This window comes from Filicampus tigris, chromosome 12 (genome assembly GCF_054856515.1).
Source record: "Filicampus tigris isolate MCC_2025a chromosome 12, RoL_Ftig_1.0, whole genome shotgun sequence".
NCBI classification, from domain to species: Eukaryota; Metazoa; Chordata; class Actinopteri; order Syngnathiformes; family Syngnathidae; genus Filicampus; species Filicampus tigris.
Window position 1 is genome coordinate 19,639,234 of NC_141228.1, and position 70,685 is coordinate 19,709,918.

At 43.2% G+C, this 70,685-nt stretch overlaps 4 protein-coding genes and 2 long non-coding RNA genes across 10 annotated transcripts in view; 3 read left to right on the forward strand and 3 right to left on the reverse strand.

Moving 5' to 3' along the window:
* shc2 (SHC (Src homology 2 domain containing) transforming protein 2) overlaps window positions 1-176 on the forward strand; it is a 19,845-nt gene extending 19,669 nt beyond the window's left edge. For both annotated transcript variants that reach the window (XM_086046441.1, XM_086046440.1), the window contains one exon: window positions 1-176. This exon is cut by the window's left edge and continues 847 nt beyond it. The gene's annotated coding sequence lies outside the window, so the exon portion shown is untranslated.
* A 628-nt stretch (window positions 177-804) lies between these two features.
* LOC147139033 (uncharacterized) lies at window positions 805-1,876 on the reverse strand. Of its 2 annotated transcripts, XR_015088894.1 has the most exons (3): window positions 1,736-1,876; window positions 1,076-1,223; window positions 805-956 (listed from the first exon to the last, which is right to left on the reverse strand). It is a non-coding gene; the product is annotated as an uncharacterized LOC147139033 (long non-coding RNA). The 2 variants fall into 2 exon arrangements; XR_015088893.1 differs by having other exon boundaries at window positions 805-1,223.
* On the forward strand, window positions 920-4,019 carry LOC147139034 (uncharacterized). Its single transcript, XR_015088892.1, has 2 exons — window positions 920-1,277; window positions 3,582-4,019. It is a non-coding gene; the product is annotated as an uncharacterized LOC147139034 (long non-coding RNA).
* Window positions 2,119-16,037, reverse strand: ankrd24 (ankyrin repeat domain 24). The gene is made up of 22 exons (XM_086046439.1): window positions 15,881-16,037; window positions 14,480-14,610; window positions 13,845-13,933; window positions 13,695-13,759; window positions 13,556-13,613; window positions 13,374-13,444; window positions 12,616-12,722; window positions 11,296-11,462; window positions 11,071-11,087; window positions 10,808-10,900; window positions 9,707-9,808; window positions 9,479-9,598; window positions 9,248-9,377; window positions 8,667-8,839; window positions 8,196-8,359; window positions 6,434-7,185; window positions 5,539-5,855; window positions 4,310-4,543; window positions 4,063-4,239; window positions 3,576-3,737; window positions 3,402-3,467; window positions 2,119-2,781 (listed from the first exon to the last, which is right to left on the reverse strand). Exons 1-22 carry the CDS (start codon window positions 15,914-15,916, stop codon window positions 2,713-2,715), a joined length of 3,300 nt encoding a protein of 1,099 aa, XP_085902565.1. The 5' UTR covers window positions 15,917-16,037; the 3' UTR covers window positions 2,119-2,712.
* A 3,147-nt stretch (window positions 16,038-19,184) lies between these two features.
* Window positions 19,185-47,348, forward strand: shdb (Src homology 2 domain containing transforming protein D, b). Of its 3 annotated transcripts, none has more exons than XM_086046742.1 (7): window positions 19,187-19,557; window positions 20,884-21,253; window positions 24,582-24,732; window positions 28,218-28,439; window positions 40,884-41,058; window positions 42,575-42,694; window positions 46,770-47,348. In XM_086046742.1, the coding sequence occupies exons 2-7, from the start codon at window positions 20,921-20,923 to the stop codon at window positions 46,954-46,956; spliced, it is 1,188 nt and encodes a 395-aa protein (XP_085902868.1). In that variant the 5' UTR covers window positions 19,187-19,557; window positions 20,884-20,920; the 3' UTR covers window positions 46,957-47,348. The 3 variants fall into 3 exon arrangements, with proteins under 3 accessions (XP_085902870.1, XP_085902868.1, XP_085902869.1); XM_086046743.1 differs by lacking the exon at window positions 19,187-19,557 and adding an exon at window positions 19,884-20,035; XM_086046744.1 differs by lacking the exon at window positions 42,575-42,694 and having other exon boundaries at window positions 19,185-19,557.
* Window positions 47,349-55,692: 8,344 nt separating this feature from the next.
* On the reverse strand, window positions 55,693-59,979 carry s1pr3a (sphingosine-1-phosphate receptor 3a). Its single transcript, XM_086046745.1, has 2 exons — window positions 59,725-59,979; window positions 55,693-58,797 (listed from the first exon to the last, which is right to left on the reverse strand). The coding sequence occupies exon 2, from the start codon at window positions 58,684-58,686 to the stop codon at window positions 57,517-57,519; it is 1,170 nt and encodes a 389-aa protein (XP_085902871.1). The 5' UTR covers window positions 58,687-58,797; window positions 59,725-59,979; the 3' UTR covers window positions 55,693-57,516.
* Window positions 59,980-70,685: the final 10,706 nt, after the last annotated feature.

Here is a 70,685-nt window from a genome sequence, read left to right on the forward strand (position 1 = left end):
TTTAAATTGAGCTATTGAGGTATAAGTATGACTTTTCGCTGCTACTAGCTGCAGTTTAAGTGATCAACACCGCCTTTGACAGCCTTATGGTAACTTTCCCTTTCCTTTCTTTCTCAGGAATTTCTTGTCCATGCTTCATTCACAACCTTATTGACAATAAAAGTCATAGAAAACAATGACAGTTCCATTTTATAGGCACTCTAAATGTGTTAAGCGGGTTTCGCACGTACCGATAATCGGGTTGAATTTGACCTTTTTCCCCTTCCTTCCGATCAAAGTCAGCAAGGAGAAATGCGCTTAGTGGAGGTCTTTGAAAGATTATTCTGTGGTGTGAGGTACATTCAAAATGCTGTTTTCTCTGATAACACTGGCCAACAGCAAATGTTAATGTGGCTTTATGTAGTTCCTTTATATATTTTTGACACTGATTTAAAAAAGTCTTAACTTTTTTTTCTAGCACATCCGATATTTTCCTTTTTTGTGTTTTTAAAACAAGGGCAGATTCAGAAACAGTGCCCCCACTCCCCCCGCCCCCTTAAAAAAAAAAATCTAGAAAAGTTTACTTGTATTATTTCTGATTTTAAAAATCTGTAAAAATGTGTTGACCAGTCTATTTGTATTGCAGAACTCCCTTTGTGCTGCAAATTCACTTTTGTCCGAATCTGACAAAGTATGTTGAAGTGATGCATCTCATCTGAGAGACAAGTTTTGTATGTCGGGGAGGAGCTAAATTTAGCCTGGGTTGTACTATTTCATGGGAATGAATTTTCAAGGGTAAGGTTGTACATGTAAAAACTGCGTATATGTGTGTATCCCACTTTATTCAGCTAATAGCGACACTGCAGTAAGTCCAGCCATCTTGCAAATACGTTGATATAAAAGGTTAAGCTTTTGGAGGAAAACAAAACAGGAAGTTGAACCAAGGAACAGGAAGTGGGGAGGAGATAACTGGTGACCTGCAGAAAAAAAAGGTTGTGTCCAAATTTACAGGCTACGTCCTCTGAAGGCCGCATATTCGGCCACACATTGTTTCTAAATTCAAAAAAGAGAATTTGCAGGCTGCATCCTTAGACACCTTCAAAAGATCCTCCTCGTGTAGCCTCCATGGACGTAAACCGTGGCGAATTTGTACAGGCTTAATTAAATTTGGACACCAGGTGTGTCTAGTTTCACCGAAAGTCATGTGACCGAAACTGATACCTTCGGAGCACCCAGCCTGTGAACTTTGACACAGCCATAGAAGAAATACCGGAAGGCCACAAAAACAAAAGATTAAGGTAAGAAAATGTGTTTCTAACTGAATACATTTTAATCAGAGCTGGGCATCGCATAACCTACACCGCTTTCCGTCCTGTCCAGTCAATCAGCGGCGAGTCTTTATACGTCATAAGCAGGCGCCGCACGAGGAGACACGCCGCCAAACTAAAATTATTTAAAAAAAAACAACAGACTCACACACACGCACAGCGTGGTACGTGATCCGTGAAATAAAAACAATATGGGGCACATATCATTGCGTCTGTGGGACCGCAAGGTACAAAACACAGTTTTATTTTACTGTGCGGCACCTGCGTGTAACGTGGTCCAGGTTAAGTCCGTTCTCAACGTCGTTTGGCACACTCGGGTCGACTGGGACCATGTGGGTCGATCAAATATGCAGACGGGAAATAGGCGATGCTCAGCTCTGATTATAATGCTAGCAACTTGGGCAGCTGAGTAAACATACAGCACTTACTTGCTTGGTGGAAAGTCCTTCAAATAGAAAAGCTTAAAGCTAATGATCATAGCTGGGCACTGGGCAGAGGTTTATGTAAAGATGATTAGCTGGCTAATGTACTATTCAAACCCGCTGTGGACTACTTATTTTCCACACTTCCCCTCCTTCACACTTCCCGGCCTTCAAAATAAAAGCATGCCAGCAAACCACTACACAGCAGGTTTTGTGCGGCGTATTTCCGGAAGTAGGGAAGACGCCAGAAGAAGTGCATGAACTCCACTTTGATGTGCCAGCGTCATCCTTCAGAGCTGCGCGCAGCTTGACTATACTATACTATATATGAGATAGTGCTACAATGAACAGGAACACCAGTAGATGGCTTTTTATGTATTTATTTCGAATCAAAACGGGGGAAATATATTGTTAAAAAATGGTAGGGCAACAAAAATAATCACACTGGCTTTTACTGAAAGGCACACCACACTTGTTTCATTATAAGGTTTTACAGCTTGGATGTGGGATGGAGGAAATACTACAGGTATTGTCCTTAGTAGCAACGCCTTTACTTTCTTCAAGCTAAACATGCTATTGCTTGGAAAATCTTCATGAACAAAGGCAATGAAAGCTGCAAACCTTCCTTTTCTGGGTAATTCTTGAAAACAACTGTCAGACTTTTGACACCATGCTCCGCCCACATTAGATGGCATAGGCCAGTGTTTCTTAACCTTAAGCCAAGGCACATATTCTACATGTTAAAAAAAAAAATCAATTTTATACCTTCTCCCCTCTAGTGGAAGAGCATTTAATTGTTCTGCCGATCACAAGATGTCGCTGGCATAGATGAACATGAACAAGCATTTCCAATGTCCTACCCTCGGCTAGTGGCAGCCCCCAGGAGGTGTTGTGGGATATTTTAGCTCGTCATCCGTCAGCAGCTAAGTCGCACACTTGTGTTTGCATGATATGACGAGCTATAACGGCGGACGGCGTGGATGTCATTGATCCTGTTGGCTCATCCTGAGGATCTGCAGGAGAAGACGTTGCACCTCTTCGTCCATACGACCCTGTTGGACTCGCACACAAAAGCAAAAGCGTTTTTGTTATTTTGTTTTTGTTTTAAATCCAAACTTAATTCCCATAAAGTTACAACTTAAGTCTTAAAATATTAGGGCTTGGTATTATAAAAATCGGACTTTGTTCTTGCATTATTAGAACTTTATTTTCAGATTTATTAATATTATCGTAAAAAATTCTCTTAAAATGATACTTTTGTTTTAATATAACAGCTTGACTCTAATAAATTAAGGTTTCCTATTCTTGTGAACTTCCCACTTAATTATGACTTGTATCACAAACGTTTTCTCAAAATATAACAACTTAGTATCATGACTTTACTATTTTCGTAAATTTCCATGTTTTATGATTGTTTATATATATAAAATTGCAACTTTATTCTACAGCTAACAACAAAAGTAAGACATTGACACTGAGTCAACATCAAAATTGGGATAATCTACATCTTAAGTGTGCCCATGAAGGCCACTTCCTCGAGGGCCTTTTAAAAAAAAAAAAAAACCTTATTTATTTATTTGTTATGGAAGTTGTTCTTCAGTGTGTGGACCTATTTTTCTGTAAAACAGTGTGCGTGATGTGCATGTGCGATTCTGTGTCGCTCGACTCTGACCTGCACGGCTGCCAGTAAATGAGAACGATACACAGCCACCACCTGTTTGTGCTTTCTTTCCCAATCCTTGAAAATTCACAATTAAAAAAAAAAATAAAATAAAAAATCATTATACTAAGTACAAACATGATGTATGCATATTTTGGGGCGAAATTATAATTGGCTCTTCTGCACCTGCAGCTGTTGGCTGAGTATGGCAATCCTGTTCTGGAGTGCCATTTGCTGTCCCGGGTTCCCATGATGAGCGTGGGAACTGGAGGACGGGATGCCAAGAGGAGGCGAGAGAGATCCAAGCGCCTCCTTTAGCCGGAACACCTCCTTAGAAAGCTCTGTTATCTGCATCCAAAACAGTTTACATATCAATTTACTGGTCGAACTAGTGCGAGTCGATGGAAAATCTACTTGCACTGAAATTCCCTCACATTTTAGGAGCAAAAGGTCATCATTTGGGGGGCCCTGCAGTTAATAATACTTTTCAATTGTATATGCCACAAGATGGCAGCAAAGCACTGCTGTAGTCTAAATTAAGCTCCCCAACTCATTTCCACTGTACCTCTCTGTTCATGTGGTTGATCCCACCAACACTAAAACATCAAAATCTAAAGTTTCCAACCCTTGTCCATTGAGTGTTCTTCCTCAACGCCGCCTTGCACCATCTCACCTTGCGGTCCTTCTCCTTGACAAGGCCTTGCGATTCCTGCACGTTAGCGTGGAGTTCCCGGATGTGACTGGACTTGGTTTGCAGTTCTTGAAGCTGCTGCTGCACAGCGGCCAACTGAGTCTCCGCCACCTGTCGCTCGCTCTTGTTAAACAGAGCCTCCCGCTGCACTTGGAATACCTGCACGGGTAGAAACACCCAGCGGGTTGTGACTATTATGATTATTTCTTTGGCAAGAAACCACGTCTACCTCAGTGCAGGTCTTCTCGTGTTTGCGCGTGAGGTCGTTGAGGCGGGCCGCCGCGGCGTTGATCTCGGCCTGCATGGACAGCCGCAGGGCCTCGTGGTCCTCCTTGGAGATAAGACCCTGTTGGGCGGCCTTTTCGGACTTGAGTTGCCTCAGCTCCATCTCCTTGTCACTCAGAGCCTCTTGGGCTGCTGCGACACTGGTCTCGCTGGCCTGCAGGGAACGCTGGAGCTCGGCCTAACAGGATAGTAGAGACTTGGGGTTATTTTGCTGTTTAAGGGTAGCATAAAGTTTTTAGACTTAACGTCATCCGTTGCGATTGTATAGCTAGGAGATTGAATATTAATTCTGTGGTACCTCTACTTACCAACGTCCCTTCGTACGAAATTTTCAAGTTACGAAACGCCTCGACAGGAAAATATTGCCTCTAGTTACGAAAGAAATTTCAGGATACGAAAGGTAAAAGTATGGGGTTATACTCCGGAGTTTCCTGAACGCAACATACTCATAGCTGCTATGCCATTGGCTAGCCTAGCATCTTCCTGGCATCCCATTGGCTAAGAGGGACCTCTTGTATGTCATTCGCTCCTCTGGCCATGTGGTCTTCCGATAGTTTGACGTGAATTAGAAACGAGGAAAAGAAAAAAAGAAGATAATCGTTTTTTTTTTTTGTCCATACAAACAAAACAAGAGATAATAGAAAAGTATGAAAAGGGATGCGTTTGGTTGATCTCGCCAAAGAATATGACCGCTTTTTATCGTCAGCCGCCACGTTATTAAATCAGTTGTTTACAAAACGCCAGGCAAAAACCACTTCTGAGAGAGAACATGAACCAAAGAGGGCAAAAAGCGATGAGGACAGCAATTAAGAGGTAAACGGCCATTTTTATTCTTGATACTCTATTCTTTGTTTTTGTACATTATGCACAACTCTAATCTATTGTGCAATAATCTAATTGTAACATGTATTTGTTACATGTTTTCATGCATTTTTATGCTTTATAAAACATTTATGTCTGAATGTTGGGGGGCTTGGAACGGATTAGGGCATTTACATGGAAAACGCGTCTCTACTTACAAAATGTTCTACTGAAGAAATTTCTTCCACAACCAACTAATTTCGTAAGTAGAGGTACCACTGTACTGTAAATGTATTTGAAGTTTTTCGTCCATCCATTTTCTGCGGTGCTTGTCGTCGTTCGGATCGCAGGTGAGCCGCCTGGTCCACCAACCTTGACTTTCTCATGCTCCTCCTTCGGTACAGCCTCATGCATGGTCTCCAGTTTGGCCTCTAGGCTAACCGCCTGCTCTTCGGCGTCCGTCCGCCGTGTCTTTTCCTCTTGAAGCTCCTGTAGAGTTTGGGCCAGTTGCTCCGACACGGCGGAGAGCGCTTCTTTGTGCTTGGACAGAGGCACGACATCCTTTAGGTGCAGGGTGTCGTTGGCGCGGCTCTCTCGCTCGGCACATAAGCAGTCGAGAGCCTGGGCGGCTTCTTGTCGCGCCACCTCCAGCTCTTCGCGGACGGCGGCCAGTGTGCGTCTGGAACGTTCTGATTGGATAGAAATATGCGGTCAGTCACTCAAATGGCATTTACAGAAATCTCTGTTATAGATTTAAGACGTCCCACTAGGACTTCAAAATTAGAGGCTGGGATTTTTTTTTTTCTCACAAAAATCCCATTTCTGATTTCAATCGATTTCCCCCCCCCCCCCCCCCTTCACCAATAGAAAATGTAAACAACGTTGACATTATTCAAAACAACTTCGACTTTAGTTTTTTGCCTTTGAGGGATTTAGCACATACCTCGGGTCAAAAACGGCCAACACTTCGATTAATCTGTTTCTTAGCAGGAATTAAACTGGCTAAGTCTTTTTTTTTTTTTTTTTTTACGAAAAATAGATGCTGGAAAAGTCGTCCGATATAGAAACGAAATCGTAAATTGGCATCACCAACTTCGGAGACTACTGCAGTGCCCTCTAGGCGCAGCCATTTTGTTTGTTGACCCTTTGAAATACAGAAACGATTTATATCGAAAGCGGTTATTGAAATCCTGACAAATATTCTCGAATGAATCAATTAAATCGATCGATTGCCCAGCCCTAGTTTCTATTTGGCTACATGTCCGACCTGATGTGACCGAGAGCTCCGAGCTCTCCGAGTGCTCTTCTTCCTCATCGTCGTCCTCGCCGTTTGCCGGAGGCCTGATTCTCTCCAATTGCAGGAGGGCATCGTTGAGCCTCCTCGCCACCTCCGCTCTCTCCCCGGCCAGCTGCTCGCACTGAAGACCCAGGGTGACCTGCACCTCCTCCAGATGCGAACGGGGCACGCACTTCCTCAGCTGGCCCTCCAGCTCCACCACGCGTTCCCGAAGAAGACGAACCTGATCTCCGTCCGGCCCCGCGCCTCCCGACGTGCTCCCTCCCCGTACCGCGCCGGCCTCCAGCCCGGCCACTTTTTCTTGAACTTTCGCAATTTCTGTTGGCTCTCCCGCGCCCGAGTCTGTCCAGTCGCCGTCGCCTGCGGGCGTTTTCCGGACCAGAGCGGCCTGGAGTTGCTCGACTCGCTCTGTCAGCTGTTTGATTCTGTCAGTGTCCTCGGAGGTCTGAGCGAGCGCTTTGGCGCGGCTCTGAGCAAGCTCCTCCTCCAGCTCGCCCACTCTTGCCCTCAGCTGCTGGGCCTCGGAGTCTGGGAGCTCGCTGGCACCTGCCGCCGCCGTAAGCCCTTCGCCGCACTCCACGGAGAACACCCCAAGACGCATTTGCTCCTTTAGCTGCTCCAGCTCGGACTGGGCAGAAGCCAACTGGAGCTGCAGGCTACGCAGCTTGTCCTTCAGTGCCTCTGGGCTCTCTGAAAGTCCAGTCTGTGATGTCTCCTCACCACTGTGGACCAATATAAAGGTCATTTATCCTAAACGATGCTCATATCAAATGTATGAATTAGCTACAGCCATCCTCACTTCTAATGTATGACTTCATTTAGTCTACAACAATACACTGTGAATTACCTACATGAAAAAAAGGAGTCAACGCAAACATATTTTTTTTCCAGAATATGTTCTACGCAAGCCCACTAGTTGAAACAAGGCATGCTGATAAATAACGCGTTTGTGGAATAAGGGTTAATCCACTCGTTTTTAGCCATCTCCGGGGGCGGCCATTTTGTCACCTTTGTCGACTGAAAATGACATCACAACTGCTCAGGTAACGACCAATCACAGCTCGCCTGTTTTCTGAAGCTGAGCCGCGATTGGTCGTTACCTCGGCACGGGGTAGTTGTGATGTCATTTTCAGTCGACAGAAGTGACAAAATGGCCAACCCCTGAAATGGCTAAAAAGGGGTGCATTTTGCTGCTTAATTCATATTTCATATTAATCATACTGCCTTGTTTCAACTAGTGGGCCTGCACAGAACATATCCTGGAAAGAAATGTGTTAGGGTGGATTTCCCCTTTTAAAAGTGTAAAAGTAAACATACCACAAACTATGATTTCCCCAAAAGTTTACTCAAATTTCAAACTCATCTTACATCATCGTCCTTATTATTAAAATGGCTTACAAATTGATTTGATGTCAAAAAAATGGCAATAAAAAAGTGCACGCGGGCATGACTCTCCATAACTTCCACTAACAACCCAGGCTAAACATAGCTCCTCCCTGACATGGAAAGCTTGTCTCTCAGCTTAGATGTGTCACTTCAGCATACTTCCTTGACACCAATTTCTATTTAGCCAGCTCTTCGGAGGCATCTTTTTCAGCAAATCGCTGAGGTATCTTTCGCACAAAGAAAGCTGCGTAGTTGAATTTGTTCTAAGTTGGATCGCCACAGCAATCCAATGACAAGATTTGTTTGTTATAGTTGTGTAGCGCAAATATGCGTGGGATGACCTTACCGTTCCCCCACCTCGCCGGACTCCCCGTTGGACATTTGAGCCTGAGAGAAGCGCTCCTGCAGGGCCTCAAACTCCTTCCTAATGGTCTCGTACTGTGCCAAGGGGACAAAGTCAGCGCCGGGAATTTGCATGTCGGTCTCATCCTTCTCAAACATCTCCAGCATCTGCAAAGAGGCGAAGGCACAATAGCGAGAAATGCAGTGTGGCACCTTTTGTCCCGCTACATAAAATAAGAATACGTACAATTGGTAAAAAAGAAGGTGTGGCTGCCATGTTAGTGAGCATTCAATGAAGCCAAATTGCAACTACCCTAACTGAGGCGTACGGAATAAATATGACATCATAAAGTTCATCATGACATAAAAGACACCCTCGCATGACAGAGTCGACCACTGTGGTGTGTGTGTGTGTGTGTGTGTGTGTGTGTTTGTGTGTGTGTGAGTCCTCTCTCTGCAAGTTGTTCGGTTGTACCTGAACTTTGAGAACAAGCTCGGCATTCTGTGATGTAAGCTCCTCTATTTTTTGGTGCAATTCTTCCGCAGGTCCGCGGTCTGCGGGGGAGTGAGACGGACCGGCTGATTCTGCGGGGGAGGAGGCCTCGTGGCGAGCAGGTGAGGCTCTGGAACGCCCAGAGAGCAACTTCTCTGGAGGTCATGTTCGAGGAAAAAAAAAAAAAAAAGACTATAACTCACATACCAACAGTGAGCCATTCATAATTTGTGAAATATGCATGAAATTGGTCCCGTATAATAATATGAAGGAACCGTAACTTCCACTAACAACCCAGGCTCAACTTAGCTCCTCCCCAATGAACCAAAAAAAAGTTCATCACTCAGTTGAAATGCAGTACTTCAGCATACTTCTTAATACTTTCCGTTCCAATATTGGCGCCATCTTGTGGCATCTTAAAGCATGAGAGAAAAGGGTGCAAAAACATTCCCCCACGTTAAACACCTCCAGCCATGTTTGATACTTGACGAAGAGTTAAAGCCTGTCAGGCTTTTGCCCATATTGGGAATGCCCGTGCAGCTTGGGAATCACAAATGCCATACCTGGAAAGTCAAACATTTCCTCCATATCCTCAGAGTCGCTTGCCCCGACGCCGTTGACTCCCTCCAGCTCCTCGATCAACTTGTCCCGCTCGGCCTCCGCTTCTTTTAGCCGCTCTTTCAGTTGGGACAGCTAATGCGGTGCGCGCGCACGACACACACACACACGCGTGCCGTGTCACACTGTGCAGCTAGTTTGCAATTCCCCAAAAGTATACATTAGGATTGCAGTACCTCCTCCAAGGCAGAAAGGGCACTCTGTTGCTGCTGCTCCAAGCCTTTGATCTTCTGGAGGAGGCGACCTCGCTCAAGACGTAGTCGCCGAATCTCCTCAAACACCTCCTCATCTTCCAACTTGCACCAAAATAAAAGTCTTCGTGTAAATTCTTTATAATACTGGAAATGGAAAATATAAATGACTTCCCAAAAAAAAAAAAAAAAAAAAAATCAATTCTCAGTCACCTGATGTGCTTCTGGAGGCTGAGGAGAAGGCGAGTGAACGGGGGGCTCGGACGACTGAACGGTGGGAGCAGGACTACGTGGATGAGGGGTGGGTGGAAAAGCCTGAACCATCATGATGGGTTACGTGAAACATGCGCTCATGAAACGGAAGCAGGATAATAACTCACTTGAATGATTATTGTAGAGCAGTGATTCCCAACCAGTGTGCCAATGAAAATTCCAATTTTCACTCAATCGGTACAAAAAGTCATCGACGATTGAATGCTTCTCCACTTTTTGTTTCTTTTACCCATTTGAGCCCCGTTTCTTACATTAAAAAAAAAATGCTTAATCCGTCGCCCCCCCCCCCTCCAATGCATTTATTTGGGCGCCAGTTATATGTGGATTTTTATCATTTGAGGGTTGTCTCTGTGAATTCACCTATTCACAGATTTTATTTGGAAACCTATCCTCTATTGTTCACTGAGAAACTATTAACTATAAAAAGCTATAAAGTATAATACAATTAACTGCTTTTGGGTTTTGGCTTTGTTGAATATAAAGGTATTGATTTGCCACCATCTTGTGGCATCTATTACAAATCTTTTTAAAGCGGAAGTCAACCCAAACATCTTTTTCCAGAATATGTTCCTATGCAGGCCCATTAGTCTAGACACGGCTTTTTATTTAATACTGTGTTTGTGGCATATGAGAAAGTCACCCATTTTTAGCTAGCTCAGGGGGGGCGGCCATTTTGTCACTTCTGTCGACTGAAGATGACGACATCGAAGTGGCTCAGGGCTCAGATAACGGCCAATCATGGCTCAGCTTCAGAAAACAGGTCAGCCGTGATTGGTAGTTATCTGAGCCCTGAGCCACTTCGATGTCATCTTCAGTCGACGGAAGTGACAAAATGGCCGCCCCCTGAGCTAGCTAAAAACAAGCTTAACTCATATTTCATATGAATCATATTACCTTATTTCAACTAGTGGGCCTCCAAAAAACATATTCTGGAAAAAAATATGCTTGGGTTGACTTCCCCCGTCAAGGGGGGGACACAGTACAGTACTTTCTTTTCTAATGTAAATAAATAAAAGGTTGTAAAAACCTGTGCAAGAGTACCTGGAGAGGAGAGCGTGGCGGGGGAGGTGCTTTCCGTTTGCGAGGGGTACTCCCCCCTTGCACCAGTGAGCTTCGTGAGTTATTCAGGGGGGTCTGCATTGTTGGAGTCAGAAGGGAAGCATTCTGATTAAAATTCAATTAAAGGAGAACGTCTTGATGTGGCCAATAACACACGGGAAGACAATAACATCACATTGGAAACGATGCGCAATATGATGATGGGCCGGAGAGGAACGAGTTCCGGGGGGGTAATGTGACATTACCTCCTCGCCTGTGCCCTCTGACAATCGGTATGCAGAAGGAGAGAGAACATTGAGATACATGTAAATATGTGCGCACGTACATTTTTTTTTTTTGAGTTTGCATCAGAACACCCCTACTAGCCAAACGTACTGGATGTTCAATGTCAAGTGGTCGGAAGTGCGGTCCAAATGCCCAAAGCGCAACTATACCCTTACACTGAAATGACTTTGACACTAATACCGTACCAGGAGGTGCTCCGTTTTGCAACATGTACACGATGCGATGGCTGTCGGGGCTGTAGTCGCGCGCCTTGTTTCCCAGGCCGTCGACCAGCTGCGTGTTGGCCCCGCCTCTGAGTAGAACGGCAACTGTTTGCGCGCTGTCGCTCTCGCAGGCCAACATTAAGGCAGTCCTGATTGAAGACACAAATGGATGACAGATTGCGGACGGACCTTTCTCTTCGTTAAAGCCTAGATTTCAAAATATGGATATACTTGTTTCACAGTTTGGCTGGTCCTGCGACTTATACTCAGGGGTGACTTGTATATATATTAAAAATTAGAGCTCAGACCGGCACCATCAATCCCCGTTCTCTAATTGTGATGACGACAGCGAACGAGTTCCGGTTGGAATTGGAACCTCCGCTTTTTAGTTTAAAATGGCTGATGTTAACTAGAATCTTGGTCAGTTATTGCACCTTTTGGTGAGGTAAATATAGGGTCTGACATTAAGCCCTTGTGGGGTCACCGGAGCCATGTTGTGGTGGACCTGTCAGAAACGGTTTTTGGCACGGTAGGTTCAGGCTGTGAATATGAACAACAAAATATGTTGCTGTTCTTCTATTTCTTGTTCTTCCATTTCTTCTTCTACTTCACAATTACATCCCCCCCAAAACTGTGACTGATACTGCAGAGTGACTCATATATGTCTTTTTTTTTTTTTCTTCTCCATGATAATTTTTTATTTATTTTTTTTACCGGTGCCCCTTATACTCCGGAGCAACATATACTCTAAAAAATATGGTCATCATTTTCTGACCAATTAAGTGAAAATATAATTTCCCTTGGCACACCTGATGAACTCTCGTGGCACACTAAAAAGCCGAGGCATAGTAGTTGGGAATTAAATGACCCATTTCCATGTCATCCAATTATCAACACTTCAGGGTCTCAAACGGGGGGGAATCCTGATCACGCTTGCTGAGTGCTGCTGAATATTCACAACTCTTGTTTCCATGGCAGTTTTATACTAAGCAGAGTTGTGCCAGCGAACAAGTAGAGACTGAACCAACATGTTTGCTACCTCCAACATCAAACTGCAAGTCGTTGATCCCTGCCAGAGGCCTTGAACTAGCACCCTTGAAATCTTATCCAAATGCCGCTGCCTCTCTTAATGAATCCTTCCTCTGTTTCCAGCCAGCACAACCCCAAAGCTGCGATAATGATCCCATAGAGGTTTGTGGCTCCATCTGTCTTGGAATTCAGCAGCTGCTACAGCCAGACTGACACACAACTTCCAGCCGGCCTCCTTGACTGAGGCTGCCGCACAGAAGAAGAGTTGTGCACCTTCCTTGGTTGTCTTGAATGTTTGCGTTGGCACCTCGGCCCAGCAGAAAGACACACAGCTCCGCTCGACTCATCTGCGCTGCCAGAATGAGGGCGGAGGCTCCATCCTGAACAGGGGGTCAAAACACACATTTTTTTTAAAAATGTCCTTATTTTTACGTGAATGGTGGTTCCGCGTTAGACATCGCATTAACGGGAACATTTTTTTTTTTTTAAATCAAAAACTGGACATAAGTGTTTTTCACAGGACAGCGATGATATGTTGCATTCGGGGAAAGTGGGGAGTCAGAGTTTTCTGAGTTATGAAGACGGGGGGGGGGGGGGGGAATGTGACGTCACGGAGACATGAACGGTGAATGGCCGTGAAAACATAATTTACAAAATTATAAATAAACAACCATATTTCACTTTAATTTAGTTCTTCAAAATAATGTCACGCAACACAACGGGATTAATACTGACTGCGTGAAGATATGCCGTTATCTCCCTGCATGAAGTTATTCGGTGAAATTAATGAAATACTTTGGAGATAAGATCTTCATTTATTTATAGAAATGAGGGAAATTATCAAGGAGGTTTGCTGTTGGTCAAAATGTGTTGTGATGAACCACAACAAAAAAACAATTTATCGGAATCAGCCATCTTTGTTGTTTATGTTCGCCTCGAATCCGGGTGGCATAAGTCCGATTTCCCACCGTCCTCGAATGCAGCAATATTACTGGAGCAATAATGCAACTATAGAATCAACTTGAACGTACCCCATCCTGCACATCAAGATCAGCTTTAAAGTCCCACAGGATCTCAGTGCAGGATATGCAGCCGCTCACCGCTGGAAACAAAATCGGTCATTCGTGTTTAGATGACTTTTCAACGATATGGCGTTATGATCAATTTCCTCCCAAAATCTGGCATCCAGTTTGTAATAGTTCTGTTACGGTACCTGCGTGGTGGAGGGCTGTCCTCCCAATGGCGTCTGTGCCATCTACTTCCAGTCTCTCCTGTTACAGACAGGATAGGACAAAAGTTGCTACCTTTGATAATTCACTAAAAAGAAAATGTATCTTATCAACTTCATTTACCTGTAAGAGTCTCTTCAAACACTCGGTTTGTCCGTTTTTGGCTGCGAGGTGGAGGGCGCCAAAGCCTAGCAATTAAAATCGGTCAACAACACGCGATGCAGTGGCCTTGGTGGATAATACTACGTTTTAGTGTCTCGTGAAATAACACACCGGCACCATCTGTGACGTTGAGGTCTGCTCCGTGAGCGACGATGACCTCCAGACAGTCGACATGTCCTCGGGACACGCAAAGATGGAAGCTGCCAGGAGGACACGAGTATTTTTTCAGGGACAGCAATCGGAAATGTTAAACCTGTTCAATATTTATAAAGGCAAATAATTTTGAGTCTGGTCAACACTGTGAATTGAATCAAAACACGGAATCCGTGATCGTGTTGTGAAGTGGAGAAGAAAAAAAATAGCCAATTATGAAAATCGCTGAAGCTCACGTTGATGTTGGGCACAAATAAGTCAACTGTCATTTTTCTACGGCTGCAACTATTGAATATTTTTAGAGACAACTATCATCACATTGATTAATCGAGTTGTTGGGGGGAAATCACATTATGTGTTAAAATGGCGTTTTTGTCATCTGGTTAGGAAGTGCGTTGTCCTATGTGGCCCCCAAGTAGCACTGCTAAAAAATTGTGACACCCCCGCCCCCCCCCCCCCCCCCATCGTTAAAGTCGCCCATCTCTGATATGCCGCCATCTTAACATACCGCATTCTAGTCCTCAATTCATTTTCGTTTCTTTGGCGTTTTTTGGCTCAGCTCTGTTAAAGTGACAATACAGTGACCCACTTACGCCGACTTGCCCTCCGCATCCAACTTGGTGGGACAGAGACCCTTTTTAAGGATGAGGGCGGACACTTTGTCTGCTTCGTTTTGCTCCGCAGCCTGGAGGAGCCTCTCGTCACTCTTGCTCCAGTCCTGACTCTTTTGGGATCCAAGCCCAAAAAAAAACAAAAAAAACAAAAAAGAGGAAGAAAATGTATAAACAAGGCATGACAGAGCAGTGGAAAAAAAAAAAAAAAGCATGCTCAAGCAAAGTTAGACTGTCATCCCGTTTAATGACTGTGAAATGATACATACTGGGAGCGGGAGCAGGCTGAGACAATGACAAAAACGCTTCATCAGGCTAACGATAGGCTCCAGAGGATCCATGCAGCTAGCACACACAAAACTAAATAGGATCCCTGAGCTATGACCTGATGGCTGATTACACATCGGAGCGTCCGAGCTTCAAATACAATTCAAATCTAAGCTTTCTCCTTTCTAGCATTTTTTTTTTTTGTTTTGTTTGTTTTGTTTAGTCTTGTAGGCGTTGTACCCCGCGTTCGTTCCATCCTGTAGCTTTGTGCCCGTGTCGTTCCATATCAGGACTCAGCAAATAAGAGGAGAAACATGCTGGCTCTGCTCTGCGAGTTTGGCTGCTCGGTCACTGGGATGCGAGAGACACGTGCTTTCGCTTTCAGGCTGCGGGAGCACCAATATGTGCATTGAGTATAGAGATTTGAAGCGCAGCTCTCACTTAGAAAATATAGTAGTAAAACACGAGATTAGATTTTAGAATCTACTGTATGTATGTTCTTTGGTCTCTGCAAATAGGGGAAAAACGGTGAGTGACGCCATGGCTTTTTTAATGAATAATAATGATTGCCTATATTAATGGTTCACACTGTAAATATATCACAAACGATGATCCCATGTCTAACTTGCAATATTACCCTAAAAAAATAAATGATAGATTATTTGATGTTGGAAAAAAAAAAAAGTGCCATACGTGCATGTGTAAATATGCAATGACACGCCGGAACTTTCACTTACAACCCAGGCTAAACTTAGCTCCTCCCCAACATACAAGCCATTTTCTTTCTTTCTTTTTCCAATTCGCTTATAGGAAGGGGTTTACTGTAGAGACACTAGGGGGATGCTGTGTAACTGGTGTGTACATGTGTGTGTGTGTGTGTGCGCGTGAATAATTGAACGCTACCTGAGCTCTATTGGCTATTGAGCCTCTGCTCTAGCACCATTCGTGAAGCAGCCCCGCTGCCATGCTGCTGTGGTAATACTGAATCTCAATGGCCACCACCTTACAATTAAACAAGCTCCCCAGGGAACGTCTATTTCAGACACTGAACATCACAAAAGAGAACAAAAATAAAAAGACACAAGCCACTCGGGATTCATACTGGCAAACTCTTACCTCGTTCTTTTTAAACTTTGCCTTCAGACTCTTCATGTTGCTTGACACAAACACGGCACTAAAAATGTGTTGTTGTTTTTTTAAATGTAGTAAATGTATTCTTTTTTTTTTTTTTAAATAGGAAGATACAAAACCTGAGCGACCTGCGAAGGACGTACAGGTGAGTATCTCACCACGATTAATCCCTCTCTAACTCAGGTACCACCAGATGCGAAGTGGGACTCTAGCACAAGCTCCACCCAAATCAACGAATAAACCAATCAGCAAGTACTGCACAGCTTCCACGCGTGCCCCTTCAAACACCAAATGGTGAGTACATAAACTTGAATGTTATTGTTGAAAGTTAGCCAAACCATTATTTCAACGAGTGGATACACTTGTGGGGCTAAACCCGGAAGTAAAGGGAACAATATGCTAGAAAAGTCTTTTAATTTCACGCAGACGGTTATTTTCATTAATTAAATGACTGAAATATGTTGTGTGAGTGTTTTGTAATGAAAAACAGGGTGAATTAATGTAAGTCATGCCTCGGCAATGTGCAGCGCCTACCACAAGGGGGCAGTAAACACAAGTAAGACAAAGCCATCAAATTCCAACGATGTGTAAAAAGAACTTTATGCCATACGTTTAGACAATGAAATATTGCTGTTTGCAGGGGGGAAACAACACCCAGAAGCGCGATGTTGAGAGAACACTTCAAAACCCAATTTATCCCTTCATAATGAGGAAGCTGTATTAATTTCCCTGAAATATTCCACGGTGCCTTGTTGTCTCTGTGTGATTCCATGCAATTGCTGGCGCCCATGCGACACTGTTTATTTTCAGATTCCTTTTTATTCCTGCCGTTCTCTGTGATTATCTCTCACTGTTTGAGATCCCCCTCCACCCCCCACACCCCCGTTTTCCGATTTTTCTTTCTCCACTCGTTCCCTTTGCATCATGATTTTCCATCTCCCTCCAGAGAGTTCTGAAGTTCTCTGGCCAAGTTGTATAAAGTACGCAAACGCATTATGGCAGTGATGGTCATGATGCAGGTGAAATGGGGAATGACCAAGTATGGAGTGTTATTACATTGCGAGATGATGGGACATCGATAATGGCACAGTCATGGGCTGGATTCTCACATTCTGTTTTACAATTTGTACGTGAGTGTGTGGTTGTGGTTATCAAGTCAGCGTCACATTTGTGAGGTTCAGAATTTGTATGTAGTTTGCATGTTCCTCCGGTATTTTCTTGGTACAGTCTGCAGTGTAGACTATCTTTCTCATAGGCTTGAATGCGAGTGTAAATGGTTGCTTGTCTATATGTGCGCCGAGGAGACATTTTGAGAAATAATCCGTTTTTATTTGATATAAAGACATTTTAAACTGATTTTTTTTTTATCAGAGATATCACACAAAACGTCCCCCAAAAAGTCTCTTTTTTTTTTCCCAACCCCAACATTTTTCAAAATTCTTGCCGCAATTGCATTCAAGTTGTAGTTTTCATTCCAACCAGACTCAGCATTGTGACAGACTGTCGTTTTTGGGAACTATTGTTACGAAACTGGCATTATGGAAGGGATTTTGCTCGATTTTGGAAGCCGCGCTCGAATGAATCCCAGCAAAAGTGTTCCATTGACCCCTACAATATTAATGTGTCATCTTATTTTCATTACATTACAGCATTGCTCCTTATGGAGCCTCTAGGGATTCATTGTGTTTTCCTTTTGGTTTGTAATGCATAAATGATTGCGTCCTTTGAGTCACAACTGATTTAAAGCGAATAGCAGAGACCCACAAAATACTGGATTAACCATCATAAACCCCCAGTGGCTTCAGATTCTCTTCCAAATGGTCTGGCTCATAACTTGAGCCAGGAAACCCTTCGACACTGTGAGTAAGCGGAGGAGATGTGAGGGGTCTGATGTTGATGGTTATCTTGTGTGGTGGAGGGTGTGTGTGCATTCGGATTCCAGTACAATGACCTCATCCTCTTTCCCGCCTGTAGGAGAAAGCGAGCTCATGAGTGCCATAAAGGAAAACGGCATTTACAGACTTTAATGGCTGTAGCACGTCCAATCCGCCCCGGTGGACAATGGAGACGAACGCATCTGTGAGAGGAGATTCAATATGTTGTCCAATCAGGATGTGCAGGCCTCAGCGCTTTTTTTTCCCATGGCCGATGAATGTTTGTGCTGCTGATTAAAGTTCAACCTTGCAGCCCTGATTGCTCCAAAACCAAGGCCAGATTCCCTCAAACGCATTGTAAAGCCTCTCTTAGAGGCTGACAAAAGACCATAACAAAAGATCTGGAATTTATTCTTGTTTGCCTTTTACGCAGGGCTGGGTGCATCTGGAAAGTTTTTCATGTTACAGTCAGTTTCTTATAGCCTCACTCCACAATGGAAATGAAAATTAAATTCATGCTTTCCTCATAATTCTACACAAAACAACACGATTAGCAGATGAAAGAGTTATTTGTGAAACGTTGGCAAATTTAGCACAAAAAAAATGAATATACCACATGTACCTTAAAGAAACACTTTGTCGTGTCAGTTTTTGTTGATTATGGCGGTGCCATGTGGACAAGAGCGGCAGTGTTTTGACAAAAGTCGCGTAGTCATGAAATCCTGAGCTCTCGATGGCATGCAAGTTGGACTGAATTACATTTCTATTTCCAGTGGCTGTGTGAAAGATGAATAGCGATGAGGTAATGAATCTAATAACCAAAACAATGCTTTTGTTTTTTTTTGTTTGTTTTGGGGCTTCTGCCATGACACCAGTAATAGCGCGTAGACCTGCGAATCGACTTCCGTCCTTCTTGCGAAAGAAGGAAATGAGTATGCCGTAACGAAATTCAGGACATTTGTATTTTTTTTTTTGTGTGGCAGGGTTGCTCCCATCCTCCTCAAAGTTACCGAGTGCCATTAAAAACGATACAGGCCCCCACAGGGCATGACAAAAGTCCCATTCAACTACTTGTAAGTCAATGTTTCATCAAAAGAGTTGTGAATTTTTTTTTATTTTTTATTAAGGCCGAATTCTTGCCCAGTGCTGCTTTAAATTGATCTTGTATATTCTGTTTCCTTAGCTTGTGCAAGTGGTCAACTCAAACAAAAGCATTTTGTGTTGGCAAGTGAAGATGATTCAGATTTGAATCAGCGGCCAATTTTTTATGAGCTGAGGAAAAAAGACCTCCAGTGATGTCATGGGGATAAATAATGCACATCCACGCAGCGTGTTCGTGCGAGCTGATTTCCCCTCTGTTTACTCCACCGCGTGTCCACGACCCCCCCCCCACCCCTGCGTGATATTTTTAGAGGAAACTCTCCATGTTTGCAGATATTTAAATGAATGAACGCTCCAGTGCGCGTGGAAGGCGGACGCAGTTAATAGGACGGAGTGAAGCACCTCCCTTTTAAACGCTTTGACTTTCTCTCTCTTTCTCTTTATCTGCGAGCTCCACGCACTCGCTCCCACTCACTTGGACCTTTGCCTTCGCCCCTCGTAGGATCACCGCTGGATTTATCGCCACCCCTCTGCTTCCACCCCGGATTATTGTTTTGGGATTTTTTTTCCCCCCTCTCTTTTGAATCAAAAAGCGTGGAAGTTGTTTCGTGGGTGGACACGAGGGAAGACGGAATGAAGCGTGCAAAGTGGCTGAGGGGCTGAACAACCAACAACGCACATTGGCCGGTGAGTCCATGTGCTTTGCTTTTTTTTGTTGTTGTTGTTGTTGTCAAGCTAATGTTTGTATCGCTGTTGTTAGCGTTGAAAGTTGAAACTCCCAAGTGCTTACTTTTAGCTTGCTTCCACCACAAACTCAGACCTGTTGGTTTAACTTGCCAGATCGCAATCCATTCATCTTGGCTGTCTTTGTTATTTATACATTTTAATGCTATTTTTTTTTTTTGGGGTGGGGGGGGGAGGTTGTCTGATTAGCATGTAAATATTACAACTGTGATCGCAGCCCTGCGGGCAAAGTTCACCTGGAAGATATGTTGTTGCCTAAAACAAAAGGAGTGTCTCTGCCCAGCTGTTCGAGTTTAGCCCGGTGTCCTTTTGACGGCATTCAGTCGAGCCACATTCCTTTTGAAGTCAGCAGTATTTCTTTGATTCCCTCAGTAAAAGTACTTTAAGTGGGAACACCTTATTCGTTAGGTGGTTTTATCGGGTAAGTTTATTGATTGACTGTAGCAGCTTCTGTAATTCAAAGCATTTGCCGTGATTAATTGAAACTTTTGACTATGTGCTTCCAAGCCGCAAATATTTTGCAGTGGTGGCCTTGCCTAACTTGTATTACATGTGATAAGAGCGTGAAAGCCGAACAAAAGATGCATACCAGCTGTGACATGTAGTTTGATATTTCATTTTACGTTGTTTTTTTTTAAGGGTTGTGTTTTGGTCCACGTTTTGACAGGCAGCACTTATTTTCACAGACAACTATTTATTGCTATTGTTTCTGTGGTAGTTGATTATGAACGGTGGGGGAAAAAATGCTGTTGTCTGATATCAGGACAGATAAAGCAAGGGGAAAAAAACATATTTTATTTGAATGTTATTGTCACTTTTGCTTTGTATAAACTGATGAGGGAGGTCGGGGAATTCAAATCGTAAATCTGATTTGGTGGAAAACAATCTTGTCTCTGATTGCACCTTAATGTATAGCAAATGGCATTTTGTTTGATACTTGTTCAACAAAACAATGAGGCTCCGATAATAAGGTCAGCTCAGGTGAGACACTTTTGAATGACATCACTATTTTTGGCGCATTTTTAGATGTCAAATAAGTTGATACAATTTGAACGTCATCTCAAGGAATTGGGACACACAAGCTATTAAGAACCCATTGCTCTCTATCCCGTGGCGCCCAGATGGGATATTAATGTATCGGATTGAATTGGTGTAGTTTCTACCTTGAGGGACAGAAATAGCACACCTATTTCTGATAAAAAATAAGCTCATAAAAAAAAAAAAACATAAAAATGTCATAACCTTTGTGTCTTTATTTGCCCCGTTCAGTCTTAAGCACCACGCCAAGCTTGGAAGCAGAGCCGCGATGGCCAAGTGGCTCAAAGACTACTTGAGTTTTGGCAGCAGGAAGGTACCCCCGCAGCCTCCCACGCCGGACTACACCGAGAGCGAGATCCTAAAAGCCTACCGCCTCCAGAGGGAACTGGACTTCGAAGATCCATACGAGGATTCGGAAAACAGGCCCAGGGCCGAATCGGGGACTTCGGAGCCCGCCACCCCCGTGTACGGCTCGCCTATGAAGTCCTCCAGCACGGATGTGAAATCCCCCAAACACAGACTCATCAAAGTGGACTCCCAGGACTTGGGGCGCAGCAAGATCCTGCTCAGTGCCATTTCTTTAGATGACCAGCAAGAACCCGTAAGCATGTCTCTGTAGGTTAAAGTTGTCAAACGGGCCACGTTGTAGTTTTGGTTACCCTTGGGGGGGTTTTGTTAGAATGGTGAAAGGCCATAGATGTATAATTGTCGGGTGTGTCATGGCACGCCAAATATGACCGTTTCGACATACCTGGGTTTTAAGTTGGCTCACGTTTGGTACAGTTGACAGATAAAAACGGCTCATCTTTCATGTAAATAGGAGCAGATTTGAAAAACATTTAAAACATGTTCCATGTGGGAGCATTAATAATCACCCCCATCACATTGCCTATCGTCACCCTCTTAAAATAATGCCTCGCGCCATTTTTTTTCAGTTTTTTCAGAAAACACGAAAAACTGAACCACGTATTAATAATTTCATTTCAGGAGTAAAATTGAATGATCTGTTTAACTAAGGGTGCAGACGATTTTACCAGAGGTGGGCAGCATCCTGAGATGTTTAATGCAAAAAAAAAAATAATAATAATGACTTGGGCTATTATTTTAAGAGGCTGACGATATTTGGGCCTTATTTTTCAAATTTTTAACGATAGGTTTTGAAGAGGGGTCGAACCGACCGCTGCGCAGTGATGATTAAAGCTTGAAGTCGATTACCAATCGGCAATCAATCACGTATTTGGGCATTGACGACACGGATGCCTCACTGAAATAAACAAGTGGACGGTTGTGCCTCAAGCGTGTGTAAATATTTTAATTAAAATGAGACCGGTAGCACGATTACTTGCAATATATGCAAGTCCATCCTCACATACAGCTAAAAAGGCTTCTGCTAACGCAGGCTGAATGTGATTGGATGGATGAGTTGGGGGGGTGGGGCCAATGCAAACGAGGACAGCAGGGATAGTGAGTTGTGAAGAGAAGTTGAGTCCGAATTGCGGTAAAGTTTCATAAAATGAAAATGGAGGCACGAATGTGGCCCACGGGCCTTGAATGTGTCACCTGTGCCGCAGGTGACGACGAATGAAGCTTGGGGGAGGATATGAACGAGAGGGAGGAGCGAAGGGGGCGCAAGCACTCTCCCAATTCACTCTTGCCCCATTTATTATCAGCGTGACAGTTTTATTGATTGTACTCGGTGGGCAAATGTGTGTCACAAATATGTTTGCATAAATTGTGGCCGCGTGCGCCGCACAGAGTATCTACCAGCGTGGGATGAGATAATAATTGATGGCTTGAGCAGCGCGTTGAATTAAAGGTGGTCGCCAGTCCCATGAGTTTAAACCTGACATAAATAATGAATCGGGTTTGGGTTTGCAAGCTGAGAGAACCCCACACGAGCACGTGTTGGGGGACTGTAGTGTGGATTGGGATATGTCGAGGACCGTGTTTCTATTTTGATGTTCTGCCAATGGGAAAAGTCACCGTTGCAGTGGTAGAGCTGAACAATTATAAAAAAAAAAAAAAAAAAAAAAAACGTATTGTTTTTTTCCCTCCGCATTTTTATGATCACAATTATTTTTTTGGATGAATGACTGTTGAATGCTGAACGTTTACCTATTAGCATTTTTTTAGTCTCTTTCTGAAACACCTAGTTGTGTTAAAATGGTGCCAAAGCCCTGCATGATAGGCAAGTAGTACATCGGTGTTGCTGATGCATCTTGACTGAGACTAGCTTTGTATGTCGGGGAGGAGCTAAGTTTAGCCTGGGTTGTTAGTGGAGGATGTTACGAGAGAAAACACAATCATCTGTAAGACGTTTATTTTCAAGGGCAATGCCAGAGATGATAGTTTGTGGCATACTTAACGTTTAAATTATTTAAAAAAAATCGAGGAAAGTGTCAGTTGCTCACTTTTGTGTTTTTTTTTTTTAAAGTTTGTTTTCGCAACAGGGCTCGATCCCTATGAAAAGGTTCAACCGTGTGTAAAAAGTAAACTCCCTCAAAGTTTTTACCTCAAGAAGTCGATGAGCAGTGCGAATTTCATTCGATAGCTTGTTCCCCTCATTAATTTCCCAGGATCTGTGGGAAAATCGGCACTCTAATTAACACAGCAGATTCCTGTACATCGATAGACGGCGCAATCAATGCGGGCGGGGGTTTTATTTTTAGGCTTTGCGTGCGTTAAGATGGGAATTGTCAGACAGGCACAGCCAAGCGTTTTGCCAACGAGTGCTGGTGTTTGAAGGATTGCACGTTTGTGTGTGTGTGGCCATATGGCTACCTCTGTAGCTGTCAGTGAGCCAGCGGACCCGCTGGTCCCTCTCCTGCATTAGAAGATGCTCCATGAATGCATTCGTTCTGTTGTCGGAGCCCCAAAAACATGACAAACACTTTCGTCTGCGGTCTCGCAGTCTTGTTCTGTCTTTCTTGTGGCAGCCGCGGCACAGGATATCGTTCAGGTTTTGAACCAGGAGCGCATTCGCGTTGCTGCTAAATATAACATTTGCCGCCCCTTGTGACACTCTAAATGGTGTTGCAAGTGAGTGTCACAATATTAGCATAAAAACAACAAACCGGCATCTACTTTGCATGCAAGCAATTCAGCGGGGATGCGGTTGCAGTTCTTTGTCTGGTAGCATTCATAAACAAAAGATATTTTATACTGTATTTAGCCTTTTTTTTTTTACTTATTAGTTACTTCATATGCACCGTGCTCCTGAAGTGTAACATTGCTTGAAAATTGTTTATTTATTAAAGTTTTTTTATAAAGAATATGTTCTATGCAGGCCCTCTAGTTGAAGCACAGCATTCTGATTAATATTGTGTTTGTGGAATATGAGTTAAACAACAAAATCAACTCGTTTTTAGCCATCTCCGGGGTCGGCCATTTTGTCACTTCTGTCGACTGAAAATGACATCACACACCCTCAGGTAACGACCAATCATAGCTCAGCTTCAGAAAACAGTTCAGCCGTGATTGGTTGTTATCTGAGCCCTGAGCAACTGTGATGTCATTTTCACTGGACAGAAGTGACAAAATGGCCGACCCCGGAGATGGCTAAAAACGGGTGGATTTTGCTGATGAACTCATATTTCATATCAATCACATGGCCTTGTTTCATATTCCTAAAAAATAAGTTTGGGTTGACTTCTGATTTTAATTTGTATTTTTTTTTTTTTGTACTAAATTCCCATGGGAGCACATTGATCAATTCGCCTCAAATCAAACAAAAAAAATCCACAAAAGGTTTGCAGTGTATGCTGAAATCATTTGATGTGTGATGGCAGTGGAAGACAGTTGAGTTGGGATCACTGTCCTAACTCGCTCTGTTTGTAGCTTTTAAAAAAAATTTTATTTATTGATTGTATCCAAGTCATTTAATTTATGCTTATGACTAAGTGTGTTTGGGATGTTCTTTTTCTTTTTAGGCAGTACCGTCTGCTCCACTGGCGGGGGACACGGATTATTCGGACCCCTTTGACGTCCGCTCGGACCATCGACCAGAAGCGGATGTACGACCGGTCCCCTCAGAAAACAATGGCTACATGGAACCTTATGAAGCCCAGCGAGTCATAACAGGTGAGAGGCGCGACCACTCACGTAAGTCATATGGGACTCTTTATCACTTCTATGGTAGATATTGTACATTAGGGGTCCCCAACCGTAGGGCCATGGATCATTTCGTAATGGGCCTCACAGGAATAATTAGTTCTCACAGAAATTCAACACTTTCAAAATGATTCATATCTCAGCCCCGGTAGCAGACTGAAAGATAATTCCAAAAAAGAATGAAAGAGTTTAGACATGTGTCTTTCACACAGGCAGAATTTATTATTATTTACTGTTTCAATCAAAGATGTAAAAAATAACGTGTCAGTGCAAGAGAAGCACTATTTTAATTTTTTTAAAAATCGAGCGGTAATTACCATCCTCTATTCTGTTTTTTTTTTCCAAGCTAAACTAATTACTACCAATCCAGCCACACATGTAAAATGAAAACAACTTGAAGTAAGCTAATAGGCTAATGAGAACAAACACTATAGAAAATGGACGAATGCATGAGAACTAGTCCAAAAACGACACAGCTAAAATCACACAGCAGTGACTTTTCAACAGAAATGTACATCATATCGTCATGTCGTCAGTAGTTTTCCAAAATAATTGTTATAATTCAGGTTCTATGTCGTCTGTAACCGTGAACTAATGTTTCAGGATAATATTCATACTGTTTTTTTTTTTTTATATGCTGCTGTTTACATTTGTAAAATAATAAACGCAAATTGCCATTCAAGATTTTTTTTTTTTTTTTCCTCAAGGCAATGAATGCTGTTGTGCATCGCGATTTCCTTTTCAGTCCACGCATCGCTCTGCGTCCCTTTGGAGTATTCCACCGCCGGCCTTCCCTCCTCCCTTGTGGTTTCTTCCCGCATCAGCTCACTCGCATCAACCGTTTTCCGTTTGTTTCTCCGCCTGTAACATCTCTGTCTTCCTCTTCCCAGCATCCCTTCCCTGCCCTGTCCCAATCATTTAGTGTAAAAAAGCTTCCGCCCTCCTCCTCCTCCTCCTCCTTTCCTTGTTGGTCTATCTGGCTTCATCTTGAGGGCTCTCCTCGGCCCCTAAGGGGTGTCTGGCTGTCTGGGTAATCTGTCTATTAGCAAATTATTGTCTTGCCCGCTCTGCGATGCGACTCTTTGGTGGTTGAATTCGCTGACAATCTCGGGTATTGAATGAACGTACACGTCTTTGGTTCTGCCGATGGGTCGTAATCTTTCCTTGCGGCAGCTGGATAGAGACAATGGCGCGAGATGAGAATCGCAAAGGCGATTGATTGGGTGGACGGACAAGGATTGTCTCAGCCTTGATGTGTGAGCTTTTGTCTGTTTTTTTTTTTTTGACAGCTTTTGTCGGACTGTCACTGAGATGTGAGGTCAGACTATGTGCGCAAAGAAGGAAGATGGTTTCTTTTAATAGTGTTCCAACGCGACACGTGGGATTGGTAGTTATTCGCTGTTGTTTTTTCTAATTGTACTTAATATGTCAACAGAGGTAAAAGCGTGCGTTTTTTCAATAATGCCAAATCTATGACATTATTTGTGATTGAAGAGTTGAAAATGAGTCCTCCCCGACACGCAAAGATGTTTTGTCGAGATGTGTCACTTCCTTGACATTAAGGAGGGAAATCAACCCAAACATATTTTTTTCAAGAATATGTTCCCAGCAGGCCCACTAGTTGAAACACGGCATTCTGATGAATATTGCGTTTGTGGTCCATATGAGTTAAGCAGCAAAATGCACCCGTTTTTAGCCATCTCAGGGGCGGCCATTTTGTCACTTCTGTCAACTGAAAATGACATCACAACTACTCAGGGCTCAGGTAACGACCAATCACCAGATCATCAGCTTCAGAAAACAGGTCAGCCGTGATTGGTCATTCACTGAGTAGTTGTGAATTCATTTTCAGTCGACATAGATGACAAAATGGCCGCCCCCTGAGATGGCCAAAAACGGGTGGATTAACTCTTATTCCACAAACGCAATATTCATCAGAATGCTTTGTTTCAACTAGTTGACTTGCATAGAACATATTGTTGAAAAAAATATGTTTGGATTGACTTCTCTTTTAAAAACTACCTTCCTATTAGCACGCTAACACGACACAACAATGCCACAAAAACTATATTTGGTACACACTCAAATGATGATCTCGTGGAAAGAGCATTTAATCTTTCCACCCGTCACTACAAGTTACCGGCATAGGTGGATGACGAAAGATACACACGAATGTGCCACGGCATCGTGGTCGGCCAGGTGTCCCGATACGTGTTTTCAAACCTGTGTGTGCTTCTCAGACGCCAACAGAGGCAAATGGGACCGGCATTCCAATTCTTTCGGTCTTAATTCTTGAATTGTTCTTACATGCCTCTTTATGTCTCGGCCTCCCTCGGTCCTCAGCCTCGCTCACCTTTCCGTCAGATGAACATTTTCTCTCCCCCCCCCCCCCGCTGCGCTGCTTGTGTTTCCCTCCATCACGCTTCCAATGAATTTCTCATTTTATTCCCGCTAAGGCCGTTTTCATCCCTCCGCCTTCATCTTCGCCGTCTCCCGGCGGCCTCGCTGACACCTCGGGTTCCCGGCGCAGGTATAGAGCAGCTTTCGGCGCCGCCGCGCTTCTGTCGCCGTGACTTAACATCAAACGCTGACAGATCCCCCACATGCGTGCTCAACAATCTCCCCTCCCTCACCCCTCCCCCGCTTTCGGCGCTCCTCGTCCTCCTCCTCCTCCTCTTACCCTTCTGTTATTGCCTTGCTCCTCTGCTCTCCCTCCATTTTCCTTCTTCTTCACAGCCTCGGGGCCTTTCCCCAGGGCCTCCATTTGGTCGCCATGGTGACTAACAGCCAGCCCGATGGTCGCGTCTTGGTGTGATGTGAAGGTTGAAGTTTCCCACCGCCTTTCACCATCAAACGGTTCTGTTTCATCCATTTTTTTTTTTTTTTTTGCACAATAGATGCCGACACTTTTTCCAATTTTTTCCTGCCACCTGTTCTTAAGAGAGTCCATTTTTGAGGTCATCAGATAAAAAGCGCCATTAGTGCTTCCTTTTCCTGGCTCCTGTTGATGAGATGCAGGAATCTGATTAACTTCCCCCGCTTGCGTCAATAATCCATTTTATCCCGAGGCCATATTTGACTCCAAGAAATATTCCTCAGTAGGGACCTACTGAGAAAGTGATGAGAATTTTTCACGGGGGAACAAGGGCGCCGTTGTGAGCGGCGCTCGGTGGCTGCAGGGGGTTCTCGCTGACGAGTGGAAGGGGCGGGCCCGTCTGCTTTTATGCTACTCGGAATCGGAGCCCCAAAGCCTTGTTAAGCCGCGATATGAGATTCTGAGCCCCGCCGCAAGCTGCGCAAACAGAATTTCTTTTAATTCTAGTCATGTCAGCGCTCAACAGGCGCCCTGGGTACCAAACAATGCCGGTGTGAATATTATTGCGGCTGTGATCTTCAGCACGCGCCGACTTGAGTCGTTTTTTAAATTTTTTTTTTGTGTGTGTCTGCTTTGATAGAACTGCAGCGCGGCCCGGCAGGAGGACGGTCACGGGGCGGGTTGCAGCTCTACGACACCCCTTACGAAGACGGGCGAGGGCAACGTCCGGGCTTCACATTTGGAGACGCTCAGGAGGAGTGCAAGGAGGGCAGCAGGCTGCCGCAAGACGACGAGAGGCCGGCGGACGAGTATGACCAACCCTGGGAATGGAAGAAAGATCACATCTCCAAAGCTTTTGCAGGTACGATTCTGGAATGTTAACTCATTCACTGCCAGGCATTTTCCGACCCTCTTCTACCCTAACGTTTGAAAAAAAAACTGAAAAAAATAGTAATCATTTCCTGGGATTGAATGGCTGCAACTGTGAAAAGACGAATACATTCGTCAATGGCAGTGAATGAGTTAAACCTAACACAGGAAAAGCAAAACACAGAAACTGCAACTCGAAGGAATTACAAATGATTCGGGCCCCTGAACTTGTGATCAGAATGGACTTGATCGGGTCCGAAAATTCCGAACGAGGTGTGTACATGAAGCAGTTTTATTCCGATTAGGCATATAACCCAAATAAATGCGTCCATTTAAATGTAGCCAATGTCTCGGTTAATCAACGGAAGAAATGTGTTGCAATGTCCACCCGTAGTTGCGATGCTCCTATAAAAGACAATCATCCATCATCCCGAAGAATCAAAACAACAACTCAATAGCGACTCAAGCGTAACGATCTCCAAATCGTTTTCATCATGGGAATGTTCCATAGAATTGGAAATTAGAGATTGTTTTGTGTGAGCAGTAAAGCCAACTTTCATAATGAGCACTTTTCAATGGCTGAACGCTGCCGGGGGCGGGGGGTGTTTGGAGAAAAGTCTGTTATACCACACGGGCAAATTCTTTTCTAATTGTCCTTGTCTTGTAAAGCGAATTTTCTGTCTTCACCACGTAGCGACTACAAATGCTTGATGCAAGAACTGGAGACCAGTGTGACCCTCACCGTCTCAGCCCTCTCAAATGACACATCCGTCTTCCTTTATTCCCTTTCAACAACTCTGAGTGAATATTGATTTCCCTCTCTTTACACACAAAGTCCGAAAGTCACAGCGACCTTCGGGTCGATGTTCTGCCATGAAATGTGGACATTTAAGCATAACGTTCATTTCTAATTGAATTTGTTGTCATTTATGACCATTTTGTCGGAATGCGAAAGCGGAATCCAGTCCGTCCGAGTAGATCAGTGCTCGCCGCGAGAGGCCAAGCCGGCTTAATTGAGCCGCATCTTTCAAGTCAGCAAGGTCAAGGTGATGGGATAATAAATCAACCGTGCCTCGTTGGCGCTCGCCTGCGTTCCCGCTACGCTGAGTGTGTGTGAGAGCCTCCCACCCCTCACCTAATTACATGTCTACATGTGCATGACCGAGCCAGTTTTAATGCGAGTCGCAGCGAGAGCAACTGCGGCACCGTTGGTGCTAAAATCACTTTGCCAGAAGGAAAAAATAGAAACAATGACCTATTTAAAAATATGGGGTTATCAAGCTATATTCATCGTTGCGCCGCCGTTATATTGACGATTTTTTTTTTTCTTTGAGCATTTTTTTTTTTTTTTTAACATTCACTGCTAGACATTTTCAGACCCTCTTTTACCCTAATGTTTGGAAAAAAAATGTGAAAAAAATATATAAATAAATTCCTGGGATTGAATGGCTGGACTGTGAAAAGACAAATAAATTCGTCAATGGCAGTGAATGAGTTAATCTGTTTTTACAGTGTACTTTTTGACTGCCATGCTTCGCTTATTGGAAAAGAGAGTCACTGATGCGCTTTTTAGCCATTTATTGTCCGAATACAGAACACAGAAACTATAAGCGCACTCATGCAGCATCTGCTGTTGGCCACAGCTCACGCCAAGATACTCGCCGACATCACACGTCGCTCCTCACATCTTAGGCTCGCCATACACCAATCGACATGGCTGAACCCGACTGCAGTTGTCAAGAAGCCAATTACCATGGCCGCATATAGTCTCTGTCCACGCATCTCCAATTTTGAAAACTTTTATTTTAAAATTTACACATTAATGCGATGCCCGTAACGCGGAAACACCATTCATGTAAAAATAAGAAAAAAAAAAAAAAATGGAGATAAGTGTTTCTCACAGGACAACGACGATATATTAGGGGTGTAGCAAAAGCCGATTTGAATCGGAAAATTGGTTTCGATTTGACAAACCGAATCGAGTAGTTACATTTCTAAATCGTTTTACCCTTGAATTGTTCCACTCCCCATCTACCGTAACACGTCTCAAATCTTTTATGAGATATGTACACCAGATATAAATAATTTTTCTTTTTTTTTTTTTTTTTCTTTTTCAATCATCATTTGTTTTCGAGCAAGCCAGCACGAGCATCTCATTTTTTCAGGGAAAAAAAAAATCAAACTAACAAAAGAAGTTGATGGACCAAACAAAACGAGAGGTCACCATGTCACCGTTTGCGGTTTTGACGTTTCTGATAATTCCACTCTCGGCGCGACGCTAAATGCGAGAACGTGGCAGCAAATTAAAAATGGCCGCGCGCCTCCTTCACATCACACGCAGCGCACAGCCCAGCGCAGGGAAAATGCTTGCTCCGCTGCCGTGCTTTTGACCTCCTGTCGTTGCCACTTAGCGTCCTTTGCATTGCGCGCCGGCATGTTGCTTTTTTGTCACACACCAACGCGCGCGACTCTAAACAAACAAAGCCTATTTTCCATCCGAGCCCTTAATCCGGCTACGGAGCTATTCTGCGTGCGCGGGGGAAAACGGCTGGCGGATGGCAAAGGAAGAGGCGGGAAAAGGATGGAGCGGGCGGAGGAGAGGTGTGAAGGAAAAGGGCAGCGAGATATGCGCAGGCAAGGTTAGGTAAAAAGGAGTGTGTGAAGAGGCGGATAACAGCCGGGGGGGCTGTGCTGAGGTGCGGAGGGAAATCGGAGCCGCGGCGGCTGCCTCCATCAGTCATCCTAACGCATGAGCGCGCTGTCTTTCTCGCGCGCCGTGCTGACAAGGCTGTCGCCATTGCCCTCCTTCCCAGCAGATGTGACACATTCCCTCGGATAACCTGCTGTGGGAAGTGAAGGGGGTGCAGATGTGTGTGGGTGGGTGGCTGCAGGTGCAGGTGGGGGTCACCGTGGTCTTCCCTGGCCTCGTCAACGCTTTCACACAAGGCAGCGTACGCCCTGTACTCAGGCAGCTCTGATTATCAGCCGGCATTTTAATCGGAGGGCGTACAAGTAGTGCGCATGTTGGCGCAAATGAGTGCGTTGGCTGTTGATGCCGGTGTTGTGTGGGAGGGAGCGTGCTTGCGAGCGCTCCTGCCCGCGGTTTTCACAGCTGAACTGCGCTTGCGTTTGATTATTGTCACTACGTAGCAGACCAGAAGGTGCGGAATAATGGCGCCGCAGCACACGTTGCAGTTACGGTTAGCGTTGGTGAGGTGAAGTGAAACTGCAAATCAACAGTATAATCGCTAAATATAGAATAATGACGTTTTGCCTTGCGATGGCGACGAAAATGGGTTTTATTTTCACAAATTTTTGTTCATAACCTTTCTTGCGCATGGCGTCAGTTTCACTGGAATGTAAACACTTAGCGCGGCACTGATATTTTAACACAATATTTTCACACATATTTGACATTACTGCGTGTTTTTCCAACCCACCTCGATGCATATTTTCACTTAACTCATTCACTGCCAAAAACGTTTTTATACGTCTTTCCACAGTCCGGCCATTCAATACCAGGGATTTATTTCTATTTTTTTTTTTCAAATGTTAAGGTTAAAGAATGTCTGAAAATGTCTGGCAGTTAATTAAAGTGGGAGACAACCACACAATTTTTTTGACAATAATATGTTCAATGTATTTCCAATAGTCTAAACACAGCCTTCTGATTAATATTTCATTTGTGGGAAATGAGTTAAGCAGCAAAATCCACCTGTTAGCCATCTCAGCCGCTTTCTGTCGACTGAAAATAACATCATAGTTGTTGACAAAATGGCCGCCCCCTGAGATGGCGAATAACGAGGGGATTTTTTTGTTTTGTTTTGCTTAAGTCATATTCCAGAAACACAATATTAACCAGAATGCTTTGTTTCAACTAGTGGGGGTGCATAGAACATATTATTGTAAAGATTTTGGGGGGTTGACTTCCGCTTTAAGTGTAGCCTTGTGTAAGGCATTTCAGTTATGCGCTGTAGCGGATATAAACAATACGGGAATACGCTTCCCTCTGCATTAACTAGAAAATAAAGTGAGTAAAAAAAAAAAAGAAATAATATAGTGAGCGTGACGGGCCTCTCTCAGCCTCGCTGGCTTTTTAGCTTCAATCTTTTCAAAAGCTGCCGCTAGCCTCCCTTCTCCAGCTCAATTTACAGCATCCATTAATTCACCGACATCAACACACAACCCGGCAGTGGGAGACGGACCCTGCAGCTGCTCGGCACCAATCAGCGAGTTAATGAAAGGCGCCATCTCATTAGCCCTCTCATGGCCACACCTAATGAACAGATGAATGTGGTTTTCCTCCATTTTTATAATCCTGTTCCACAGGCTTTGAGCGGGTCCGTACACACGATGGCTATGTGAGTCCCTGTAGAGTGAGAAGACAATGAGGGAGCCCCCCCCACAATTGACTGGAAATGCCGATTATGTGGAAGGCAAATGAATAATGTGACTTAAGTTGCATTCAAGTTCAGATGTTCTACAGTATTATGTTGTCATGGAGATTGGACCAGAGCTGGCTGCTACATGTGACCAGATAATGTATTTCTCTTAAGGCATGGTTAAGCAACATTTGTGTTGGCCAAGGTTAATTTTGTACGCTCTGTTCCAAGTAACTGTCAACAAGCTGAGTGTTTAGTATAAATGTTAGTTAGAAGACCTGCATTACTTCCGTTTTGAGGTCAAATTTGGCTTTTTTTTTCTTGTGTTTTAATTCATTGTTCCTGCCAGGCAAATTTCTCTCCTCTGTTGATTTAAAGCAGTTTTCTGTTATGTTGTTTAGATAAGAGCAACATGGGGGTAACTCTAAATTGGCATCACATGGGATGCTAGTTTTCCATAATGTTGTTGTCCCCGCTCCCCCCCCCCCACCCCCCGAACATGCCTCTAGAGAAAATGACTAAACACTGCCTTCAGCCTTCCCGACAAGCATGTAGTACCCGAGTGTAGTATCCGCAATAGAAATCAGTTCACCGTAGCTCGGTTCAAAGCTGCAAAAGTAATAAGAGCCGAACACACAGAGACAGAAAACATCTGCGGTTTTTGCAACATCTGCTTGTTTTAGGAAGAAGAATCGGGGTCATACGTGTAAGGGTTGAAGCCCTGTAGCTTAATTTCAGGACATATTGGATAATTCGATGTGCGCAACGTTGTGGGAACATTTTGGTTGCTGGAACTCGAGAGCCCAGGGCTAACCTACCGTTAAACGCCTTTGCTCTTTCTCAGGGAGGAGCGCAAGTCGTCCATCTTTTGGTGTTTTGCGTTGTGTGTTAGCATGAAGCTAGCTCGAAGCAGTAACTCTTATTTTATTGCTCGTAACTCCAATATTTCCCTCACAACTCAAGATGGCCTGCATCTCGAAAACGTGTCGGTCAGGTCACTCGTAAGTCGGGGTACCACTGTGCTACCTTGACAGATGGTCCGCATGTGTGTGTGTGTGTGTGTGTGTGTGTGTGTGTGCGCTGACTCGTTTCTGTGCGTGTGTTAGCGCTGTCTGGATGTACGATTTCTTGTGGGTGTGTGTGTGTGTGTGTGTGTATGCGTCTTTTGGAGCCCGGCCATGTTTTGTGTGGCGGTGCGCATGGAAACAAACACACAGACAAAGAAAGAACAACAGAAGATGAGATTTGCAGTGCGCTGCTCTCTGAAGGCCCGGCGGCCATCATCAGGGAACAGCCTCTTCATCAATTTAGTGGCGGCGCCGAAGGACTTCTCTTTGTCACATTTCCTCGTTCTCCCCCATCACTCGCCGCTTTCACTTCTCCCCGGCCGTGACCTTAGCCCGACATTAATGGAAAGGCATGTCCTTTGTGATTCCTTGGCTTTAAGATAGACGGGTGAGTCGTTGAAGTAAACTAGACGAGGAAAATATAGGGGACTATTGCTACCCGTGCGGGTTACGGTTAGCAAAAATTCTAGCAAAAACGATACTATTATATTTAGGCTAGCAAAAATTTGTCAATACTACAGCAGACACAACTCCCATTTTTTTTTGATTGTTTTTAGAATTGGCTCTATTAGGGCTGCTCGATTAAGCGATTTTGAACCGTAACCAAATTTCCTTTATAAAACAATGTTAAAAACGTTCAAATCGTTCGATTTTGTTATATTTGGTGTATCTAAGTGTAGCCCATTTGTACTTTCTGTATTGTGTTCTGTTTGTACATTCTCTTCGTATTTGTACTTTCTGTTACTCTTCTCTTCGCATTAAGATCTCTGTTTTCCGCTGGTTACTTCCTCGGTCAGCGATTGTCCGCCGGCCGAGGAGAAAGTGACACATGTGGGGGGATTGTTTGCTGCGGTACTATCTGAGCCGACTGCCGAGTGAGTGAGGAAGTGAAGTGGAGCATATGCTCAACTGACGGAATTGGCCAGGTCGATGGTGAGCTAGGAGCCCACGAGTGAAACTTGGAAATTGCCCGGAATAGAACTGAACCATTCGGAATCATCCCTGCTCTGGGCGGGCTGGTAGGAGGCAGCATTTTAGCCAGCCGATCCCCTTCATTGAACTTAAATTGACTGGCATTTTGAGTTCAAATAAAGAAAAATGAAGTTTAAATAAATGACATTCAAAATGCTTCATTTTTCATTATTTTTTATTTTACAAAGAAATCGTAATCGTAAAATCGGGTTTGAGAGAAAATAATCGGGATTTTCTTTTTAGGCAAAATCGAACAGCCCTAGCCTCTATATTATAATAATAATAATAGCTTTAACCACAAATATATCCTAAGATATGATCCCAAAACACTTTCATATAATTTAATCTGACAACATTACCCAAAAAATAAATGGCTGACAGAGGATTTGATTTCGAAAAAAAATGCACAGGAAGACCCTGGCGTGTATGTCACCGCTTTGAAACCCCTGAAAATACAAATTGCTACTTTTCTGTTAACCTTTTGATTTCATTTTCGACTCTGTGATACATAGCAACAGTGAACCGCTGCCGATTCAGTTTCCTGTTCATAAATTCACCTATTCGCTTTTTCTGTTGAAACTATCCTCTGGAAAAAAAACAGTTTTGCCCAGGTTGTTACGCCACATGAGTTTTTTTTTTTTCTCTTCCGAATGACTAGAAAAAAGCCCAAGCTAACAAATGACACAGGTCTAGTTTCTCGGCATATCTTGAGCACTCTTCCCGAGCCACTTCATCCAGCTCTTCAGTTTGGATCCCGAGTCATTCCCTGGCCGGCTGAGAGACAAAATCTTCCCAGCGTGTCTTACGTCATCCCCGCATCCTCCTGCAGGCCATGCCCGCAACACCTCGCTAGGGAGGCGTCTGGGAAGCACCCTAACCCGATGCCCGAGCCACCTGATCTGGCTCCCCTCGGTGCGGAGGAGCAGCGGCTGTTTTGTGTTATGTTCTCCAGAAAAAAAAATTGTGTGTCTGTGATTGGAAATGTTGAGCCCGAGGCATCAATTCAAATGGAAATCCACTCAAAACATACCCGGGAATTGATTAGCTGTGACCAATGTGCTATAAACTTGAGTGAATGTCCCTTTTCTGCGCTGACATAAGGCGTTAATTAGCTTGTCTTTATGGGGGGTGGGCTACATGTGCCCAGTAGAGGGTCTTTATGAGCGCGTGCATGCCAGCCCCTTCCAAAAAAAAAACCCCCAAAAAACAGATGTCTTCATTAATGAACCAAATGAAGCTGTCTTTGTGTGCCCCCTCCTTTCTTTTGAGCATGCAAAAAAACAGCAGGTGCGCTTGAAAAGTTACCTGTCACTCATCATGACGCAACATGTTCCATTTGCCCTTCTCTCCCCACCCTGCAATTATGAGGAAGTGGAGGCCCCGGTCTTGTGTTGGATTGGGACAAATGGCAGAATTGTTCATAAATTGAGCTAGATTGCGAGGTGGAATTGAGGGGACGTCGGCGTACAATCGACGAGGCTGTTTGCGCTTAAGCGAGCGCGCCGCTTTTGTCTGCAAGTCTTTGTCCCGTCAAAGTCTTTGTGTTGTGTCGGAAGACAAAGCCGAGCACACGCAGCTTGGTGTGGCGTGGCGCATCGTCGGGTTGGAGTTGTCAATGGCAGCCAGATGTTCTCTGCCAGCGTGCGTGTCTGTTGTCTTATCATGACGCTTTGTCAGCATGTTGAACTGTTGTCAGAGCAAACAGATAAGCTGGCATTTCACACATAAACGGCTTCTATAAAGACTGGTGATATTGTTTTTTTTTTTGTTTTTTTTTTATTCAGTACTATTATTTCTCACCTGATTTAAACAGGCATATTTCATATTAAAAGTTAAGATCAAGAGAAAAAAATGGTGACATACATTTGCGACAGGTTCAAACCTGGTATGAACCTGTTCTTGTTTTCTGGAGCTTAGAGATTTAGCCTACAGTTTAATCACGCATCACCTCCCTTACGTTCACAGGGCAGAAGGTAATAGAAAAAAAAAGAAAAAAAAGAAAAAGAGAGAGACATAGGTTTTGATTGAGGTATTTCTGTCAGAGTACTTTTATTATTGGGGTTGTACAAGCACACAGCATTGTATAGAGAGCTTTTAATACTATGGTGTGATATTTGGCAGAATGAAATTACGATAACCGATTTAAGCAAAAAAAAAAAAAAAAAAAAGAAATATATATATATATATATATATATATATATATATACTGATGTGTGTGTATATATATATATATATATATATATATATATATATATATATATATATATATATATATATATATGAATAAAATAACTTTTTTTTGGCCCCGTTACTGCGTTACTGCTTATAACAATAAAGATTTGAATGTTTTATAATCCTATGTCCTTTAGTAGTTTTTTAACTTCATTTTAAATCAGGGGGTTGTTTGAATGACATTATCTTTGTCTTATTTTATATGAAAAAAAAAGAATCAGACGATTTAAATTAAAATCTCAATTTAAAAAAAAAAAAAAAAGTTCTTCTTCATAAATCTGATTTGAGATTTTTTTTCACTCGTCACCTTTTTGAAAGATAGTCTATAGAGCGGCTGGAAAAGTCACAAAGTTACCAATGCGTTTGATTTTGTAAACCAATTCCTCTTTTCCATGTTAGTGTAAGCAGTGCATGTCAGCAAGGACGGGCTTTGAATTAGGGAAGCCACCAAAAAAAAAAAAAAAAAGATTGTCCTAAAATTGACTATTGTCCAAGCAATAATAAACAATACTTCTCAAGCTTGATTCAAAACTGAGCGTTATTAGCTGTGCAAAGGCACAATTTTTGATCTAGCTCTTGAATGCCACTAGCTTGCTCATAGCACATTAGCATAGCATTCGCCATTCTGGAAGACCCAAATCACTCCAAATTTGAGCAAATCGGTCTTTTGGGTCGACTCACTTCCACTTGGTGCCATTTTGTGACTCAGATCAAGCGCGCCGACCGATGTCAGGTGTGCATCTGAGTCTCACTTTGGTCCTGGCTTCGGTGGCGGGCGGCGCGGCCGGCTCCAGATGGGGCCATTGTACCGCGCCACGCATCAATAATTCACAAGAGAGCCCGGAGAAAGTGGCGGAGTGTGTCTGCCTGCTCAATAATTAACCAGGGAGGGGAAGGAGGCATGTTTGGACAGCCAGGTCCCTCTCGGAACGCCCATGCAAATAGCCTTTGAAGCGGCGGCGGGCCTGGCGGGAAGACGGGTGGCTGGTGGGGGTCTTGAGATTTGTCAGCTCATTAAGACATCTCCTTTCCTTGTATTTGTTTTGTAATCTTTTTAGCCGGAGTATCGCACAGAACGGGCAAATCCAAATCGGATAATGTGCGCTCGTGTCAGACTACAGAGACGACAGATTATTGCCTGCCATGGTAGATAATGAGCTATTTTCAGCTCTGCCTCACTGTGCAGTCTGCACCCTGTAACCCCCCCCCCCCCCCCCCCCCCCCCTCGCCCTCTTCCGTAGGTAGGACAGTGCATGAAGCATTTTCCCAGCCCGCACACCCTTCAATTACTCCACCACATGGCACACATGAAGCCTCAATTTTGTCCTGGTTGATGTTGCGGCCACAATTTCTCAGCGTCCGCTAACGGTGAACAATGCAGCCTCTTATGGTGTGTCTCTGAAATTATCTCCTTTCCCTCCCATGATGAATGGCTTTGTCCGGAGGATCTGTTATATACAGCTCACGCCAGCCCTCAGGCAACTGAAATATGGGCTCTGAGATACTGTACGTCCGGTGAAACTTCTAAGCTTCAATAAAATTAATCGGTTCGGATTTCGAATTATTCTCTAGCAGTGAAGAGGAATGGAATTAATTCTTCCAAGTCAATATCATAAATAGGGCTGTCACTAGATTAAAAAAAAATGGAGGGATTAATTAATTAGGATTTGTAATTAATTGATCTAATTAATCTATTATTTAATCTCACTTAAAAATGTTGTTTTTTACATTACAACATGTTTTTTACAACTCAAAGCACAAGCCCCATGCATCAAAATGGATCTCATCATCAAACAGAAACAGTAAAGTTAGAGATTAAAAATTAGATTAATGCGATTAAAAAAAAAAAATTAACGCTTTAACTCTGACTGTGATTAATCGATCGCAATTAATGACACCCCTCATCATAAAACCTATTAACGCCTTTTCTGCCTTTGATGCTTATATTCACCACAAGGAATATATTTGCCAAGTATGTTCAAGCATTTCTAGTCACCTGACGCCTGAAACGCACAAAAGTGCCTCATTAGAGGGGCTCGAAAACTACGCCCATGTTTGGACTTGTAGACGGAGCGGCGGCAATGGTGTGGTGTCCTGTTTGTAGATTGAACTGCGTCGCCGTGTGCACTGAGAGGGTGAGTGAAGTGCTCAATTTCTCACGTGCGCAGGCTAGAGGGAATGTTGATCCCATTGCTCTGATCATCCCCAAATGCTGCTCACAAACAGCCGTCCGGTATACGCCGCGATACGATTTAGCGGCCAGCGTCCTCGTTTGTGGCATTTTGTCCCTTTTCACCAATTGTCGTCCTTTTCCACTTCCATCACGTAACAAGAGGACCTCCTGCCGCCACATCTCACTTCCATTCGCTTCTTCTCATTAAAATCTTGCACTCGGTTTGACTCTCAACGCTTTGTCATCGCCGCCTCTCTCACATAGCGTATCTGCTTTTTGTTCAAGCCATCTGCGCTTTTCTCACTCTGTCGCTCTCGTTTCTATCACCTGAACACCCCCCCCCCCCCCCCCCGAATCAACCCTTGTTCGTCTATTAGAAATGAGTTGTCAAAGCTGTCCTGGCCTGTCCCGGTGGGTCAGAGGGGCGAGGAGGAGGCCTCCGCTAAAGAGCAAGGTGACCTCTCGCCCTTAACACGACCCGCCATCTTTCCCACATTTGCTCCGTCACCGCCGCCCCTCCCCCATAAAGTCAAACAGCTGCAGTCACCACGACCTCTTTGATTCCATCTGCTCTGTTGCTTTCCACCTGCTAAACATTTAGCCTCGGATTGCCCAGTTACTAGCATATTAGCCTGTCAGATTATTTTGAGACAACAAAATAATCGAGAAAAATGCAATGTTCCCATAGTTATTGTGCTTTTTCTTGAATAAATACTTTATTCTCGTTTGATTACTTTTTTCCTTGAACATTTCTGATTTTATTCCCAAAGAAATAGAGAAATAAAAACCAAGTAGCGGATGTAATATTTGTACTTTAAAAAAAAAAATACATTTAATTATTTACATTTTTTTTCTCAGGAATACAACCTTTTTCTTAAAAAGTGCTTTATTCTTGTAAGATTTTGCTCCCCCATTTTCTTCTCCTAATATAATTCAGTGAATTCTCTTTGGCGTGGCCCCAATATTTTACCATATTGTAGAAAGATTTGTGCTATCTTACATTCTTTTGCATCAAAACCCCCCCCCCAAAAAACGAATAATAACCCTTTTCTTTCTAATTCAGTATTTTTTTTAATTTATATCGCCCTAGTTTTATATGTATCAATATCTCCCATGGTGAGCCATGCTCGATGTCCTATTTCCAGAAAGTTCTTGATGATTTTAAAAATTTTATGCCATAATGGAAAATACAAGCAAGAGATAAATACGCTCATTTCATGGCAGTCCAATGCAAATGGAATCGGAACAACAGGATGTCTCCAACTTGTACGGGGGAAAAAAAATCAGAAGCGATGATAATGACTTCAACTTTGCCGCAACTTTGTTCAGTCGAAACGGTGGTGGCCCGGACAAAAATACGTAACAGTAAAAAATATTTCAACATTGCAACCATGTGAGTCACACACTTGACTGTACACGCGTTGCCCTTTCAAACTCTGCAATACAAGTATGTCAATGAGCCTAGCTACTCATTCAACCAATCTGTCAAATTAATAAAAAAAAAAAAAAAGTAATCCCACGGGGTATGTCTTCACCGTTATCGATGAAATTCTTAGAAAATGACTCACCGCGGTTACTAAAAAATCTTTTTTCTGTCTCTGCGTCGACAGTGCAGTTCGACGGGCCCGAATGGGATCGCTCGTCGCCGCCCGCCGAGCGCTTGCGTCCTCCAGGGCCCCGCTCCAGCCCTCTGGTGGGCGGGGGGGTGAAGTTCCGAATGCCCCAGGAGGGCCTCACCATGGTGGGGGAGAGGGTGGACCCCACGCAGCCTCTGGAGAAGCAAGCGTACGTATGCCCGCTTTTTTTTTTTATTCGATGCGGACCGTATATTACTTTCACCGCACACGACTTGACCGTAGGCCACGCTGCTGTTGACGTTTCATTAGACGGAGAGCTTTGCCTGATTTCATGTTCATCGTCCTTGCGGCCATTACTTTAATTACCTCAATCTAATAGATGGCAAAGTGATAAAAAGTTTGATCGTACATACACTCATACACTCGACATTAACGGTCTTCTAAACATGCCCCTTAATGCTTTGCAAGTCGAGCGCGTACGTGAACATACTCGGGCGACGCCTGAACGGGATCGCCTTCCACTTGATCATGAGCGGCTTTGCGCGTCGAAAGTGCGATTTGTGTTGTTCAGCTAATTTGCCCTTCCCTTTGATCCATTAATGAGCATGGACAAAATGACGGGTGAATGTGTTCCGGCTAAGCGGCGCCCGGGCGGAAACTCGGAGAGCTGTGAAACATTAGAGTAAAAACTAATTAGGTCTGAGCATTAAAAACACACATTTACTTTGGCGTGGTAATTTTAGACATCATTGGTGTGATTGATGTGCCGCCTCGTTGCACATAAAGGCTTGTTTGACTAATGGAATCCGAGCGCATCACTTAAACGCATGATGTCAAACGTACACACGCAAGCTAATACACGACGGTGCTAGCTGATTTTGTTGCCTCATTTAATCCATGGTGATCATATAATTGATGCTATGAGCTTTATTACCTTCTATGGCTTTTTAAAAAAATAATTATGAAAGGAATGCTTCGTTAATTACGTTTTGCTTTTTTTGTAAACATTTGTGTTCCTTAATCCGTTGTATGGACTCAAAAACACTCACGTGTTGTCAGGTGCCAAAAACACGGCATACTTGACTTAGACTCACTGCTTCACCGTTATTATCTTTAAAGCGGAAGTCAACCCAAACATATTTTTTTTCAAGAATATGTTCTATGCAAGCCCAATATTTGAAACGAGGCACTCTGATAGATATTGCGTTTGTGGAATAAGAGTTAATCCACCCGTTTTTAGCCATCTTTGGGGGCGGCCATTTTGTCACTTCTGTCGACTGAAAATGACATCACAACTGGTAACGACCAATCACGGCTGACCTGTTTTTTGAAGCCGAGCCGTGATTGGTTGTTACCTGAGCCCTGAGCAGTTGTGATGTCATTTTCAGTCGACAGAAGTGACAAAATGGCCGCCCCCTGAGATGGCTAAAAATGGGCGGACAAACACCAAATTAATCAGAATGCCGTGTTTCAACTAGTGGGCCTGCTGGGAACATATTCTTGAAAAAAAATATCTTTGGGTTGATTACCGCTTTTAAGGCAAAAAATAAAAGTGCCTTCACTTTTATTTAGAGCACATTTCATACACGAGGCAACTCAATGTGCTTCACACAACGTCAGTTGTGCGTGTTGTCAGTAAGTGTGCGCATGCACGCATTTGTGTGAGTGAACGCGCACAAGAGAGCAGAACGCGCACGGCCACTCTCGCTTGTTCTGTGCCTCAGGTGGTACCACGGTTCACTGTCTCGGTCCGAAGCGGAGTCACTGCTCACGTTGAGTAAAGAGTGTAGCTACCTGGTGAGGAACAGCCAGACCAACAGATGTGATTACTCGCTGTCTCTAAGGTACATGCGTGTGCACACACACACACACACACACACACACACACATACATACACGCATGTAAACACTCACCCGGGCACTTTGTAAAACGGGGGTGGGCCAGAGGGCCACATACGGCTGGCTTCCGCATACATTCTTATTTTCTGGTGAAAATGGAACAATTTTAAATAAAGTGCACATGAGTAAATCATTACTTTAATTAATTAATTGAGAATGAAATTATAAGTAATAAAGTTATAATACATAAAAAAAACCATGAGTGAATTAGAACGTTATTTTTTATTATTATTTAATTACAATGAAATTATTATTAATAGTTGAAAAATGTGAATCATTACAAAACTGTTTTACATAAAATAAAATAAGATTTTAAAAAGTACATTTTTAATTTGATTAAATAATTGTTCAATTTGTTGAATTATATTATAAGTAAAATACAAAAATTACCAATGTTACATACAAACAAAATATAAGTATTTTTTCTTACAATTGGTTTATTAATTATTGTTTAAATAACTTTAAAAATTCACAAAATAATTATTTTATTACAATATTCAGTTTTTACATGCTCAAAAAATATTAGTAAAATTAAAAAAATTACTATAATTTTTATTAAATTCGTCAATTAATTCAAATTTACTTGGAGTACTCACAATAAAAATGAACATCATTTATAATTTTGTTGCAACTATTTTATACAGAATACAAAAATATTAGTACAACTAAACTATTTTATTTTTTTTACTCCCTTCAATTGAATCGTCTTTTTTTTTTTTTCCTTTCACCTCATCTACAAATGACTTAGCCCATCTGTTCATTCGGAAAGTCAAACGGGACCCTTGATCACATAAGTTTGCCAATACTAACCGCGTGCTTCTCACTTCTGCAAAGTGCGTGTGCTGCCAAGTCACCCGAACAACAATCGACCGTATACACGCGCGCGCGCACACACGCCTCCATCGGTCCCTCCCCTCCTCCTTTCATCCATCACCCAAACTTGGGATGACTGCCGCACTGCTTCCTCCTCCGCTACTCATTTGCAGGCTGCTATAATGCTTATCTGGTCAAATCTCTCCCTTGTAATTACGACCATCATGCCTCTGTCCTTGAACCCCCACCCCACCCCGCCCCGCACCCCATCCCTCTCCTCTCACTGTAGCCTCCTTCTTTTGGTCTCAAAGGCCCCCCGCTAAGTGGTAATCAGGCAGGTAGAGCACACTTCAGTGCACACATCATCCTCGCCATAATCACTAATGAATATGAATCACCTTCTGTGGGCCACACAAGAAGGGGCGTCAACTTGTGTGTGTGTGTGTGTGTTTTGTGGGGTGGTGGGGGCGACGTTGCGCGCATACAACTTTGAGGATCACTCGCACGTTTTTGCACACGTCCCGTCGGTCAAGCCGCAAGGTCGCAACTCTAGTTGTCAATCTCCAACAATATGATCCCCTTCACTTTTGATTTGCTTAGTGAGCGGTGTGAACATGTTTTTCTTTACATTCATCAGGATTTCACTGCAGTGTAACCTTGTGTGTGTGTGTGGTTTAAATCAGCGTTTCGCAAACGTAATTGAGCCAAGCCACGTATTTTACGTGATAAAAAGTATACTGTGTATCGTCGCCGTCAGGTGGGTTCTTCACATAATCCCAAATCGCTGCTTTTCAAGCGGGGAAAAAAAAAAAAGGCCATTCCATCTTGCTCGTTACAAAACACCGCGGTTGGTATCACCACCCCAAAATCGTTTTCAATTTCGAATTTGACACGCTAAAAAAAACCACTTTTTTTTTTTTCATGCTGACTGCGCCCACGCCGACCCCTCAACCAGACAAAAAGCCTCTAATACTTCACAAAAGCAAATAACTGCGGCTAGACCGTCTTCCCAAAACTGTTTTTCAAAGGTCTCGGAGCCATGCGTGATGCAATAAATAAAATGACAAGCTGACTAAGAAGTGGAAAAAGCTGAAATTAATCTGCATCTGTCACAGACCAGTTTTTTTTTTTTTTTTCACCGAAGCATTACAGAAATCCATTTTTAACAAAACAGACTCACTGAAATGTATGGTAGAAACATCCGGGCTTTCAATCTCGAGACGACATAATGCCGCACGGCTTTGTAACACTTCCCTGACACTTGAGGTGACTTAATAGATTTGTTTTCAAACTTTGGATTGGTTCATCAAAATGATATTCACCTGACATGATTTTTTATTTTTTATTTTTTTTTAAACACTTTTTGCTTGGTGGAGGCTACAAAAGCTAGTGTACACACAAATGACCAATAACCAAAGTAAATCATTCAGTTTTATCTCTGGTTTAAACTTTAGGCTTGAATCAGGTTTGAGTCTCCTAAAAACAACCTGATAAGCGTCACTTCAATTCTGTTTAGTCTTCATCAGACTGTTGTGACTGCTCTCCGGGTTTCAGCCTCGATGCAAACATTCCCCCCCCCCCCAGAGAAGCGACTCTTTGACAGTGTTGACAATGATAGAATGCGGCATCCATCTGGCTTTTTTTTTTTTTTTTTTTTTTTTTTTTCACCCACACGTAGCTCGTCTCCCCGCCGGGAGGGCCGACAACAGCATCGACCAGACACTGGCGCTGATTGCCAAAAGACCTTCAGGATTTGAGTGCGTAATCGACAGTAAAGTTGTAATTTTGCTGACCCGGGCCTGATTGGTTCATGTAGGTGAAGGCTGTTAGCACGTCAATTATGCTAATTTGATTGTAAAATACCAGAGCTTTGATTACTTGTGCTTTGTGCCAAAGTGTGCCCTTGCTATGTATAGCTTTACAAGGCGAGAGGAATATAAGCAGGGCGATTGACATTCAGGGCTACCCGATCCTCACAGCAGGACATTGTCATTCAGGATAGTGCAGAGAAAAATCCTAAACAGACATATGACATCCACATACGCGGACAGGAAGCGGCGCGGACTGTTCTGACGTTTTGTCTCTCAAGGCTCAAAATATATTTTATTTCTTTGCGGAGCAATTTTGCAAATCATTGAGTTCATTTGAGGAGCACCTTTCTTTTATTAGGATGACAATATTACAAATGAACAGTTTTCTTTTTTTTTTTTTACATCCAACACTTTTTTTTTTTTTAATTTCTTCAATTCACATAATGTATAGCAGCTTACTGTATTTTCTTATCTAGAAGAAAAGCTACATTGATTTAAAAAAAAAAAAAAGGATATGATCTACTGCAATGTCATTTTGAGAACATCTGTTGTGCAGACGTCAAAATCAAAACTCAGGACTCTGTAAAAGTAGGCAAATGACATTACTGATATAAGTGTTATTTAACCTTATCGGCCACTCCTCCTGACCGACATACGGTGTAGTGTACCGGCCAGACATCTGTCAAAAGTGGACTCGATCACCTTAATTCCGGTGTTAAACACACTAGCCATGTCACTCTCAAGTTAGCTTAGCGATTAGCATGTCTTCTCCTTTCGTCAGAACAATACTTGTCGGAAACGTAGCTCATTTGCTGCCTCGAAGGCGATGCTCACTGATTCCGGAGCGACTCCGCAACGTGTTTGTCCGCAGCAGTAGCCAGCCGAATGCCGTTGCTAGCTAGCTTGGTAGCTTAAGTAGCGCCAAGCTCAATCTCCGACTAACTACAGTGAGTGACGTGAGCAACGCAGCCCAGCGAATCTTTTTGAGATGTCTCGATGGTTGATTCTAACAATGCGACACGATCTCATGGAGGAAATACCAGAATTTCGGTTGTATAAATGTAGCTCAGTGCTTCAGTGCTTAGGCGAGCAGAGAAGGCCTCGGTGGCGCTGCCGTCTCCGCTTACGTGAACAATGTCAGTTATTCTCTGGGCGAGCACTGAGCGGCATGCTCCTGAAAGTGGAAGTCGGGCATGACTGCCAGGGAATTCCATATTCCTCACCCTACCTTCACAGTCCAACGCATTTCCCTTTCTCTCGTTGCATCCGCATGCGCTAATCCTCATCCATCGTAATATTCCCTCCCTCCCTCAAACCGCGGAGGCCGCATGACTCCTAAACCTCCTCCCTTGACCGTGACTCCCCCCGTCGTAATTTGAGCTTGTTTTGGTCCCAGGAGCTGCCAGGGTTTCATGCACATCAAGTTCACACAGTGCAAAGACGGCAAATACGTGCTGGGACACAACAGCCCGCCGTTCGACTCCATCCCGGAGCTGGTGCACTTCTACACGGCGCACAAGCTCCCCATCCGCGGCGCCGAGCACCTGTCGCTTCTCTTCCCCGTGCTGGTGCAGACGCTCTGACTCTGGAAAGTTTTTGTTTGAGAAACCTCAAACTCATTCGTCCCGGTTATTTTTGGACTGGACCTTTCCCCGCTGTTCTACTTGTGCCAAGTGTCGCTAACATCCAAGGAGATTGATTCGCAGAGAAGGCAATGCCTGACCGCCTCTCCTTCTCCGTCTGACGTATCTGTGCTGAACCAAGGTTGGCGGACTTCAGGACATCAGAAATTCTCATTTCATCATTTTTTTTCTCTTCTCCCCGGCCACACGTCCGTCACAGCTGAGGAAGTCGGTGGCACCTTGCGGGAGAAGATACGCTGAGGTTTTGTTCGCAGGGGAGCGTTTGCCGAACATTGAGATTCAATTACTGCTGTTCTCACCCACAAAAAAAAAAAAAAAAAAAAAAAAGAAAACACATCATTAACACTGGTTAAATGTTCCGCTTGTCGGATTTTTCACATTTATACTAGGATCAATAAATGGAACTATAGAGGACGATGAATGTGTTTTTTTGTTGTTGTTTTGTTTTGTTTTGTTTTTTTCATGACGGACACTACCACAGATAGCGAAAAATCACAGGTAATTGATGCCTCCCAAAAATGTTTAAAATGGCCTCTATTAATAGTTTACAGGGAAGCGCCGTATATTCACAATTTCATATTTGTGTATTTCCCTTTCGGAAGATATTTTTCGAGGAACCACTCGTGCTGAATTTGCTTCGAGCTCAGGTCATTGCCCAGTCTAATAGAAAAAGTGCTTTGCTTCCCTCTTGTGGTCTCAATCGGCAATTACAAATCTTTTAGGGTGGGCTTGAATTCATTCAAACATCTCAAAGCATGCTGCAAAGACTCTCCGTAAATTTCACTAAAAACCCAGGCTAAATGTAACTCCTCACCAACATACACAGATTTTAGTCTCTCGGTTAAAATTTAACAATCCAACCTACTTCCTTGACACCGATTAAAACTCATCTATTTGCCACGGCTTTGGTGCTAGATTGTGGCAACGTAGAGCATTCTAGTAAGTGCACAAAAACAAGACTAGCTAGAAAAATAACACCAATGTATGACTGTGAAGCGGTCAGCCTACTTTCAAAGTCCCGTTAGAATTCTACTAATTACGGACACTTTTTCTTTTCAGGCAAAATCCTACTCAAGCCTTGGCTCTTTGTTGACAACAATTTTGGAGAGAAGCGTGTCTCTCGCCTGACTTTAAACGCCATGTTTGCAGGCTGCAGGCTAATCAGGAAAGACTTGAAAGTGTCGTCTCTTTCACACATTTGATTGCTGATTGTCCACCCGCCAAGTGATTTTTAAAAGCTGATTGGTGAGTCGCATTTGAGTAAACTCTTACCATCTGGATTTTTTTCTTCTTCTTCCTCATTTCAGATTCTTGGGTTGATGCTTTCTGTGGCCAAAAATGGCTCACATGGCATTGCGCCACTTCTAACAAATGCGAGCGTGTGTATTCATTACTATTTAAATTATTTTGTCACCTGTAAAAAATGGATTGCATAGCCTAACAAAAATATCTCACTCATTGTGCAGGGGTCATATGATGGATAAATGACTTTTTAATTGCTTGGATACACATTCGGGTCTCTAGAGCCTGTCCACCCTTCAAGTGTGAAATTAAACAACTGCTTATGAATGACAGAAGATGTCTTTGAGCAAGCTGAAAATTGAACTACGACGGACCCCCCCCCCCGCTATTCTTGAATGATGGCGACCGAGCCTGTAACGAATAGTCATAATCCACAAATATTGATGCCTCACTAAAAGGAGTTTCTAATCGCACGTGGATGCCACAAGATGACGGCGAAGCACTCAAAACAAACTCAAAAGCCTCAACTCAATGCCTCTAGCATGTACACACCCATCAACCCATGTTTCTTAAATGACTATATTTGCTAGTTAAATGATTCAAAACAAACAAACAAACCATCTCCACATGAGGCTCATCCAAAGCATTAGCTAGCATGCTAGCCGAAATAAGCAGCTAGCACAAACTGATGGGCGAATGAATATGTGCGCCAGGTAGCATTTTTCACAAACAGTATGTCATTAAAACCTTTTGGCATTTACACGTAATTAATGTGGAATCTAATATTTGCAGATAGCTAGCGGGGGGGGGGGGGGCGTTATTTCCGTGAGACAGGAGAGTAACACGCAACCGATGAATTTTAGTCGCTTTGTATCGCAGTCTTAATGGAAGACTAAATCACAAAGTGAAGACAGGCTGGTTACATTTTTTTTTTTTTTTTCAATAAAACCTTCACAGGACAGAAAAAAAGAAGCTGAGCACTTGTGAGGATTGTGTGTTTCAGTCACACACACATTTGCTCTCCTCCATCCATTAACAGCACGGTTGGGGTGGGGGTTGCGGGGTTGAGATGGTAGGGGGGCAACTCTCATTATTTGGGCTCCGCTGCAGAGTGAAAAGCGCTGGGATTGCTTTCATTACTGAGCCAAATGAAATAGCGGAGGCTGATTACCCGCGTGACGGAGAGACGAGGCGAGCTGGATCACTCTCTGTTGGGAATTGGGGAGTGAGGTACTGTAAAAAAAAAAAAAAAAAAAAAAGAGAGAAAAAGAAAAAAAAATCCTAAGTGAGTGTGTGGTGAGAGAGACATTGAAGATGGCAGGGGGTGCTGCAATGGTTCCATTTTTCCAGCAAGGCTCCCTGGGGAATGATGTGAAATGTAACGACTGTGGCAGCACAGCATGTTGGACTCGCTTCACTCGCATGGATCTCCAATCGTTCGCTCTTTCCATTTTCAAGTGCTTTGTGAACTCCCGTTTAGCTTAGTGCTAACAAAGAGAATCTTGTGACGTCATAATAGAGATAGACCGATATGCTTTTTTTTTCAGGGCCGATACCGATTATTAGTAGTCAAGGAGTCCGACAACCGATATTTGGAGCCGATATTCATTTTCAGTAAAAAGGAAAATATTGGCATCAGAATCTAAAGAAAAATGTACTCTTAACTCTGTTGCAACGTCTTTAAACATGTTTATTGAACAATGTTTCAAGTTTGCATGATGTTTTTTTTTTTTTTTTAATATGTTTGACATTATACATTTCAGTTATAACATTGTAATAAAAAGTTCAGGGAACACCCGGGGATGTCAGCATGTCTCAAAAAGGATAAATGAACATTTAAACAATAGCTCTATGTAGTTTTCGACAGTAAATGAAAATTTTGAAATGACAGAAATGTTAAACTTTCACATATTTTTGTTTTGATTTCCACAGTTTGAAATTGATTTCCATCATCATTGATATTCGTCAAAAAGCCAAATATCGGGGCCCACAATCGGCCCGGCCGATAATCGGTCTATCCCTACGTCATAACCCTTTAAGCAATGTGTATTATTAAATATAAACGGTGGAGCAGCAATGTAGACAGAAAATGTAACCGTACTCACAGGCATATTTTCTTAATCCTCTGCGAAGAACGACTGATATTGTTATGAAAATATCAGTGTTGTTGAAGTGATTAACCCTAAGCAGTCCACGTGGACTTTTTCATTTTGTGATTTTCAATTGTTAATCGGAAACGAGAAGAACGAACGATGCACTCTCGCCTTGCAGCTGTTGTTTGCAGCTCCTGGTTGCGAATTGAACCAAAAGCTCCATTTTGTCACGTACACCGGCGTCAGTATCACCTTCCTCTCGAAATGACTGCTAGCCTGTCTTCACATGCAGCTGTCGTGACTTTGTGTGTGTGTGCGCGCGTGTGTGCGTGCGTGTGTGTGGGGGTGTGTGTGTGTGTGTGTACTGTCAGGTGTGGTGGTGGGTGTCAATCGTGAGGCGGTGGTGGCAGCTGTTCATCCATCACAGTTGGCCCGGCAGACCATAATATTCAAATGTACTTGTGAATAATGTACCTGGAGATTGCAAGTGGAAATGACTCGGTTATCTCAGCGTGTTTAATGAAAAGCAATCTTAGGTGTAGCTCAGGGGTGTCAAATTTGTTTTCATCGTAGTTATGGTTGCCCTCAGGGGGTTTGCTTATAAAGGCGAGACCGCATTTATGTAGACACTGCCAGGAGCAGGTTCAAGGCAATAACAAGCCTCCCGGTCTGCAGCTAACATGTCATATTACTTAATTACTTTTCAAATCAAGTAATCATCAAAGTCAACCAGTCCGGGGTGTCCCCCACCTTCTGCCCGACGACAGCTGGGATAGGCTCCAGCATGCCCGTGACTATCGTGCTTCAGATAATGGATGGATGGATAATCATTAAAGTAACTAAGTTACTTTTTACATGAGTCATCCGATGACTTTTTCAAGGTAACTGGCAAATGTAGTTCCAAGTGGCTGGAGGCGAGTCCAACAAGAGTCCAACAAGAGTGATGGGAAGGGAAGCCAACCGCAATATTTTCTATACAATAATTTCTATGCAGCCTCACTAGTCTAAACTTGATATTCCGATTATTGTTGTGTATGTGGAATACGAATGAAGCAGCAAAATTAACCTGTTTTTATCCACCCCAGGGGGCGGCCATTTATCACTTGCTGTCGGCTGAAAATGACATCACGGTTGCTCAGGTAATAACCAATCGCAGCTCAGCTTCAGAAAAGAGGTGAGCTGTGATTGGTTGCTACCTGAGCCCTGAGCAACTGTGATGTCATTTTCAGTCAACAGCAAGTGGCAAAATGGCCGCCCCCTGAGATGGATAAAAAACGGATGGATTTTGCTTCTTAAAGGGGCTTCTTAAAGTCAACCCAAACGTATTGTTTTCACAAATATGTTCTTTGCACGCCCACTAGTTGAAACACAGCATTCTGATGAATATTGCGCTTGTGGAATAAGAGTTAATCCGCCCGTGTTTAGCCATCTCTGGAAGCGGCCATTTTGTCACTTCTGTCGACTGACAATGACATCATAGAACCTCAGGGCTCATATAACGACCAATAACAGCTCACCTTTTTTCTGAAGCTGAGCCATGATTGGTCATTACCTGAGCCCTGAGTTGCTGTGTTGTCATTTTCAGTCGACACAAGTGACAAAATGGCCGCCCCCTGAGATGGCTAAAAACGAGTGCATTTTGCTGCTTAAAGCGGAAGTCAGCCCAAACAAATTTTTTCAAGAATATGTTCCCACCAGGCCCACTAGTTGAAACACGGCATTCTGATTAATTTTGTGTTTGTGGAATATAAATTAAGCAGTAAAATGCACTCGTCATTAGCCATCTCTGGGGGCGGCCATTTTGTTTTCTGTCCACTGAAAATGACATCACTACTGCCCACAACGAACAATCACGGCTGACCTGTTCTCTGAATCTGAGCCGTGATTGGTCCTTGTGAGCAGTTGTGATGTCATTTTCAGTCGACAGAAGACAAAATGGCCGCCCCCAGAGATGGCTAAAAACGAGTGGATTAACACTTATTCCACAAACGCAATATTAATCAGAATGCCGTGTTTCAACTAGAGGGCCTGGCGGGAACATATTCTTGAAAAAAATATGTTTGGGTTGATTTCCCCCTGAAGTGTTGGTATTAGTTTGTTTGTCACATACTTTCACATACTTTCTCTTGCGACTGTATTTATATATACACACGGAAGCGTGTTCAGCGCCACAAGTGAGAGACTGCACACGCTTGTCTGGCTAAAAGGCCGTCACGCTCCCCCTCACTCGTCCCTCGACGGAGACACGCTAAACCCTGCACTTGTGGCAGGGGGCCTGGAGGACGACGTGTGGAGGTCACATTTGGCGTGTGTGCGTGCATGCGTGCGTGCCTTGCCGGAAGAATACAATCAGAAATGGTTTGCAGAGAAAGCAGCTGCTGTTTTGAGGGATTTGGAGGAAGTGGGGTTATTTTAAGGAAGAATTTGTCGGAGTTTCACTACTCAGCAGGTCCCAGACTGTGAATAGAGCTAACATTAGCATGTCATCCGTTTGATTGCTTGTTCGCTAGTTGAATAGGATTAGGCAAAAAAGTACATCTGGGTTATCCACAAGGGCAACATGGTGGACTAGTGGTTAGCATGTCTGTCTCATAATCAAGAAGTTCCGGGTTTGAATTTGTCTACTTTGCATGTTTGGTTTCTTTTCAAGTGTAATTTTATAGTCGGAGTCGTGTGTTGTTGAACAAAATTAGTTTCTTGCAGTTTTCTGGTATTGCGATGAAATGACATCAAAGATCAAAAAATGTTCTTTTTTTTTTTTTTTTTTTTTCTAAATTAGCTTCTTGTTTGACTAATCTATGTATCAATTTTGAATACCCTGGAAAAAAAATTTGCGTTAACCTTAGACCAGAAATTAAAAATACAGATTTTATTCAATTCACAACAAGTTGGAGATGTCTGCTTTTGCCATTTGAACTCGTCCGTTTTGATTTGTGACATTTCCAAGTCATAAGCAAAGTCTCGGTCAGTCTTCAATTTCAGGAGATTGCGAGGACACACCATAAAAATCACTTAACACCACAAAAATCACTTAACACACACACACACACACACACACGCATGCGTAGCTTCACGTTCCGCAAACACAAATCATGCAAATCGTCCACAGATCATAATGACGGGAGGGCGGGCTGATCCCTTTGTCCTCTTGTCGTGTTCACATTAGTCATATGCAAATGCAAATTGCGCATTGAGAATGACACAAATCCGCCATGTCTAAACCCTCACAGAGAACCGGCGACGGTTATTTAGTTAACATGATTTATAAGGTGATTGACCCACTTAGGAAAAGAAAAGAAAAAAAAAAGGACATTTGTGAGTCTTTAGTAGCTCTAGAGAAGGCCGTTGCTGTAGAATTAATTTAAAGGGGGCATGTTTTGGAGAAGCAGCATGGCGCGACGATGATTTGCACATTTGCCTCACAGTTCCAAAGTTCTGGGTTCAATTCTCAGCACTTTGAATTTTTCCTACACGTGTTTACGAATGGTTGTTTGTCTTTATGTGCCCTGAAAATGAGCCTTAGATAACTCATGACAAAAAAATCCACTTTTTAGAAGTCAACCCAAACATATTTTTTTTCAAGAATATGTTCTATGCGGGCCCACTAGTTGAAACAAGGCATTCTGATAAATATTGCGTTTCTGGAATAAGAGTTAATCCACCCGTTTTTAGCCATCGAAGGGGGCGGCCATTTTGTCACTTTTGTCAACCGAAAATGACATCACAACTGCTCAGGGCTCAGGTAACAACCAATCACGGCTGACCTGTTTTCTGAAGCTGAGCCGTGATTGGTCCTTACCTGAGCCCTGAGCAGTTGTGATGTCACTTTCGGTTGACAAAAGTGACAAAATGGCCGCCCCCAGAGATGGCTAAAAACGGGTGGATTTTGCTGCTTAACTCATATTCCACAAACGCAACATTAATCAGAATGCCGTGTTTTAGAGTAGTGTGTTTGGGTTGACTTCCACTTTAATGTGAATTACGAGCAGTTCCAAATACGAGTCCGTGTCCGAATCAGAGGCATTTTAAATTTGTGCAGGTATTAGGCTACACTAATGTTGGCATACATTTTATAATAGATTATCTTGATCTCTCTTTTTTTTTTTTTTTTTTTTTCTAAACCTGGCCTTTGAACAGGGGTGTGTAGACTTTTTATATACAAGCCAACATACAAAGAACCCCAAAATGATACCCTATTGTTTTCGTGACACCCCAACAGGAGATTACTGTGCAGAAAATTAACATTTCCTCCATTTCCAAATGGCAAAAGGCTGTGCCCATCCCGGGCTAAGGCGGGGAAGGAACGCTCAAGCGTTCGTGACGGCAAGCGAACAGTCGATGACCTTTTTCCCCGGAGAAGGTTGTGCTTTTCGCTTCCCCGCTGTCTTTCCCCATCACAATTCGAGGTGCGCAAAAAGGACGAATCTCTGCGAGGTGAGCGTGAAATGCCACACTGTCAGTTTCTGTCTGCTCTTTGCCGTGCAATGTACTGCCAGCAGTGAACTCCCCGCTTTGGAGAATCGGTTCTTTGCAAAGAAATGCTCATAATTGGCAAGAATTTGCGCCGCAAAAACAGACAAATCCAACATGTACCAACTTTAAAGTTACACTGAAATGGTACTATGCTTTGCGAATAAAAATCGAAGGAACGTGAGCGCACTTGGACTGCAATCTCTTGAATTAACCTTCAGCCGTAACTTCAATCAGCCATCTTTGCTAAGCCTTCAAAGGGGACAAATTGATTGAGACATTGATTGCGGAGTTGGGCGTGTCCTGCCTTGAATTCAAGTATTATTCGTAATAGTGCCTCAATTGCTCTCACATCTCATCAGTACGGCACTAATAGTAGTCATTCTAAGCAAAGGTCAAATGAATGTGAGTATTGTTATATTGTCAGTGTACATGTTCTTGCTGCACCATTTGTTTTCAATTTGTCGCTTAAGGGATGAAAGCACTGCAACATAGAAGCTAATTAGCGTTAGTGCTAAACTAGAAGACTGTAAGGCGAAGCTATGTGGTTGTTCTCAATACACGAGATGTAATTCTCTTTATTTTATGTTTAGTTTGACTTCAATTGAGGATGATAGTAAATATCTGGAAGGGCTGCTCACTATCTGTCGCGTGTAGGCGTGGCACTATTTTTGTCTAATTGGCACTTGACCTTTTGCTGTTTGGCCTTTTCAAATGTTTTTTTTTTTTTTATTTCTTTTTTTTTTAAATTAGTGACAATTACACGTCATGCCTGTATAAATATATATCTGTGCAAAGGATCAACATGTTCAACTAATGTCACACACACACTCACACACATGACAACACATTCAAATCTGAGCAACACCAATTAGGATTTTTCTTTTATTGACTATATAATGGAACCAGACTACCACTATGAAATCATGACCATCCAACGCTGCTAATCACTACTAGTGGTTAGTTGATGTCTGAGTGGTTTCTAGATATGCCGACGAGGAAACACAAGCGTTGTCAAAACATAGTTGGCAAAGCCTCCTCCAATGAGAAACTAGGTGAGTATTTTGAGGTGGTGCTCTGACGCCGCCATCAGGACAAACGGAGGTTTTGCAGCAGTAGTGGTAAAGCTCCAAGAGCAAGCACCCTCATCTCTTTAAAAAAAAAAAAAAAAAAAATCTCCCTTTCTTTAGTGTTCCTGTCTCAAATCTTCCCATTTAACAGCATACAATCCAAGTACCATGGCAGCTTTTATGCACACAGAGCACAAAATCTCCCTCGGGTGAGTGTATCAAGCAACAAATGTTTTCACAGAAAATAAATACTAATCAAGTGTGTGGGGGGGGGGGGGTGTTCCATATAGCACATGCAGAACAAACAAAAAAAAAAGTGCCCAAGTAACTTCTACATAAAAAGAAAAAAATAAGTTTGAATCACTACTGATAGGAATGCTTTTTTTTTTTTTTTTTCTTCTTCTTCATTTACTCCGTGAAACTGAGTATTTAAATACAAACATGTTAAGGTTACTTTACATTTGTTGTGCATAGTGGCTTCCATTAGTCTAGATTCTAGATGTATGTCTTTTATTGTCACCCAAACAACATTGACCTTAGTGCATTGTGATCCTCAAAGCTGCACTCTGCGGCAGCCACAACATTAGGAACACCCCGTCTCATTCCAAGGCTGTCTCGAATCACGCATATAAAAGCGGCGAATGGTGAACACTAATTCCTTTGAAGCGTTCGTTTTACCATTTTTATTTATCCGTCATATTCCGTTTATTTTATTTCGCTACAGCAAAAATAATATCACCACTAGTGCAGGCTGTGTCTCGTTTGGTAATTGCAAATTACCTCCGCCAAGCATAAGAATGAGGATATTATTTTATATGCCTTTTAGAAAATGTTTTTTTTTTTTTCAATCGTCGGTGTGGAAGGCCAAGTGGGGCAGTGTGGCTTCTCTAATATTTTTATTTTGTGCCTATTAGTAAGATGAAGTTATTCTCATGTTTCATAGACTTGCTATTTATACAACAAAATAAGATCAGATTTCACACAAAGTCAATTTGTGAGTAAATTGAGACGAGATCATTATTTCTGTATTCAGTGTTGTGGGATTGTGAGCCCCCCCCGGAAAGGCTTTATAGTTGCCTTTAGATGGCGGCAAAGCACTCCTCATCTATGAATCAAGGCAATGCACTTTCTAAGTGAAGCTCCTCCTCTGATTTCAACCTAGTTCCTTACCATAAAGATACCACGATATGGCGCCAAAGCAATACTTTTATGTTCGATAGATCTTTGGCCTGAGCAGAAAAATAGCACGTGGGGGTTTTTCAACGAGTGGAAGCAAAAACTGATTTTCGTCATAGTTCGGGATTTGTTATTGCGTATGTAAAGTGCTTTGTTACAACTGAAGCTGTTGTGAAATGCATGATATAAATAAAGTTGTATATTTTGGATTGAAACTATTCAGAGGTGATTGTTAAAAAAGAAGGGGGGAACAAAAGACGTCGACCGTTTGTTGTTTTTCACTATTTGTGGTGGGCGTGGTCCTGGCGGGGATTCCTGTTGACTTTTTGAGAGATTTTTGTTTGGTATTCATCGCTTGTTAAATATTATGTGCCTTAGTAAAGATTGGAAAGCCTCGCGTGAGGCGGTTGCAGGTGTGCCTAATGTTCTGTCTCTCTAGGCGCTTCCTGTCAGAACTTGCTGAGGGCGCCCGCCTTCACCAAGACGGCCGACAGCAGCTCGGCGGCCCCCGCCGGGTGAGGCAGGGCGGCGGCGGCGGGATCGCCGCGCTTCTCGTCCGAGCCGACGCCTCTGTTCAGGGTGGCCTTCCCCGGGCCCCCGCCGCCCCCCAGGCTGCTCTTGCTGTTCTCCGCCGTGGGCCCCGCCGTACCCGGGTTGGGGTTACCCGGCGCGGGCGCCCCGCTGGACTCCCCGCCGCTCTGGCAGCAGCAGAGCAGGCGGAAGAAAGCGGCCCTCATCTCCCTGCTGGACAGCGTGTAGATGAGAGGATTGAGGGCCGAGTTGAGCACGGCCAGAGCGATGAACCAGTCCACCTCGTAAAGAACGGGGCACCCGTGGGGACTGCAGCCGACGTCCAGGAGCAGCAGCATGAAGAGCGGCGCCCAGCACACCACAAACACCCCGAGGACGATCACCACCGTCCTCAGCAGGGCCAGCGAGCACTCGGAAGGCCGGCTGCTCACCCTGCGCCCGCTGGACGTCACCAGGCGGTAGATCCGGATGTAGAGGATGACGATGGCCACCAGCAGGGCGCTGAAGACGCTGATGCAGAAGGCCACGTAGCTCTTGGCGTACAGCGGCAGCACGGTGGAGCACGAGCCCAGGTCGTCCAGGCAGTTCCAGCCGAGGCTGGGCAGGGCGCTGAGCAGTACCGACACCAGCCAGCAGGCGGCCAGGAGAGCCAGCAGGCGCCCGCGGCCGGCCGTCTCGCAGGGGCGGAGTCGCACCATGGTCATGTGGCGCTCGATCCCGATGGCCAGCAGGCTGAAGGTGGACGCGCTGAGGGCCACGAACATGCTGCCCTCCCTGGCCAGCCACTGGGCCGGCGTCAGGAAGTAGGTCCTGCTCCCCGACGTGAAGATGTTGACCACGTAGGCCACGCCGGCCAGCAGGTCGGACAGCGCCAGGTTGCCGATGAGGAAGTACATGCGGCTGTGGAAGCGCTTGTTCCGCCACAGGGCCAGCAGCACCGTCAGGTTCTCCAGGACGATCAGCACGCAGATGAGCAGCAGCACGGCCGTCTTGCACGCGCCGCCGCCGCGGGCCCGTTCCCACTTGCCCGAGTTGTTGTAGTGGGCCACGATCACCATGTTCATGCCTTCTTCCGGCGCGGTGCCCATGCTGCCCCACCACCGCCGCCACCGCCCGCTTCCCTCGCTCACACGGCAGGGGGCGCCACAGCACTGGACTCAGAGGGGACTGGCATCCTATGACAGCCACCTCTGGAGGCTCTGCCAATCACATGCAAAGGTAGGATTCAAAAATTCTGCTTTTTAAAAAAAAAAAAAAAAAAAAAAAAAGATACTTTGTTCTGTCCAAGTGCATTCACATCAAATATCCATCACGATATACATAAAAATGCATTCGGATCCAATGAACGCAATTCATAAGTAAGCAATATAACGCAACAAGAATTACACCTGTTTTATTTGTTCTATTATGCCACTGTAACTCTTAAAACTGCTGGGTCCAAAATAACCCAAAAATTGGACTGACCTGCTACATGGATCAATTCAACCAGCTTTCTGGATTGTTGTGTACAAAACAACCTTTTTTTTTTTTGTCCTAAACAAGCCCAAAAAATGTTATTGTTTTGTACAAAACAATCCAAAGTTGGGTCAAACTGCCCCAAGTAGTGTGTTGGTCCAATTTCTGACCCAAATTTCTGACTTTTCCTTTTGTTATTGTTCGGCATGTATTTTCCTTAACATCTGTCTTGGAACTACAGATGGGAAATGATTTTTTTGCTAACTGTGCCGCATTTGCACCACTGTTTATTAGTATGCATTTCCCCCTGTTAAATGACCAAAGTTGACATACCTGTGTATAGGAGGAGCAGAAATACACTAGTTCAAACATTACGTAACCCCTGTTGGTTAAATAGTTCAATTTGATTTCTTTTATTTTAGTATTCCAACTAAATGCTAGACGCGAACCAAAATCACAAAAGTGATGGAAGTTGTGCATTCTGGAATGCATGTTGGTCTTAATTAAACATCAAAGAAGCAATTCTTTTAATGAAACTCCCAAGGCATGTCAAATGTAGCACAAAGAATGATTAAGGATCAGTGTTGTTGCTGTGAGAAAAAGATGCAAACTTCTAAAAAAAAAAAAAAAAAAAAAAAAAGAGGGGGGGAAAAAAGACAAGAAATTCTCACCAGAATTGGTCCATAAAGCTCTCCATGAACTTATTGTCCTCGTTGAAACATGTCCCTCCGCTTTATAGATGTAGAGGAAAAAAAAAGAAAAAAGAAGTGGAGTATAACGGTTGTCCAGTCACAAGTGTTGTGGCAAAAGTTGTGTCAAGTTTTCTGGGGGGGGGGGTTGCTCGGTCTTGCTGCTCGCCCAGGCGGCAGCGGCAAACAGCGGCAAACAGTGGCGTGCTCTCACACTGATGCTGGGCGGTTCTGTTGCCTTCAGCTCCTCCCTCACTCTTCACTTTGCTCACGTCCAGGAATCATGCTTGGACTTCGCTTGCTGTATATCCTTAGCGCATGCGTCTTTATTACTGTAAAATAAATAAATACACGGATTGTGTCGGTAATTTGGAGAGGAAAGAAAATGCCCCGACCGCCCTGTCTACCAACAAACAACAATAATAATGTCATAAAAATATGAATAATAACCGAACATATTCCTTAACATGACATAGACGTATTGTTGTCTGCATATTGCGTATTCATGTAATAAAAAAAGAGCAATAGTAATAGATTAAATACACTGGAAATTAAAGCGGGAGTAAAGTCAACAATTTTCTTTACAATATGTTCAATGCGGCCCCATGAGTCTAAAAACGGTATTCAGATTAATATTGTGTTTGTGGAATATGAATTAAGCATCAAAAAATCCATCTGTTTTTGTCTCTCTCAGGGGGTGGCCATTTTGAAAATGACATCACAGTTGCTCAGGGCTCAAGTAACGATCAAAATATCAGCAAAGGTCTAGTTCATATACGATAATATTTTGTTTCAATCATTAATATACACCAAATAGGTCAAATATTAAATATATAACTATTACTACGTACTAAGTTAAAGTTGTAAAGTAATACATATATTCCAATAATAATAATAATACATTAAAAATATAAAGATATGAAAGTAAATGTGTTGTATTGTTTAGTACAGTTTAATAAATGTGAATATACATACAGTATCTTGTTAATTTTGTATTACATCATGAAAACTACAATATTAAGTAACATTAATAATAATTGTAATGGATATTTGTTTAATAAAATGTAGTAATGATAATAAATAGTTATTTAAATGAACAAAAAATGAATTCAGAATATCAATTAGATAAATATCGTCGCTGTGCCGTGAATAACACGTATGTCCAATTTTGTGTTTTTTTTTTTTTTAATTTTCATGTTAATGGTATGTCTATAATGCAGAAACGCCATTCATGTAAAAATAAAAAATTGAAAAAAAAAAATAGACATAAGTGTTTCATACACTTGATTATTGCATATCATGTTAAACATTCATAAAGATACTGTGGATAAAACCAAGCCCCCCCTCCCCAAAAAAAAAAACCCACATAACTACACTTGTACCATCTAATGACTCTTTATAGCAGTGCTTCTCAATTACGCCGCGCCAGGAAGAAGAAAACATTTTGTGCTTCCCCCAACTCTCCGCCGTGACTATAAATAGTATCATTTGTCTTTTCCATTGTTAGGAGTGCAGCTCTGCTTAACATTTAATCCTTGTTAAAGTTAAAGGAAACAAAAAAAAGAAAGCGACATAGATCAACTTGCAATCAAGAATAACTTGAGCGTTGTTTTTTTTTATTCTGTAAGAGAAAAGATTAGAAGTACATCCATTTTCCTGAAAAAATTTAAATGAGGGCACCACCTACTGTTGGGGATGTGCGATTACACAATAACTATCTGTTGCAACTTTGAAATAGTCACAATGAACTCCAGAAATATTCATGTTCACTGTTGAGCAACACTGTCAGAAAACATGCAGCACTCATCTCACAATTTTAAGAATGTATTTTGTGGTTTTCGAACTGCACTGCATTTCTGGTATTTTGTCGCTAAGGCAACCAAACTATTAGAAAACAGCTCTCAGTGCGATGCAGCGGCGCGCTACACCACCGCAAAGTACGACCGCAATAATAAACATATTGCAGATGTAGACAGATGTGACCCCCCCCCCCAAAAAAAAATTCCTGCGGAGACCAGTCTCAGACAAATGAAGGCATTTTATTCATTGATGCCGAATGTCAATGAGTTGACCTCGACTTGATGTCAGTCCAAACATAAAAACGAGAGCTTATGTGTTTGTTTTCCTTTTATGGGGAATCCGTGGCCTGTGTGCGGGCCAACGATGTTTTAACCTGATGAATGTTTCTCCGATTTGACGTGTCATGGTGACTAACGACTGCGCTTGGTTTGTCACTCGAGTCTCTGAGATAGGTCAGACCTCTCCCATTGGACAAGACCAAAATGGACATGAAACGGAAGAGCCATTGCAACTGTCTTGCAGAATGTTTTTTTTTCTTTTTCGTGGCTAATTGGAAAGCTAAATGTGGCAAATGGATGAAAGTGCAGGTTCACGCACAGCTGCTTCCAGTTATGTCAAAGAGTCACAATTGTGCTGCTCCAAATGAGTTTGGGGCGTTTCCTGTGTTGAATGTCGAAAGCAACACTGACGTATTCATTTTAATCGTCAATGCAAATATGACCCTTGTCGTGAAATTCCAGTCTTGGCGTTTTGTTTCTTTGTGTGTGCTGCGGTGGGACGGGCGACCGTCCTTGCTCACGTCAGGCCGACGTTGGAGCAACATGAGCGACCCTCGGAGCTGCTGACTTTACCCTGAGCAGGCGGTGACAGATGTGCACATACTCTGACAGGCCATTTACAACCGCACCAACGCACCCCCGCAGGCCTTGGCTATGTTGTTGCCAACGCGGATTTAAAACCCTAACTTGCCTCGTTAGACACCTTAAACCTGACTTAGTTGAAACCCTAAAATGAAAATATTAACCCAAACTTGAAACCCTAAAAGCTTTTTTTTTTTTTTTTTTGGTTCCTTAACACTTACAACAATGAATATACAGGCACGACATTTGACTATTTTACAATAATCTTTGTTTTTGTTTAACTTTCCAGAAAAGAGAAAAATGGGCGAAAATCAACTGGGTTTTTTTTGCGTGGGGCGTCTTTGAATGTCACTATGTGTCTTGTGTTGTAATGTGTTAATGTGAAAAAAAATAAATAAATAAATAAAAGGTAAAAATCAGCTAAAAAAAAAAATGGCCGAATTTGACAGATTTTCAAAAAGACTAACCCTGACTTCTAAACGTAACCTCAATTTCAAACTCTTACTTGAAACACTACCTTCAAACTGTGACCCTAAAGTGAAAACCTAATACTAACTCAGAACCAAACCCCTAAATTGAAAATCCAAGGCAACATGACTGAACGCAACTGAACTCTATAATCGCAAAAAAAAAAATTATGGTTGGCGATAATTGGCGATATGGTTACTTCTGTTAACGATATTGCTTAATGATATTCTTATCGGTTCTTATTTCGTTTAAAACTGTGTTCTTTTTTGAGAACCAACGTTTTGAGGCTCCACATACAATTTTTTCTTTCCAATATTTTTTTGTATGTTTTTTTTTTTTTTTGCTGGATTTACTTTTTAGGGGGGTTTACATTTAAGGAACATAAGGAAGATTTTGTTTAGTTTCCTTAACCCCAAATGAATTTCAATGACTATCGACTATATGCCTATTTTTGCCATCCGCGGGCTGTCCCCGTCCCATTCCACCACAAATAGCAGAGCTCTAGTGTACTATATGATTTTTTTTGTTGAACTAACACTAAGGCACAACCGTCAAAGAACAAGCAGATTGCCTTGGTTTGGCAGCGGCTTGCTGGATCTGCGATGTCGTGACGCCCTCCATCCAGCAAATCCGCTCTCGTGAAAACTGCTTGCAGAACCACGCACGCCGCATGGCTCGGTGTGCGGCGAGCCTAACCCGAACTTGAAAACCTAACTTGAAACTTGAAACGATCCAATGACTCGAAATTCTAACCACTTCTTGGGTCTCATAGTTTCGATTTACTCCAAAATAAAGGCAAATGAACCGTCAATTGAAACGAAAGACAGTTTATTTTTACTTTTAGATTAGATTTATGAACTCACTGAAATCGTTGGCTTGCTGCCTTTGAAGCAATCACGATATGACAATTCGCAAAATTCTACCAAACAGCAACAAAAATCAGTTAATCAGGGACAGTAGTAACAAACTCGCCTGCGATAATGGTTCTAAAAATTTACCGCGAGCTAAATTTGACTGAGAAGCCCAAATGGAAAATAAGCTTGGCCCAAAGCGATTGTCGTCGCTTGTGCACAGTGGCACCTTGCATCCAATTTCACCCGGATAATTAATATCGTCGCTGTCCTGTGAAAAACACTTATGTCCATTTTTTTTCAATGTTCTTATTTTTACAGACATTGCATTCACGTGAACATTTTTTTAAAAATCCCCAAATTGGACTTAAGTGTTTTTCACAGGACAGCGACATTCTACTACATTGCGATGTCAATTTCTATACGATTAATTGTTCAGCCCTACTCGTAACGCTACAAAGCCGGATTGTTTGTACCCGCGTCACCACTCCGCACTTTCCGCGAAGGAAACATGTTCTGTCGGGGGTCTGCGAGTTCAGCACTGAGGCGAGATAATGTATCAGATGTGGCGGGGCTTTCTGGTGGTTTATCAGCGGAGGTCCTGGGGGTCTTTAAGGGCACCAGGTGACCGCTTGTCTGGAGGGCAGCTTTGCTGCATCTTTCAGATAACCTTTTTATCTGCGTTCGAAATAACGCCATCAAAGCCTGCACTAAACGAAGGAAGGAAGGAAGGATGGATGATAGGATGGATGGTTTTTTTGTTTTTTTGTTTTTTTTTTTAGGGGGGGGGATTCCAACTCTTCTTGCAGAGTGCAATGTTCACTGTACTGAAAAACAGCTCTCCACCTATGACCTGCGAAGACCTGCCAGAGCCTTCATGGAGTCATTATCCTGTCAAATCGCAAAGCTAAGCAGAGCTGCAGTGTTGTTGAACGCACACATTAGGATTAGCTAACGGTATATTAAGACTCTATATAATGTTGGATGTTTGTCGCTAGCTTAGCCAGTGTCCCCAGAAAACCCGGCAAGAAGGTAGGAACTGTTAGCGTTGGACCTTGGAGGTTTCACCGGATTCAAATGTGGTTGGCCAGACTCTCCCCTGGTGGATTGAAGATAAAATGTGAATGTAAGGTCATGTGAGCACTGACGAGAAAGGGGACGAGAAGTTTTGGTTCCAAATGAGAAAGGTCCTGTTTCTCAGCATCAGTAATTGAAAGGGGCATTTACTGTAACATCCGTGGGAAGGGGCCGGATCAGTCATTGATGACAGGAATTGATGACGATTGTCATGGTCGGTGGCTTTTGTACGTCACGATTTAGGGCTTGGGAAGAAAAAAAAAAAAAAATATGAGTGTACTTGCCTCAATATCTGAACTCTTCATCATAGCCCGGTTGGGTCTCAGGCAGACACTCTGGAACTCATAGTCCACATCCTCATGACATCATTTATTTTCTTTATGATAGGAAAGTAAAAAATGCCTGAGGAATATGATGGAAATAGATCGGACGTGTAAACAACCATCGCTCGCTTTCTCACAACTGCTTTTGTGACCTCTGGGAACGTTTATAAAAAGTGCCCGAGTTTTTATCTCCCTTTAAGGACCAGTCCGAATAACAAACCTAAGAGTGAAGACAGTTTTAGAATGGGAGGGCATTTAAAGCAGAAGTCAACCCAAACATATTTCTTTTTTAAAAATATGTTGTATGCAGGCCCACTAGTTGAATTAAGCCGCAAAAAATCCATCCGTTTTTTAGCCATCTCTGGGGGCGGCCATTTTGTCACTTCTGTGGACTGAAAATGACATCATAGGTGCTGAGGGCTCAGGGAACGACCAATCACGTTCAGCTTCAGAAAACAGGTGAGCTGTGATTGGTCGTGACCTGAGCATGGTGGCCTGAAACTAAACATGTCTGCCTGCTTCTCAGTTCTGAAGTTTGGGGTTTGAATTTGGGCTCATATATACATATGCATAAATACATATATCTGTATTTACATATATGTGTGTGTGTGTGTGTGTATATATACTTCAAACTCCACACAGAAGGGCTTCAATGGAGATTCAAACCCACAACCACTTGACTATGAGACATGCTACCCACCATTCTACTATGTACTATGTATTTTATCTCCCTTAGATTACCGTAGTACTTTTGTATTCCCACACGGGCGACGTGAGGTTTCATGCAGCCCATTTAATAATCCTGCTTTTTAGAAATGTCCGATCCTTCCATTGCCTAACATGTGTGAATCGTCGCAACCACAGAGGAAAGACGTGCACATGTCTTGGAATAAGCGGATCATTCCATCATGTCAACGCCTATCACGTCACACAGATGGTACCATTTATGTTCCCGGCCGTTTGTGAACGCCTTCTGTCCACCGCAGTTACCTTTCCCCTACCGAACCCTGTGACGGAAATGTTGCTCGTTTCTGTCATTTCGTGTGAAAACAGTTTGCGTAAACCGTTAGCTTCTCTCCTTCAGTGGCGCTCAGCTGCACCGCAACGCACCAAACAAACATCCATCCATCCGTTTTCTCAAACTGGGGTCCATATCTTCAAAGTGCAACAAACCACTATATTGTGATTTCTCGTTTTTTGGGGGGGAAGTTGGCATGTGATGTACCTCTGTGTCACAGCTGTGTCATCCTAAATCTTGCGAGAAAGAAAAACTGTTGAGAGAAAGAGAGAGAGATTCAAAACTAACTGAAAATGCTGAAATATGTATCCCACATTGAATGTTCATCAGCTTTTTTTTTTTTTTTTTTCTGCTTTGCATTTTTTGGGGGATCATCCAATCTACGTGATTTTCACTATTCACGGGCCGGCTCAGTCCCTCTCCCCCAAAAATCCACTGTTCTGCTTTTAATATCGCGTAAACAGTGGAACCTTGATTTAATTGAAGTCCAGTAAAATCAAAAGCGGCGATGCTAATGCTAAGCTAACGTCCATGCTTTCCATTACAACTGAAGGGACTGTCTCGCCTGCTAGCATGGCCACCACGTATGTCCATACATTTAATTTTGGTGGGAAAGTCGGCCCCAGGCGCATATTTTAGCCTGCTCTAGTCTACTGTAAATCTATTTATGAGATAAGAGCAGTGCAACCCGGAAACACGGGACCAGTATCTGTCTGTCGATGGCGCACGGCGCCATTTGCTGGTGCTGGGGCGAATTGCAGTGAATTCTGTCCAATTCCGCTGTATTATTTTAAAATGTTACTTTATGCACAGTAGTCCTCCATCTATATCACCTATCATGGTCTCATTAGCAGATTTTTTTTGTTTTTAAACATACGAAAAAAAAGTTGAAATATGTTCACGATGTGTTTAAAAAGTGGGTTTAAATAATGTGATTATGGCATGTGGGAGGAGTATTTTCATAGTGAAAGGAGAATTTCATTATATCTGCCTTCTGATGCATATATTCACTGTTAACTAACCAGAGTGAACCTTTTGAAGAAAACGTGAATATCCATGATTTTTTTTTTTTTTTTTTTTTTGCCAACACTAATTGACTGATTGATACCACACAAAAACAAACAAAAGCTTCTCGCCCCGGCCAAGACCGCAACCACAAAGTATTTTTGTTCCGATTGACCATACAAGATAGAGCCAGTTAATGCTGTTTCCTGCACACAGAGCCACTTCATTCCGGTCTTTGTGCCAAGCTAAGCTAACCAGCGGCTGGCATTAGGAAGAGAGCAAACATACAGTATACCAAACATGGACGTGGGAAGTGAGCAAGTACTTTGTTGCTTTCGATTTTTTCATGTATCTGCACTTGAGTATTTATCTTTTTGATACAAGTACAAAAACCTACAAGCAATGTGTATTTGTCCAATTGTTACCGTTAGCTAACCAAGCATTTTTTTGTTATTCAGTTCACAACATCATTAAAAAAATTTCACTTTTGTATTTAAGTACATTTCAGTTTTTACTTGTTACTTTACAGGGGGTTGAATCTGTACTTCTTTTAACAGTCTCTTTTTTTTTTTTTCTCTTTTCTGTTTTCATCACCCGAACTTCTACTTTCGTACAAACGTACGCCACCCCCGTATCCCAACATTGTGGTGCCGAACGGTCAAAAATTGCATCTAAACTCACTGAAACTTTTAAAAAGATCTTGTGCTGACCGACGCAGGATCCGAGGCCAACATGTAACCCGGCAAGGGAGTCTGTGGTAAAGAGTAATATGTGCTTATGAATGAAAATGACTGCTGAATGTGCACTAGCGGGCTAACAGCGTCGAACTAACCACCCCGTATGATGCGATGGTGCACATAAAGAAGTGGCTCGATAGAGATCTGCAGCGCTGTGGTGAGCATTGAACCAGTAACAACAGTAAGACAGGGAGACTATCCTAAAAGCCATTCGGCTCCACACACACGCGGGCCCAAATAAAAGCTAAAAACACACACTTCGCATCACATTAGACGCGGACATTTTGACAGCTGGGCAAAACACGTCCGCTCCGCCAGACGTGTGACAGGATGCATTCGAAATCCATGGGACCCCTGTACAACTGCTAACATGTATTATTTGGTTATCTATACTTATAAAGATTCTTAATAAGCAAATTGTACATTTTTACTGTCTGGATTTCCACTGCACTCAAATCTCAAATCATCTTTCCCCATTGAAATGAATAGACGTGCAATTAATCCATTCCAGCCGGCGGGAAAATACACCAACATGTGTTTTTTAACAGGTATTTTCATCCGAAATATTGCACTCGACAGTATTGTACTGTGTGCAAACGCGCTGTTATAACATTTGCTCTCCACAAAACCTGCAGACCCAGAAAATGTGAGCAAAATAACACAACTTCGCCTAATGTATTGTCCTTGTTGTCCTTCCTCTGTGGTGTAGCTTAGCATTTGGTAAACAAGCGAAATGGCGCATTAGCGCCACCAACTGCTATTGTGTCCACTGCGAGGAAGCCACTGTGAATTGGTGATGGCCCCATGTTGCGAAATCTATAAGATAAACATAACTTGGGGATGCACCTGACGGAGTGACAATTTGGTGGCAGAAAGTCGATCTAAATGTTACCTTAAACTAGTTGGTCTAACGCAATGTACTCTATTCATAAATATGTGAATAGCGGACAAGAAACCCTTGAACCATTGTATTATAATATTCAAGTCATCACACTGGGCGACGCAGCTATGTGGGGGGCGCACGAACGAGCGCGGTTGGGCTGCGCTCTCCAAGTGGCCACCCGATGGCGCAGATGTGCGCTGCCATGTCCAGACTCAGACGCAGGACTTGAGCACCGCCTTTGAAAGGGGATGAAAGGAGCCTCTTTGATCGGCCCGTGATTGAAGTCAGCTGTGACCACTCCCGCACCGGCGCAGCCCTCCTTGTCACAGATCCGCCAGCCTGCGCGCGTCTGCGAAATGACCGCCATCGAGTTTTGATTGGCCCACAGCCAAGGTACGTAGGACTAATTGGTTTATTATTGCTTGTTTTACGAAGGTACAGTATACACTTTGTAATGACATCATTCATTTTTTTTTCATACCGGCCTAGTGTGTCCGTACAAAGTCGCCGGGATGCTTTGAAGTCTTCTTTTGAGTGCCATCTGTGTGACATATGCCGCCGTGGTCTGCAACACACGTCCACTCGCACGAAGGCCGCGCGGCGCTGCGCTGCAACCGCCGTTTACGAGACCGTCGCGTGATGGTGCGGTCCGCGCGCCATTACTAAGATCACAGCCGCCCTCCTTCACCTCCCACCTTGCCCAGCCGCTCCTCCGGCCCGCACGTGTCGTCCTGGCAGCGCGCTGAGGCGAAGGCCCTTGGGCGGCACGCGTTGCCCGTGACGCTCATGAGTGTTTATAGAGAGGGAAGTGAACAAGGGCGAAGGAAAAGGTCATCTCGCACGGTGGGAATGTGGCAGGAAAGTAAACGTAGCCAACAACACCGCGTCTGATTCCAGGTCTCGCCATGGTTTTATGTGCCTTCTGTATAAACACTGAGCTATTGTCTACAATCTGATGTCGCTCTTTTCTGACAAGAATATTTAAAACAGACCCGGAGGAGGTAAAAGGACTCTCACTCTGGGTAGAAGTAGAAGAACGGGTACTTGTGTCAAAAAAAAAAGATTCTGGTTAAAGTAGAAGTACTGATTCAACTCTTAAGAAGTACATACTCGAAAGTGGACTTACTAGAAAGGACAACATTTGAATATGATTTATACAATACTGGAAATTATATACAATACCACATTATGCAGGGGCGTGCATAGGGCAGGGCATCCACTTTCAGAAAGGTCCCCCTACACCCACCCCTCCAATGGTGGCAAAAGTGCTCACAATTTGTACTTGAGTAATATTGATGGAAAAAGACTCTGGTAGTAGAAGTAGAAGTACTGATTTTACTTATGTAAAAGTACAGACTGAAATGTACTTAAACAGGAAGTCAACCCAAACGTATTTTTTTCAAGAATGTGTTCTATGCAAGCTTACTAGTCGAAACAAGGCAATCTGATAAATATTGCGTTTGCGGAATAAGAGTTAATCCACCGGTTTTTAGCCAACGAAGGGGGCGGCCATTTTGTCACTTCTGTCGACTGAAAATGACATCACAACTGCTCAGGGCTCCGGTCACGACCAATCACGGCTGACCTGTTTTCTGAAGCTGAGCCGTGATTGGTTACTACCCTAGCCCCCGAGCAACTGCGATATCATTTTCGGTCGACAGCAAGTGACAAAATGGCCGCCCCTTCCTTGAGATGGACAAAAACGGGTGGATTTTACCACTAAGAAGAAAAAAGACTAAAAAAAGAAATACTCAAGTGCAGTAGAGAAAGCCTCAAAAATGAGTATTTCGTTACTTCCTGTCTGTGATCAGTCCTGTATGCACGTGCTGACTGCTACAACCTTGCCCTCGCCTTGGCCCATGAGCGGTTTTCCCTGGTGTCTAAACCAAACCGTCTAACAGGAAACTGAGCACATGTCTAA

Bases quoted from the DNA above. Each gene is read 5' to 3' on its own strand.
- ankrd24 (XM_086046439.1), bottom strand. From the start codon at position 15,916: ATGAAGAGTCTGAAGGCAAAGTTTAAAAAGAACGAG. The intron at 8,840-9,247 runs GTATGGCATTTG...CATGACCTCCAG, and splicing joins GGAAATGTTTGACTTTCCAG to AGAAGTTGCTCTCTGGGCGT. The intron at 2,782-3,401 runs GTCAGAGTCGAG...CGAGTCCAACAG, and splicing joins ATTTACTGGCAGCCGTGCAG to GGTCGTATGGACGAAGAGGT.
- shdb (XM_086046742.1), top strand. From the start codon at position 20,921: ATGGCCAAGTGGCTCAAAGACTACTTGAGTTTTGGCAGCAGGAAGGTA. The intron at 24,733-28,217 runs GTGAGAGGCGCG...CTGCTTTGATAG, and splicing joins AGCCCAGCGAGTCATAACAG to AACTGCAGCGCGGCCCGGCA. The intron at 28,440-40,883 runs GTACGATTCTGG...CTGCGTCGACAG, and splicing joins CATCTCCAAAGCTTTTGCAG to TGCAGTTCGACGGGCCCGAA.
- s1pr3a (XM_086046745.1), bottom strand. From the start codon at position 58,686: ATGGGCACCGCGCCGGAAGAAGGCATGAACATGGTGATCGTGGCCCAC.